The following is a 72,089-nucleotide window of genomic DNA, read 5'->3' on the forward strand; positions in this document are numbered from 1 at the left end:
TAATCTGACTCACACTTAATACTCTAACTTAAAATCTGTAAAGAAATAATAAATAAATAAACTATTTTATAATCATTATCTCACCCCTAAGTAACTTCCGTAAAACAGAAAAAAGGAGAGAGCATAATGCCTAGGTTTTTTTTTTTATTCAGTGTTGCTAAAAAATAAGCAATTACATTTTATATTTAAACAAACAAACAGATATTAGATGAAAATGAGAAATTCTACGTTGGCAACTAACTGAAAATTACTAAAATGACCCATTGAAATAAAACTAAAACCTTTGTTAGCGCTTGTTTATTTATTTAGTAATTTCACTCAAAGAGTAAATCAAAATTGGGTTAAAAAATTACTAAAAATATTTAACAAAAATGTAAATGCATTTAAAATATTAAAAAGGTAATTCAACATTAATAAATATTATTAAAAATAATAGAAATATTATTATTTCGTGTATTGTGATAATTTAGTAAAGTAATTTTAAGCAATCCAAAATAATTAATAATAATGAATAATTAATATGTAATTAAATAACAACAGAAAAAAGCACTTTATGGAGTATTACATGCCAACTAGCAGTCATTAGAGTATTAGACTGTTTGCTTTATATCTTCTAATACTGTTTTTTGATGGGTCCACAACATAAAACATACTCAGAAACTTTGTATATGTCAATTAATTCTACTAACCCTATCCTAGCAGTCTACTTCTGAGAGTTCATGGACATGTAGTTACTAATAATGAGAATTAGTTGACATGTAGTTACAAAATGACTTTTAGTTCGTAGAATGTCAAAAGTGGACTATTAAAATAAAGTGTAACCGAAAACAGTTAATAATACCTTAAATATGGGACTTCAAAGCTATGACCCAGAACGTTTGTTAAAGCGTGATTCAGTAGTTTTCTTACAGGCTCATTTTGAAGTTTGACAGCCGTCGTCACCTTCAGATTTCAGTATTTGTAAAAGAGCAGCACGAACATCCCGCTAACTGCTTCCTTTCGCGTCACGCGTAAAAATAACTTCTCTTCTCACTCGCATGTGCTATTAATCCACTTGTTTTCTTTCTGGGTGAACTATCCCTTTGAAAGAGGTTCAGCTGGACTTCACTGCACTTGTTTGTATTTGCAACTGAATCTGAGCACCTGGTACAGCCAAACCACATTCGCCCTCCTTCTGTATTCGGAAGATCAGAGACGTCTGCAGGTGAGATGGACAGATCGGTCGCGAAAAACAGCTGCAGACAGGAACACCTGTCACCATGACACACACACCAGAGAAACGAGGGAATTAGAAGGGGAAAAAATGCGCGTCTATGTGTGCGTTGGTTTTGCTCCACTCCTAAGCAGCCTAATAGCTTCAATAAGACTGTGGTTTACACACACACACACACACACTTCTCACTGTTTTGCTTCTCAAGGAAAAAGAACACCAAAAACAGCCATTTATTTACTTTCAGCTGCATGTCTGTGGTATCAACCGTGCCAGAGAGAGAGAGAGAAAGAGAGAGAGAGAGGTACAGAGGAGCAGACAGGTTTGCCTAATTCGTTTTAAAATGATTTATGTTGTTGTTGATCTTTCATCATCGTTTTGGAGACTTGATTGTCATACGATGAGAAATTTTCCTTTATTGGCAGATGCTTTTATCTAAAGTGACTGAAGGTAAACTTTCTAAATGAAATCGTTGGAGGTCACGGAGTGGCCGTGCTGTAGCTCACCAACAAACGCTCAAATCCTGTTGCAATATCCAAATGTATCATCGCCAGCTCTGGCTGAAAATGAATTATACGCGGTCGCGGGGTATCGGTTCTTAAAGGTGCAGCTGCACAAAACAGACATACGTTTTAATTTAAATTGTAGTTAAGGATTCAGTCATTTTTTGATTGTTTTTTTTTTTGTCTGTGTTTTTTAATTATTTTAGTTTTTATTATATTTGAATTAAAAATGACTATTTCAATTTTGTTGTTTTTTTTTACTCTAATGGTCAGATTGAGGAGACTTTTTTTTTTGCACAAAACATCTTAGTGAAAAAATTCTAATAATATGACATGAACCGTTTAAGCTTTATCAAGCTGGTTCTGTCTTATTTTGTCTTATGTATATGCAATTGTAGTAGTTATTAATTACTTTTATTTTTTATATTATTAATTGTTATTTTAGTTCATTTGAATTAAAACTAATTTTTATGCACACATTATTTACACATTTATATATACCTGCTATATAAAACAATATATTTGATTTTATAAAATATATGAAAATTAAATTAATTTATATACTTGTAATTAATAAATTAATTAAAATGAAAATTTACTCAAATAAAGCTACACACACATATTTTTATAGCTTTATTTAATTTTTTTATTTTAATTAATTTTATTATTAGCAATTTAAGCCGACATTAATTGTTTTCATGAAAGTCTTCATAAAGTCATTTTACATTTCTCATCCAAAATGTATAGTTTATTTGATTTTAGCTTGATTTCTCTTGATGACCAAAAAAGTTTTAGCTGAGCTTAACACCCAGCGGGTTATGAATCTGCACCAATGCTTACATATAGTTTATGTTTGTTTGAATGCATAACTCCGCCTCCTACATCACCTGATCCCCCGGAGACGGACGTTACCTCGGTTACCTGCTCCCTCATTACCGTCTCCCTCACATTTCTCCTCTCGCTCCCTCCCTTCTTCTTCTCCGCTAATCTATTCCAGAGCATTCTGTGATCACATGGAAAAAACATAGCAAGTGCACATATTTCTTCTGAAGCCAAGAGAGAAAGAAAAAAAAAAAAAAAAAACTAGGGGAGGAGAGAGAAAAAAAGGGGGAGAAAAAATAGAGAAAGAGAAGGAGGGGTAAATAGTTTATTCAGTCTGGGCACAGAGCCCTTTGTTGTGGTGGAGACCTGTCTTTTATTAGCAGCCTGTGCTGTCTTCAAAGACTGGAAAGACAAATGACAAGCCAAGAGTGAAGGAATACACAAGCCCTACGAAAGAGAAGGGTTATGGAAGGGAGTACTAGTCATATGTGCTGGCGTTTAACTAGGGAACACGCTTCAAACCGGTCAGCAGAGAGAGAACAAGCTGCAGGTGGTTTTTGGACTGAAGAAACAGAAAAAAGAAAAGAGAAAGAAAGAAAGAAACCAACCTTAACTGGTCAAATCATAACATGCAATATATGCAAATCAAAGCACGCTGCTTCCAAAAAAGATGACCAATCAGCAAAGGGTAAGGAGTGACATCACCATCACAGCTGCACCCCAAAAACTTAGTGTGTGTGTGTGTGTGTGTGTGTGTGTGTGTCTACATGTAATTGGGGCTCTAAGTCAACATAAAACTCACAATCCATTTCTGTAACGTAGCTTACGTCTGAGGTAAACAGGATTTTCAATCAGACAGAATTGAGGACTATTGAATAATGTGCACTATTGTTTACGCACCGGTGGATTCTCTGGAGTGAATGGGAATCAGGTGATAAAACATCTACAAGTAATCCACAAGGCTCCAGTCCATTAACGCTGTGAAGTGAAAAGTTTGTAAGAAACAAATCCTTCCAGAGATTCCTACAATTCTTCCAGAGAATCCATAATCCGTAATATTGCTTCATTCAGTAAAAAAGTCCTCCTGTCGGAATTAAAAAAAAAGAGAACTATGCACAGATCAAATACTGTTTACAAGCCAAAACCCTTCTACATAAATATGTGGTTGGATTTTGCTGTGACAAGACAACCAGGGATGGACTTTTTCACGAGAGGAACCATTATTTTGGATATTTTTTAAGTTAAAAACTCCTTGGATGGATTTGTTCAGCTTTTCGCTTCACAAGACATTCATTGATGGACCGGAGTCATGTGGATTACTTGTGGATAATTGGGTTGTTTTTATCAGCTGCTTGGACTGCCATTCTGGACTAGCTGCAGTGAATGGGTGCCGTCAGAACGAGGGTTAAAAAAGCAGATTAAAACATGTTCATTGATGGACTACAGTCGTGTGGATTATTTATTTATTTTTTTTATCAGCCGTGTGAGCTCTCATTCTGACGGCACCTATTCACTGCAGAGGATCTCTTGGTGAGCAAGTGATGTAATGCTACATTTCTCCAAATCTTTTCCCGTGAAGAAACAAACTCATCTACATCTTGGATTGCCTGAGAGTGAGCGATTTTTTTTTATTATTGGGTGAACTGCTCCTTTAAGAAAGCAAACAGAGTTGATTTGGGTGTCGTGTTGACTTTAGGAACATTTATATGCAGCAAAACATCAGCGCAGTGACAAAAATCTGCATTTTCTCCAATGTGCCGCTAAACTTACAGTGACTGTACTGGCACTGACACACAGAAAAACGGCACAGTTTTCATCAGACATCAGTTATTCTAATAAACAGTATCATCTGCTCTCGCAGCACAGAACAGCCAAACCAGCAGCATGGAGTCCTCTCAAAACCAACTCTGTGTGCGTGCGTATGTGTGTGTTGGGTGTGAAAAGATTTTCCCACTTTTTTGGTCATCCAAGCAGGAAAATTTTGGTCATAAACAACATGCAGCTTTGAAAAACTGACATGTGTAGAGTCGAAGACTGTTAAAGAGCTAAACCAACTGACAACACACACACATCTGCAGCACGCATTTGATCACGAATGAGTTCTCTTTAATACCTCGATACTTGCCCCTAAACAGCACTGAGTTCAAATGCAGATCAAATGAAGAAAGTCCTGCTTCTCAGCTGTTTCTTCTCAGGAATAAAAAAAACTCCTGATAACTGACTTTGACTTTGCATCTGTTTAGATGATCTTAAAGTTGATCTATGGAAGTCCAGCATCCGAGCAGAAAGCGTTCTTCTGGACAGGGTTTTTCTGCTCAGAATGAGCCACCGACTCATTAGATCAGATGATGGCAAACTACTTCACCGAAAGAGATAAAGCACACACACTTTTGCCTCTAAAAACCACATCATAGATCAAACCCTGATCACAAACAGACCCTCAGATAGAGATGCAGCCATTCTCACACATGCAACTATGACGCAACTGTGATCTACTACTCAAATAAAACCGCAGCACACACCAAACATACAGCAGGTCTGAAGCCAGCACACGCCGGCCCTGAGGCCAAGAACCACGGCATGTGTACGTTTGTGTGTGTACACTTTAACAAAACGATGCTGCAACATATCTGACTCGCTTCACTCTCAGAAATAAAGGTACAAAAGCTGTCACTGGGGCAGCACCTTTTCAAAAGGCACATTTTGTTTATTTTCAAGGTACGTATTAGTATTTAAGGTGTGCATATTTAAACCTAATAGGTACAAAAGTGTAACTTTTGAAAAGTTACCACCCCAGTGCAACATACTTCCATTTAACACTACAAACTACAAATCCAACCTTACTTAAACATTAATAATCGCACTCTATATCAAAACCGTCTATGCTTACTTTATTACTTCATCTGTTACTTTTGATGTGAATCCAATATGTAGATGAGTTTGTTTCTTCGTGGGAAAGGATTTGGAGAAATGTACAATTACATCACACGCTCACCAATGGGTCCTCTGAAGTGAATGGGTGCCGTCAGAGTCCAATCTCTCCAACCCAACCCACCAAATATCTCGTGAAGTAAAAAGCGACATGTCTGTGAGAAACAGATCTATCATTAAGCTGTTTCTAAGACATGTGTGTTCAATGTTACTAATAGATTTTAACTTTAAATCGTTTCTTCCAGTGAAAAAAATCCATTTCCTTTTGTCCTCTCAGCCATTCAGAATTCAAATATCCAGTTAGTAAGGCTAAAGCTCTATCATATTGGAGATATGCCCTACACCAACTATGTTGAAAAAGTTTTCAAATGGTGTATGACGTTTAAATCGCTTTGAAGTCATACCATAACATTCTGCAAGTAACTGTGTGAAAATGAGCGTTTATTAATCAAAAATGTACCTGTAAATCATACTTTTTGTGTAAAAAGGAATAAAAGTTGTGAGTTTTCCTGCCTCTAGTGTTCATTTCAACTGGAAACGGCAGCATTCGTATACGTAGAGTTGTTTTTTTCAGTTTTGCCGAAATGGGGCATGCTTAGGTTGCATCGAGTCCAATCGAGCTCACCCGTCAAATCTCCATTAACCATCAACAGTTTTTAAATCTCAGTGGGAAGAGGAGCATTTGAGCGTTTGCAGCACAGCAGCTGCCATGCAAACATGGCCAAGGATTTATTTACTGCAAACACAAAGATTCACGTGGTAATATTTCAGCAAATTTTCTTTTTTGGGTGAACTATACGCCAGTTGTAATTTTATGTTATTATAGCATTTAACATTATTGTTAAGTTTATGGCAATAACGAAAACAGATTTGAAAGAAAAGCCATTACAATTGGGGCATGCGCTGCGAAGCGAACTCTACGTCAGGCTAACGTTAATTTTAAAATGCAAAACAGCTGTTTTAACTTCAGCATAGAAGCGCATCTTCTGATCTGACATTCGACAGGATCCTCATGCAACCAGAAAACTGCTCGCATACTTTGTCAAGCCGCTCCAGAAATATTGGTTCAGAATTTGTGCTGGTTGGCTTTAAGGCTAGACCTGGCAAACAATTATTCTGTATTCGTGTGAAGCTTCTGGGCTGAATTATCCTTGTTATTACAGTAAAGAAGAACAATGATGTTTGACCTATGACCTCAGCAGTGACTCACTCCCGTGCATCAGCTGACAGACTGAAGGAAAAAACGTTTTAGCCCTTCGAAACGCTTCAATTGTTTCTTAACATACAAAAATAAAACTGAACCAAAACCTTAAAATTTTTCTAAATCTGATCAGCATATACATACATATCCCCCGCAAACCCCCCATCCAGCCCCTTCCGCTCATAATAAGTTTTCAACACCTCATTTCTCAACACTCAGATTATTCCCCAACGTGTTTAAAAAAAGCTCTCTGTCTGCGTTTCATTTTCTATTTCTCTTTCTGTGTCTCGTTCCCGCTTATTGTTCCAGAATCCTGTCATATTCCTTACGTCCGTATAGTTCCATAGGGTTCTGATGGTATTCCAGAACTCTCTCACCGTTCCTTTTCTGTCACTTTCTAAAATTCTGCCACATTCCAGACGACTGTCGGCTTCCATATCGCTGTCACATCTTATATTCCCAACTCACTCTAAACACGATCTGACAAACTTTGCGGGAAAGTGTGTGTATGTGGAAAAACCCATCAGTGACACTAAAGAGGAGAGAGTGATGGAGGAGGTGTCATCGGATTCGCACTTGTTTTTTCTCACCATTTCTTTTTACTTTCTGAGGGAGAGGGAGTGGGGAGAGAGAGAAACAGATGGATAAATGTGTCAGAATCATTTTGTTGACTTTGATCTGAAACATCAATACTTTTGATACTGAAATTGTATCAAGAGGGATCAATCTTCACGTAATAATATCAGTAAGTCTTTTTACAACACGATAGTTCACCCAAAAGAGTGAAATAGTTAAAATAGTGTCTTACTTACTTTAATGCTGTTCCAAACTTGTATGACTTTCTGTTAAAAACAAAATAAGAGATTCAGAAAAATGTCCAAACAACACTGGACCACATTCATCTTTGCCGTAAAATAAAATAATGATATTTTGCATATATGGAAGAAAAATGATAATCACAATAATCGTAATTAAGCCTAATATTAAAATTTGCAATTATGAAAACAACATAAATACTGTACATTTTAAATATTTGCTGAACAATAAGTACTATGAATAAAAAACAGTATCGCGGATGCCAATACCGACACTGATGTCTTCATTTTATTTATTCTTATTTGTTTTATATATATTTTTAAATAAAATTTTGGGGTTAAAATGAGTAATACTGCCATGCAACATTACAGAAAGAAATGCGTATTATTTTGTAACATTTAATGGACCTAAACTGTTAAAGAAAATAAAAATGTAAATGTTCATTTTCTTACCAATCTGATTTCATAACAAAAACCAATTATAATAATAAGCGGTCAGACAAAGACAGACACAGGCAAACAAACTTTTTACCTATAGTGAATATTAATGCATTAAACTGCGATAAAGTTTCCATTTTAATTCTAGATTTTACAAAGGCATTTCAATCTGATCCAATTATATGTATTGGTATCAGAGATATTGGTTTTGGAGGTACTTGGTACTGAGTTCAGGTGAAATTGGAGTTGACAAAGGGCCGTGTGCTGCTGGGGGGTCTGGGGGCATCGCGATCCAGGCCGGGCCACACCGCACGGGGCAAGAGGGAGCTTGCGGCAGCCCCTCCAGATGGAACACGTTATAGAGCCGCTCTAATGAAATGCAGACGGACATCAGGCTTCACGCCCGGCTATTCTAATGCTGCTTAATTTGTTGTAGTATTTGTTGGACAAACGAGAGCTCTCGGATCTTTGGGGGCAGGGATAAAGATTCAAAGGTCACAGGGTGGAGCGTGGAGACACGTCTAAAGCTCCAGGTTACGACTGGGATCAGGAACATGTTTAAAACAACACCCTGAGAGTTCTGCTTGATCCAATTTTAGAGCCTCGGCAAGCATCGTACGATACTTTAGATCCCAGCTGTGTTGACGGTAGAGAATTGCGTCCGGCCGTCAGCAAGCAGAAAGACAGACTGAAAGAGATCCACGGTAAAGCCCCCATAATCTGAAGAGTGGTAAGTGATTGTGGAAGAGCCAGTGAAAGGCACACGTGTCGTGCAAATTCAGAAACGTTTACTTAGTCTAAATGGGGACATTTATCTCACTCCCAAATGCTCACATATTGACACTCGAGGTGCCCCTTTAGCGTCTCTCTTTGACGTACAGGGGTATGCTTTTAGTGTCACCTTTTAACGTGCAGCATCCATTACTTTAATGGTTTGCAATTGTAAAAATAGAAATTATTTTATGTAAGTTTATACTTTCATTGGAGCACCTAACCCCAACTGTACCCTAAACCTAACGTACTCACTTTATGAACAATATAAAACACGTAACAAACAAATATAAGTGCAGTAAGTGCAGTCATGGGTATTTACTGATCATAGAGGTTTTTAAATTGCTGAAAATGAACCCGCTCAGCACAAACTATGACTGTATATCTATATATTATTCTTATATATTATTGACAGCTTATGTGTTCATAAATGTATAAATAGTGCAAATGTTGAGACTGTTTACACCAATAATGGCAATATTATTATTATAGAATTTAATAATGATGATAAAATTCCCAGTACATTTTGCTTCGGCAAAGGTTTTTCATTTAAAGCAATGGAGCACCCTGCATCTATTTAATAATTACGATTGATGTGATAAATATATGCTCATTCAGTTGATCAAAAGTGATCATATAGTTATATATTGTTACAAAATGTATATTTTTTTTACATTTAAATGTTTCCTGAGCAGCAAATCAACACATTATAATGATTTCTGAAGGATAATGTGATCAGAGTAATGATACAGAAAATTCTGCTTTGATTGTAGTAATAAATTACATTTTGAAATATATTTAAATAGGAAACAGTAATACTAATTAAATTGTAAGTTTTATTTCGAAATAATTCAATATTAATAATTCAAAATTAGTGTTTTTAATGTATTTTTCATCAAATACATAAAGCAAGGGTAAGCATAAGAGACCTCTCACAAACATAAAAAACATCACTTACATAAATACCCAGTTATATGCAGTAGTTAACATTTAAAGTGGATCAGCAAAGTTAATCAACGTTGTCCTATAAGACAAGAAAGCATTTTGGTTTTATGACAACCTTGTTAAAAGGTTTTGATCCACTTCAAATATATAAATGCATACTAAGTCGCAGAGGGGGTTGTTAATCAATATCAGCTGCTTTGTGTGCTAAATTAACAACAGGTGCCCGAGATAGGCAATAATGAGACAACCTCATAATGGGAATGGTATTTCAGGTGGAGGCCACTGACTTGTCTTTACTACTCATTTTTTCTGACTGTTTTTCACTGTTTTTGCATTAGGCTAGGGCCAGCGACACTACTGGTAGCATAAGGCAATGCCTGGACTCTACAGAGGTTGCACAGGCAGTCCAAATCCTCACATTGCCAGAAGGTTTGCTGTAAATGGAGGAAAATACCCAGAGAGAGACAGTTACTCTGGAGAGCTGGACAGGTGCCGTAGAAAGTCCATAACCCATCAGCAGGACCAGTATCTGCTCCTTTGTGCGAGGAAGAACAGGGTGAGCAATGCCAGAGCCCTACAAAATGACTTCCAGCAGGTCACTGGTGTGAATGTCTCTGACCAAACATGTGACAAGAGTATGCAGGCAGTTCCTGGAGGATGAAGGAATTGATACCACTGAATGGCCCCTACGTTCTCCTGATCTAAATCCAATAGAACACCTCTGGGACATTATTTTTCGGTCCATCCAATGCCTCCAGGCTGCATCTCCAGGATCTCATTAGAAGCACGCTCCAACATTGTCAGGCATGCATACAAGCACATGGCGTCCATGCAAACCATTTTGAATGGACTAACCCTACTGCATCTTTTTTTCATTTGGATTTTTAGGGTGTCTATACTAAAAGGTTAATAATATTCACTTCCATCAAACTATGTGGCATCCCTTCATTCCTAATACATTATCCAGTCCATATCAGTATAGATATCTAGCACAATATTTTTCCCCACAGAGATCTGAGATTCTTTAGACTGAAGAATAATCAGAACTAACATTTGTATGATTTTGAGAACGAAATGTACCAACACTTTAGCCAAAGTTAGTTAGTGTGTTGCATAAGAACCCTTGAGTAACAAGTAGAGGTAATAAAAAACTAAATTTGTCTTGCAAAAGTGCAGCGGGGGGCGGATAGTGATGTAATGAATAATGTCATCTTTGTTAGTTAGTAGAAAACTAAAGATTTTAGCCCCAAGTAGTAGTGTTCAAAAGGGGTGAGACGTCGTCGAACTCAACATGGTGTTGCTAAAGAGTTAGTTCCACTGTTGACTTGTTGGCTACCTGCAGTGACCACACATCTGGTTTAATTGAAGACATCTAATAGAAACTCTATCAGGCCCTTGAGTACTGAGGTTTGTAACATGCTAAGCACCTCACGACTGCAATGCATTGGTCAAGCGTCATGTCTGTGAGTTTGTTTCTGGCCTCATTCTCCCTGGTGATTATAAGGTGCTTTATTGACGTGACTAATGAAGGAAGCCATAGCCAAGAGTAATTACACAGCACATTAAAGGCTTTTATAAACAGTACAGTTCCTCCTCTGCAAAGCAGCAAAATGATGGAGAGGAGAGGTGAAAAAAGAGGAATAAGGTTATAACCTGACAGACGACGAGAGAGGCAAAAAAGGTGAGGAAGAGAAAAAAAAAAAAAAAAAAAAACGACATCCAGAAAATTCAGAATCCAACAAAAACCACATCTGCTCTCGCCATCAGCTAGGTCTGAAAACCTGACCTCATATTCCAAATATACACAATCATACCATACACCTTACACACACACACACACCTGCAACACATGCCATCACAATCCACACACACATGCATCCGTCTCATAATAAACACACAGAGCATATGTCAGGACAATCTGGAACACGTTGACAATACACACACACACAAACACACACACACACTCGGGGTCATGCAGAGGAGACGGCATCCGCTCCTGGTCCACTGGCATTGGAACGATGTGAAAAGTGGGAGAGAACATGTTGTAAATCTTTTTAGCCTGGCTCTTAATTAGGTGACGTAATTGATTTGCTGACAGGCAGGTAAGTGGCTGCTCATTACGGTAGGATTACCGCTTGCTCATTTGTTCAGTTCATTACCGATGCATTCGGTATTCTTGCACTGAAAGGTGCTGTCAGCTGTTTTGGAAACTTCTGATAGATTTAGCACGGAAGACAAGTCTGAGAGGCACAAAGCACCTTCACACATGAAAATAACATGCATTTTGCATTAGGATAGTATCTACAGTAGATATTTTTAGCTTTTAAAAAAAATGTAAATACGTGTTCAGAATGATCTAATAGGGATACGATATCAGTTATCATGCAAAATCCAAAACTTACAGAGACCACCAAATCTGTTTCATTGATTATATGCCTGCTACACCAGTTGTGTACAAATTACAGCTTATATTTTTTAACATAAAGGAGCACTAAGTTACATCTTACGCACAGCTACATAATTTGCATTGCACTTGAAAAGTATGTATAAACTAAATATGGAAGCCCCAACCAGGAGTTGAACTATATAAATAAGCTTTTGGTTTTCCTGTCATACTTTAATGATGATGTTGATATTTACACTTTTTTTATACAACAGTGATCATAATGAATAAATGTAATTTCCTATGTTTTCGTATGAGTTTTTATCTATCGTTCCTTATTGATTTCACATAGTGTACAACTTTTATTTAAATATAGAAACACAGATTATGTTATTCATGATTATTATTTTTTTTTTACTGTTAATTACGTGAGACAAAGGAATTTAGAATCAGGAATAAACTAAGATTCAACTGCTCCCATATGGATTGCTATTGGATAATTGAGAATAAACATGTGACTACACATTACTTGAATTATAGCTAATGACCTACAGCACTAGTTTCAAACAATGCTAAGAACAATTGATGCATCTGAATAGAGTGCATAGTTAGCTATATGCTACTTAGCACTTTCTTAAGCTCTGGTGTCGACTTACATTCCAAACAACTTTTGAACTTTAACATACTAAAGTGCAATCGAGTCGTGACTTAATAATTTAAAAAAAGCATGTTAATGCCAGATGTAAATAGTATATCTGCCATGTAATATAGGGATATTTTATGCACGCTATTGTAAAACACCATCTGTATGTCTTTGGACTACAGTTAAGAAAATCAAAACCTTTGAAATATAATGATTAGTTCCCAAAACATTATGGGTGAACATAAAAACTTATAAAAGTATTACAATGGATGCTATGGCCTGCTTGTGTCATTTGTTAACCCCACCCCAGACATTACCGATGAAATGGCAGAGAGCTTAAAAATTCAATAAAATATTTGAGTACTCATATGGTATGTATGATTTCCAGGATATGATCCCCTTCCCCAAATGCATCGGCGGGAAAGAAGCAATTGCACGAAACATGAGTTTCTCCGTTCCAGCAGAGGACAAATGCTTCCATTTCAGCTGTGGCAGGGCAAGACGATGATGTAAGTTTGCTGTTTCTGTCGGCGGACACATGTCAGAGTCAGTCAGCCATTCAAAAACAATACCTGCTGCTAATTATACAATTACCTGTTAACCATCTCCGCCTGTGCTTTTCCTACGAGTCGAGGAGAACGAGTTCCAGGATCTGGGCCCTGCAGCCCCCTGCGTACTGACCCCAAAATCCCTCCAACAAACACCAACAACCGCCGCGCTCCTGGGCCGCAGTGCCATACCTGTTAGTAATTGTTGGCAGCGTTCACTGTGTTCTCCTCCATTTAGACAAGTTCATTTGGCTTGTCACTCCGTTTTCTAAAGCCAACGGCAAACATTAGAACTCTTGTGTTTGCTGGGGAATGTTGGCTCCCCACGCCAGGAACTTCAGGAATAAATTTACTCCAGTTGCTGGTATTTGCGGCGAAAAGACGTTTGCACTTGCTAACGGAGCTTTGTGAATTAAACTCATAGCTGACATTCATTGGGCCTGGCAGCACAAGTAAGCCACTACCTGCAAGGACACACAGCTCCTGTCAGATTCGCACCAACGTCCAAAGGCTTTGCCGATTGGGTCGTTGGTCGCATTGAACCAGTTGATCTGCATTTGCATCCTTCGACACAAACACACACTGTACTGTATACACATATATACAAAGAAAGGTCCTACTGCTCAGACGTTGCTCTTACTCGGGAGAGTCAAAGCATCAACGACATACATGTCAGATGTCATAAAATTTCTTGGGAGAAACAAAAACAGACACAAATGGATCACTAGTTGTCTTCCAGTAAGATTCTAGAGCTGGAGAATGAATTTGGAGGAGCATGGATAATTTAATGAGAAATGTAGGAGTTCAGATTGAGATCTCTGACCTCTGATATCAGAGTATCTCTGGCAAATCTTTTCAACCCATTTGTCTTTCATAAAGTGACATATTTCCAAGTGATAATAGATAATCTTCAATACATTTTTAGGTCATGGCTTCACTTTATAGAAAGTGTCTCTATATGACAGATGACTTGCAATTTTTATTGAGATTTCCTCTCTTTTTTCACAGTGGATTGAATCTCATTTAAAAGTCTTAATTTTATTCACAAACGATATTTAAGTAGGTACTTGACTTGTTAAAAAAGTGTCTGTATATCACAGGTGGTTGAAAGCTAAGAGTGACTGAAATGCCAACTGAAAAAAGGAATTTGGTAAAAGATAAACTCTTAAACGAATTTCAATTATTTTCACAAGACCAGAAACGTGTCAGTTCATAGCTTATGCTTGCGATTTCTGATTTCAGTTCCAACCCCAAACACACCTGAAGTAGCTAATCAAGGTGTTGATGGTGACTTGAAAAAGACAGGCAGGTGTGTTTGATTAGGGTAAGAAGTGAAGTCTGAAGAACTCTGTTCTCCAAGAGCTGGAAACCCATGACTTTCAATCCTGGTCCTGGTCCACTGTTCACATTTTGTGTGCCTCCCTTATTTAACACACCTGATTTGGATCATAAGCTTATGAGCAGGGAGTTTCATGAACTGAACTTAATGTGTCAGATGAGAGAGACATACAAACTGTGCAGAGCGGTGGGTCACCAGGACCAGGATTGAAAACCACCAGCTTAGCGTAACCAACAAAGAATTGCATTGAGGGTTTTCAAACAGGTTTCCCAAATTTCCATCTGCTGGCAAATAGATAGTCCCGTCCCAAACTAACGCCTTTGGTTTGAGTCAGTGTTTCTGCATCAGGCTCCTCGAACAAACAAAAAGAGGTTGTGAAATCTGTGATATTCTTCTGTGAAATCAACCGCCAAATGCCTTACAGCTGTTTCTGCAAATTAAGTTGAGGACAATTACAAAAGTAAGCTTTATGAGATCTTTTGGAACATTATCAAAGACCTATCCTTATCTATAAATGCAGCATTGACTATAACAGTCAATGAAAGAGCACTGGTGAGTGTCGCTCTCGAACGCTTTCGCAGCACTTGAGAGAAGCGTATGCTCCATGTCACCGGTGTCATGTTGAAGTGATCACATTCAACATTTCACACTCTTTTTACAAGAACTGCACCGCGGCGAGAAAAGTAAAGTTATCCCTCATCACCAAGACAGCTGTGATGGATTCCAAACACAAAGCAAAGCGCGGATTGATCTCCGAGCACAAGAGTCGGCATCCCGCCACCTACATCGTCGCTAATAAAAACAATATTTCATCTCTTATTCTTGCTCGCTCGCCCCACTCTCCATCTCCTCGTGGTGATATCACACACACACACACATACACACATGCTTGCTGTAATTAATTCCTGACCCGTTCCCCTCGCAGCTGTCCTCGCTTGCGGTACAAGTGGCTAACAGGTTCTCATTTCAAAGCGCCGAGAAAATTCCGCAGCGCTGCGGCACTTGACGGTTTCGCCAGGGCCCGTCATCAAAGACACTCAATAATGTGTCTCATACATTTACACATTGGGGAACGGTTTAGATTTAGTGAGTCACTGATAAAAGGGGTTTCATTGCAGATAACGACTTTATGATGATATGTGACGCGCTAGTTCAACAGCCTTTCTATCAAGTGCGCCCCTAATGAGAAACATGAGACCGCGGACTACAATCACCGCGCAGCGCTGGAGCGGTGCAATACTACAACCCCCAAAAACCACAACTTTGTTGCCACAGATCTTAATCCAGTTTAGCTCAGGTCAGATAGGTTAACCAAGAGACCAGAAGGTTTGTAACCACTTTGTATCAATGGAAGCCCAGATTCGTCCAATCTGGTTTTATATCTATCAACCACAAATCTTTAAAGACACTTGTGGTTTCCTTGTGCAGTTTAAAAAGCTCTTTCTGGTAACCTGTGGACTAACTTCACCTCATAGGGACTGATTTCCAGGCCAGACCCACGATGTTCATCCTCCCAGCCATAAAGGTTTGATCAAACTGAGATGTTTCTCCTGTTTGAAAACACAAGAGAGGACATAGGGATGTTTTTAATCAGTCATACAAGAACATGTATATAACATATATTTCATGTGAGGAAATCAGGGTCATGTAATTGTAACATATATAACTGTGACGAAACAAAACAAAAACAAAAATCAAAATTAAGAAATATTTGCACTTTGTAAATCTTTAAATTATGTACCAATTAATTTCACTAACCAAAAGATGGTCTACCAGTCCTCCTTCTACTCCTAATTCAAAACATAATTGCTTACGCATTATGTATAAAATTGACTAAAGTCACACAATACACTATAAATATTCTAAATATACACAAATTAAGGGGGACTTACTATGCCCCATTTTACAAGATGTGATAGAAGTATCAGGTGTCCCCAAAATGTATCAATGAAGTTTCAGATCAAAATACTCCACAGATCATTTATCATATCGTTTTCAAAATGGCTATTTTAAGCGGAAACAGAAACACAATGTTTTTTTGTGCGTCTCTTTAAATGCAAATGAGCTGCTGCTCCCCGCGCCCTTCTCAAGAACAGGGCTCTGCCTTTACAGCTCATTCTTCAGTTACATCTGTTTGGTTTCGATTATCATGTGATTATCATATTCAGATGACAGTATACGGTAAAAATTCTTATATAGGTCTTATATTCCAAGATGCAGGTACAGGAAGTACAAGATTCACTCTGGTGCAGTGATTGACTGCTTCACAGTCAAATTCACTTCGAAGCATTCGTTTTGCACTGGAGGATATTTTCATTTTGGGGTAAACTTACTCTTTAAAAACACACATGTTACAAAAACACAGTGAGTTATGTCTGTGAAGGTAAAATCCTGGGGGAAAAAAAAAATCACATTTATATAAATCGGTGTATTAAGTGACAGCAGCATATGTAGCTGCCTATACCTGACCCGACCCATAAAATAGAAACAGAAAATCCTCACTGCTCTAGAGTGTAGCTCTAATAAGAAGATGAATGCTGCTTTCAAATAAGTAAACATGGTGGATTGTGTGCGGATCACTCAGGGCAGGGACTCTGCTAACTGCTGTCTGTCAACGGTTGTGGGCGGGGCCTGTAAAATGTGATTTATGGGGATTAAAAAAAGGAGTAGGTGAAATTTTAGCATTATAGGGTGGTGGTGTATATGCACTGCCAACACATTTACGCCAAAAAATATTAGGTGCCATTTATTATACAAAAATTGCACTTAATATCCAGAAAAATGTTATTTATGGCTCTAACAGTAAAAATAGACTAAATGTCTAAATAAGCAATTCTCGTTGGAAAGCAAAATGCAGTAATTTCCTATCAGTAAAAACACTCATAGGCCACATAACGCTATGAGACCTCATATTAAAAACGCGGTTTTATATCTGCTGACATGTTAGATTGATTCGATATTGCATTCACTTAGACTGACCAATGGTGGGTGTTTCGAGGTGAGACTATTATTTTGCTGACTAATGGAAGAAGGGAAATTGAAAACAGTCAATATTTTTGCAATTCTGTTCGGTGACATTAGTCCTTGCCTAAATTTGCAATATAAATCTACAGTGTGCTTGACATGTTAATATCAATGTGTATTTTGTGTTGCAGTGAGCAGGTTGAGAAGCCAAGTGGCCACATGTGCACACACACGCACACACACACACACAGCTGGTTTCGAGTCTTTGTCTGACTCAGACTGTATTGAGCTGCAGTGATTGATGTTAATTGTAGAACAGAATGGAGGTATTAAACACAGAGAAACTCACAGCCAAACACATTGCCAAGACAGACTCATTAACCCACAGCTCTTCCTCTCGTACCATCTCAGAGCAAGCCATCTCAAACAGAGACAATAAGAGTGTGTGTGTGTGTGTGTGTGTGTGTGTGCAGAGCCTCAGCCAAAGATCAATAGCCCAAAGCTGCAAAAGCAAAGACATGGGCAATCAATACTGCCGCTACAAGCAGCGAGCAGGGACTGAAAGAAAGAGAGGGGGAAAGATGAGAAAATGAATTAAAGGGACAGGACAAAAAGAAAAACAGTCTTCACAAATCAGCCTTAAAATTCAAAGCAACAAAGCCAAAAACCCAAGAGTTATACACCCAGTAAAGGGTTCTCATACTTTTTGACCAATGAATTTCAGTGACTCTTCCATGACCTTTCCAGTCGTTTGTGATTACTGGATGAGGATTCACTAATTAATCATTCAGAGCAATCTGTGAATCAGTGTGACTAATTCATTGAAAAGAAGCAACTCGAAAAGAACAATTCACACACAAATCAGACATCACCAGGGCTCATAGCAAGATTCACTTGATACAAGAACAACATCTACCCGGTGAAATATTTTTAAGCGTAATTAGCGCACAGTGTGCATTTACTATAGAAATTTCCATGACGTTCAAGATTAATTCCACGGTCTGGAAAGCTTGATTTTTACATTCCTCGATATTTTCGAATCTTCCATGATAATGGGAGCGCTGCTAGAAAATAAAACAAATCCTATTAATTGTACAGTGTCTCACCTGGGTCTGAGCGCACACGCATACATATCTAAAACATATTTAATAAATTATGATATTTTGATACACGGTTATATTTGAATGTAATACTAATAAATATTTGATTGTATAACTGAATCAGTTTTAATCTAAATCTGTGTAAAAGTGCTACTTTGCATACTGCACATTACGTCACATTTACATAGTATCCGTAGTATGCATATCGTGCATGCTAATTTTATTTAATGCAGAAATAAGTATGGTATGCTACTGAGAAAGCCACTTAGGTGTTGCACTTGATGGGTGAATGAGTGCAGAGATCCTACAAACACCCTCTAGTGGAAGCACGGTACAAAACACCAGAGGAAACTGGATGTTGGAGGTGACGGACGTTGGGAAGACCGGAGGGAAACGGTCTCTAAATGTCAGGTGGATTAATAATGGTTCTTATCTGCCTCTTCTTTCCTCCTCTCTGTCCCTCCTTTCCTCTCTCTTCCTCTGAAAAACAACTTTCTTTCCAATGGCACATACTTCACGAGGTGGGAGAGGTTGAACAAGAAGCAAACATGAATGCATTTAGAGGAGAGAGTGGATGAGTGTGTGTGTTACAATGGGTGGAGGGGACCAAAGGGATGACCTGCAAGTCCAAATCACTGACTAAATGCTGACCCTCGTGTCCCACTATTAATAACTGTCTCCCAGCTCGCACACACACACACACGACTGTTTTGTGTTCGAGTGTATGCTTGGGTTATACTTAGTTATACTTTGAGCTCAAAAAATGTTAATCGGACAGAAGACATCCTGAATTAGACAAACGAGTCCTAAATATGGTTTTAATTGGGTACCTGCTTGCAAAAACAGTCTAAGCATGATGGTTGCTGGATTTGAATGGGTTTCCAGACAGTCAGGTTGGGAGACCAGCAAACCCTCTTATGCTGGTTTACGTATTTCAAGGGTAGGGTTTGGTTAGTTGATTTAGGTCTATATAAAAACAACAGATGGCTATGGTATGTCCTCATTTAGATAGCTAAGTAAAAGTGTGTGTGTGTGTGTGTGTGTGTGTGTGTGTGTGTGTGAGAGAGAGAGAGAGAGAGAGAGAGAGAGAGAGAGAGAGAGAGAGAGAGAGAGAGAGAGAGAGAGAGAGAGAGAGAGAGAGGAGTGGAGGGGGTTCGGAGAGGGTGGGTGAGTGTTGGCTTGGCTGACCGTCTGCGGTTCTGTCGCGGTGCTGAGAAATGTTCCTTTTGGATCGGACCGTGAGCTTTCATACCTCCCTCTCGCTTTCAAGCGAACCGTCTCTCTTCACTCTGCCCTCTTGAGTTTTACAGTCATGAAACGAAGACTCAAAATGCATCAAAAGCACTAAACTTCTGGAAGCACCGTAAAGCGCTCTGGCTGATGTTGTGCTGGTCCCGGTTTACGCGAGGTGGGGGGATTTGGGTTTGAACCATTGGCAGTTTTTACACTCTTAAAAGCGTCGGACCCGGCTTGGACTTGAGTCAGGAGTGCGATGCGTCCCGGTGGGACTGCTGGCGCGTGCGCGCGCGCTCCTTTGTTGCGCACGGTGACATTGGCGAGTGTTTTCGCTGTATTCGGGCGGCATCACACAGAGGCTGAGTAATCTCGTTTGGATCCAATAAGTGTGTGTGTGTGTGTGTGTGTGAGGGGGGAAAGCAAAAGGAGAGGGAGCGAAGGAAAGAGAAGGGGGGCTGGGGGAGGGAGGGTGGATTGATCTGAAATCTTGTTCTGTTTTTTTTTTTTTTTTTTTTCTTGGAGTGATTTCTGCGCTCTGCCGTGGAGCTTCAGAAGACAAACGAGCGGAGAGGAAACAAGCCGCGCAAACGCTTTCCAGCTTTGTTAGTTTTCTATCCAACGTTTTACGTGAATTTGTGAATGAAAGCGGTTGAGGAAGAGGAGGAGGCGCAGGTTAAGTGGACGCTGCTTCCAGTGCACGGATCGCCTGCTTTAATGCGCAAAAAGAAGACGCGTTTTCACTTACTGATCGAAGCGCTTTCGTCGGGCAGACTTTTGCGCTGTACTGGGGGGAGCTGCAAACTTTCTTCATTTTAAAAAATAAATAAAAAGCTCAGATTGCATTCTTTCCCCCTTCAAACATTTTGGAGGTGATGTCATCGGCCCGTGTTTTGGCTGCTGTTGCGCTGGAGCTCCAGAATTGAGTCCGGGAAATCAGGTGCAGGGAGCTGCGAGCGTGTGCCGCTTTCCTTCTGCTTTCACTTTCCCCCCTTCATCTGACCTGGACCGCGCCGCCGTCTCTCCGGCGCAGCAGCCATGACCGAGCACGCTCCGCGGTACCCGGAGTCCAGCTCGCCGCCGCCGCGTCTTCGTCGCTCCATCCCCGTCCAGGTGCTCTGCCTCCCGCGGCGCGTCATTTCGCCTGTAGCGGACCAGCAGTGACACGAACTCTCATGCGTGCGCATGCACTCCACGGAGTTTTAATCCTAATCTGTGCAAAGACATTCTCAGCAGGAAAAGTTACGCTCGGACTGCTTGAAAAACACTGGGCGCGAACCTTTCGCTGGCTGTCGAAAAGTTTTTACGAGCGGAAACGGCGCATAGGTGTGGGTCGCGTTTGAACTTCGCTTCACCTGTTCCTCGGACTCCGGAGGATTCAGCTCCGCCCCGCCTCCCGCCCGTTACCGACCGCGCACCGCAACCATCCGTGTCGGCGGCGGCGGCGCGCTCACACCCCGCTGACCCCTTGCCGCCCGTTGACGGTGAAAAGATGCAGTCCACCGGCGCCAGCGGGAACATCCGCGGACCCCGCATTCAAACGGATTAAACAAACCGGAAAGACGTGAAGCTGTGACCCGGAGAGCCGTTTCGCAAGCGCGCACGGAGCCACACGGACGCGGAGGAAGCGATGTGGGCCTTTCTCTCCACGGTGGCTGTCTTGTAAGTCATTTGTGAATGAGCTCATGCAGAATGACTCTTAATGAATCGTTGCCTAAGTTGTAATACTTAAATTCTTAATCAAAAGCAGTCTGTGTGCCACACGCTTCACTTGACGTGACAAACTCCAAGTCTTGCATACATAATGATCTCATGACATCACCCCTCTGGGTTGCCATGGACACAGATGTCAATCACACCCAGCTCAGGTAAGGCCCCGTCCAATGAAAACAGGTCACTCCAAAGGTGTGTCTGACACTCTCCGTGTTTTTCATTCTTTTTGGTTGTGCACACATGGCAGTCATCTTGAGATGGTTATCATTCCTTTCCCAACCTGCGGATGGGACCAAAGGGCCTCTGATAATCCACTCTGCCCAGAATCCCGACGCTCCCCCGGGCAGAGCGACTGTCTGGTCCTGTCCCGCCAAATTACTAATAATAACGCCCAAGGATGGTTGTTCTAGAAGGCATGGAGCTGGCACCTTATCTGCTGTCTGGATAGAGCGGAGCGCCTGTGACCTTCTCCGACAGGAAACTGCAGTTTAGAGACAGAAAAACATCAAACGGAGCTTTAACATTCTCAGACGGTTGTGCAGAATTAGCCAGGAATTGTGCAAGTGAGACTAGATCGTGTTTGCCGTCTTGTTCTCAAGGCTGGCGTCATTACAGGCCGATTCGCTTTATCTAATAATACTTCAAAATAGTGGTTTCGGTGGTTCAGGGTCTGGTTCTGAGACGAGACGAAAGCAGACGCAGATGTGCCGAAGCCTGTCAGGTGCGCTAGAGGGTGTTTGTTTGCGATGAGGTGAAGATACATTAGCTGATGTTTATCAGATACATTTCATTCAAAGCTCTTCTCAGCGGTGCACCTGCGCTTCAGCCGCTAGCTCAAGGCCATGGCGATAAGCAGCAGACAACTGAAAATGATTTGATTTAGCGCTCATGCAGTCAGAACAGAAATTTACAAAGCACATGTTCGAAAAGATAGACGAAATGTACGGAAGCCAATCAATCAACTCAACTGAACCATTTCTGTTTGGAATGTAAATACTAAACCCCAGCATTATTATCATTATTTATTAATTTTTCGCTGCCTCATCCATTTCTGAGTCAATTCTGAGTTTATATCTCACAATTAAGACTTCTCAGAATTGCGAGTTTCTCTTGCAGGCGTTGAGTTTGAGTCTCTCAATTCTGAGAAAGTAGCTGTGAGATGTGAAATCTCAGTCCCGAGTAGAGTTTTATAGCTCACAGTTCTGACATTTCTTCTCAGAATTCCAAGTTCGTATCTCTATAACGTTGACCTTATCTTGCAGAGCTGGCAGCTTTTTCAGACAAACCTGCGAGGTGAAACGTTGCAATAACCTTTATGTTTTGTGGTGAAAATAAGCTTCCTTAGGTTTAGCTGCCACCCAAAGCGGTCATTTTTCTGATGCACCTGGTGACCGAGAAACTCTCACTGTCTGAGAAGAACGTCAGCGAGCGTAGATGCGAAACAGGTTTGAAATTCTTCGCGTGAAGTGGAAACCCAGGGAAAGAAATTCCCATATCAGGACAGAAACGCTGACCTTGAGCGAGCAAGGCTTTTACCGTGACATATGTAACATGCAGCAGCCCACAGACGGGACTTTCTGTTCCTGTAGATCTTTCAGAGAACATTAATCTTGAGCGTCGACCCGACTCGCGGCACCTACAGCCCTGACTGCGTTTCCCTTCCCTTCCCTGTGCTGCTATATTGTTTAAAGTTGGCCGGCGGTGTAAATTGTGCTTGAAGGGTGTGCGGGGTGATTTGGGATACGACTCCACCTCGCTGCGCTCAACTCTACACACGAACGCCTTTAGGAATCGTTCTGTCTCAGGTTTGATGATGTCATCACCCTGCTTGTTTTGGCCGCCGACAATAGCGCTCAGTAGAGTAAAGCTCGCAGCTACTTTCTTTCTTTCTTTCTTTCTCCCTCTCTTCCCCCCCTCCCACCTTTCTCTCTCTCTCTCTCTCTCTCTCTCTGGCAGGCCGCAGGCTCGTTGCGGTTTGGGAGGGATATGGAGAATCCGAGGTTGCAGCTGAAGTAGTTTTTTTTTTTCGCATTTTCTTTCCCTCTTTCCCCCCTCACTCTCTCTCTCTCTCTCTCAGTGAAGCACTACTGTTTTAACAGCTGAGAGTTCTTACGGGACCCAGAGCCAGTCTCACCTGCGCAGCCAGGGTTTGGCAGCTACACCGACCGTACGTGCACAGATCCGCAGCCAACGTGTGCTGATCCGCGGCCAGCTCGCACAGATCCGCAGTTAGCATGTGCCTGCAGTGTGTGCGGAGCCACCGCGCACGCATGAGCTCAGAGAAACGCTAATGCACATCGGTCACATTTACGACGTTTGTAAACACACAGACGCCATCAAAGCTCACTAAAGCGCTAAATACACTCAATAAGACCTTATTCGCGATCACTTTTTTATGTCTAATATTGGGTAGATGTTTGGTTACAATATCATTCAAAAGTTTGGGATCGGTATGGTTTGTTATTAGATGAAATTCAGAGAGGATGCATCGATGGCAGAAAAAGTTTGATTTGTATTCTTTTGAACTTCCTAGTTACCAAACAATCCTGAAATCACGGTTTCCATAAAAATTTAAAGCAGCACAAGCGTTTTTGACATTGATATTAATAAGAAATGTTCTTGAGCAGCAAATCTGCATATTAGAGTGATCTCTGAATCATGTGACACTGAAGACTAAAGATGCTGAAAATTCAGATGACAGGAACTAAATGCATTTTATAATATATTTGCATAGATAATAGTTCTTTCAAACCGTATCGCTCATTTGTTTAAGAGGGCTTCGTACATGTTCACATCAGAAATGCAGACGAGCGTAGATCAATGCGCAACGGGTATGCACGGAATAAAAAAAAGCGCGCACAGGTGTTTATGTGAGCAGGTGCACACACATAAACACACATGAGAACCTGGTCAGCACATGCACATCTGCTCAGTTATGGTGCGAAGTGTGTGGCCATTTGGGGACTCGGTTACAAAGGGTCAAAGCGCAGGTGCGCTTCGGCCAGACGGGTGAAGTCTGTGCCATTTAGCAACAGGATATACAGAGCGTCTCTGTTCCGTTTACATTGTTAACGTGTTACGGCGAACACGGACAAACACACATGCTTGTGAACGCATTGGGCCAGAGTGAGTCAAGAAAAGGGCTTCGCATCTGTTATGGAGAAAGATGCTCATTTTACATTTTCCTACATCTTGTTTCTCTCGATGTGGAGGAGTTTGGTAATGGAGGAAAATGTTTTGAGAGCGTGGTGACACCTGCGTTTCACGACTTGTTTAATGGGCTGCATGAACGCCAGGAAATGATAGAACAGAACGGCGGATCATCTCCAAGAATCCGATTGGTTGGAATTGCTCACAGATAATTCGGCATCAAGGGGTTCTGCTAGTTAGTATGACCCTGTAACTATACCATCTGGTTGTAAAAACCATCCAAAGTAGTAAACGTTTTTCCCCTGACCACTCTGGACCTGCAGGAAAATGATATAAAAACCTTTTATAGCAATAAATCCCGTATACACCGTAAGGTCATATCATATAAATTGAATGAAATAAACTATTAATCACAGCTCAGGGTTTGAGACTTTCCAAAATCGCACACATCCTCACTATATAGTGATCTCTTGGAGACTTTGCTATCCCATAAGGCCATGGGACAGGATTTGTCAGATGATGTAACATTACTACTACTACACATATTCATGTTATACAGAGCATGCTTTTTTTAACAGCTGCAAAGTAATTGCTTAATCAAAAGATGTACCTGCTCAGACAGTACGTGATGTCAGACGTATCAACCAATCAGAGTTGTTATTTCCCTGCAGCTCCAGTCTCAGTCACACGGCGCGTACAGCTCCGACGATTGGCTTGCAAAACCTGTATGCACAATGGAAACTGCAACAACGACGTGTTCAGAAATCATCACGGTTATGACAGTTATGACATTTACATATCAAAGCCTATTTTCTAAGAAACCCGCCAACCATTCAGCGCCGTTCAGCAACTGAGCCCGCCATAGAGAATGACAGCATGAACCAGGATAACGGAGAACGTTCTCAGAACGTTGTTCTCAAAGTTATGAGCAAACGTGCCTCCAGTAAGGTTAACAGAACATTTGCTCATGCTCTCAAAATGATAGCAAGGAAAACATTCATGCAACTTTTTTTTCCGCCAGAAACGCTATTTTAATGCTTTTCACTTGTTTGAGTACATTCATGTACAAGAACATTTACTTATAATATTCACTTATCGAAAGGTCCTTTAACATTTGCATAAAAAACGGATGTTAATGGGAAGAATAGCAAAACGTTCTTCTTACTGGAAGAGCACTAGAGCAGTATTCAAAGGTTAGTCAATCATAACAGATGTCATTAACGCATGGAAATCTCTAAAGATTGGTGAGTTTATCTTACAATCTTCCTCCAAGGGACTTGCTCTTTTGTGGCAGTTTATCAAAATGCAGACAAGTGTACAATCATCAGACAGACTATTACTATAAATCACGTGTGTGGTGAACATGGGAAGTGTGGTTTTTGTACATTGTGCAGCTATTACAGGGCGTGTGTTCCTGCGGTTTGTTGTTTAATGTCGGGAGTTTATTTATCCAGGTTACATTTATACTAGTTGTACAATTTGTTAGTAAGTATTCATTTAATTAATTAATTTGGGTTAGTAATGCAGCCACAGAAGAGCATCAGCTAAAAATGAACATTCGGCTATTTAATTACCCTTAAATGAGGTAAAATTAGGTAAGAAAAATGAGAAAACAATTCATTAAATTGTTAAATTACCATAACAGTGGTCCATGTGCACTTTATTCTGAAACCGTATGTTTAAATGAAAAACAAATTAATAAATACATTTTTAAAATAAATTTTATTTATATTATTTTACAAAATAAATCTTATTAAATAAATATTTTACTTTATGGTGAATTAAAACGTTTTGGTTAGACAGACTTGTTATTTTATATATAAAATAAAAAAATAGTTTTTTAAAATAGTTTTAATAGTTTTTATATATAGTATATATATATATATATATATATATATATATATATATATAGTTTTTATTTGGATTCATTTTTCATTATTGTTAATGCATTTACATTAGTGTATCCAATTAACCTTTGATTTATTTCGAATAACTAAAATTAATGTGTAACTATAATAATGCTGTCCAGTATTGAACCCGGAGCATTCTTTTAATTGTGTGGTTTTGTGATGCAGTATGATTGAACATGAAGCATTATGAGTGCATGTGTATGTTAAGTGTGTGTTGACAGGCATGATGAAGAGAGTGTGTGTGTGTTTGGTTGCAGCTGTCAGCTGGTTAGATGCTTCCTCCCTCTCTCTCTCTCTCTCTCTATCTCTTCATAGCTAAGGCAGTGTGGGGGAGTCGTTCATTCTCTACTTCCAGACAGGGAAACAAGAGAGAGGAAGGGAGAGAAAGAGCGAGGGATTAAAAACGACAAGATGAGAAACACTCTCTCAATTCCTTTCATATCTCCTCCATTCCTGTCTTTTTTTTCCCTCCTCTGGCGTGTTTTCCTCTGTTTGCGGCGCCTCCATTGACCCCGCCGGTGATTTCATTTGCGAGGTGAATTTTTGGGATGTAAACAAGCGATGGGCCGCAGCTGAATCATCCGGAATAAATCAAAAACTACCGTCTTATCGCGATCGGCGGAATATTAATGTCGAAAAGAGCCACAACCCCGCCGCAATTCTCACCGATCATAACGTCAGCCGGAGGAAACCTCATTGACTGGGAATCTCGCAGAATGAGCTCAGCGATTCGCTGTTACATCAGGGGTCAAAGGGCATTTCTGCAATCGATTCGCTGGAACCGCCTTGCTTCTGAAATCATAAGACTTTCTTTGAGGGTGTCTCCAAATAAGCGCATATACCACACTGGCATGTCAAAAGATGAATTGTCATTTGTGTATCGGCAACCTGAATCGCAAACGCTTTCAAGAAAACTAAACGTTTTCGAAAGCCACTCCATTGGCTTTCCATTGGGTGGACAAACAGAGAGCTTGTGCTAGACACACGCCATTGGTGATTGGTTACTTGTGATTTAATTCATTAAAAAGGTTCCGTATTGGCACTGATGGTAACATAAAGAACCTTTAACATGCACACAAATGTCCATTGCAGACTCTTCAGATTTCACATTATTAAAAGTTCTTCACAGTAAGAAACAAATGTTTCTTTTAAGAAGCGATCGCTGAAATGTACCCAAAGTAGCTCTTCTGTTGACTTGGAAAACCCATTAGGAGATCTTTATTTTTGAGACTGTATATGTCATGCATACTAATTATTAAAACTAAGTTTACTAGTTTAAAAAAAAAACAAAAGTTTGATAACTAAAACACTTTTGCTTAATTGTAATAAATTGTATCAATTAAAATATGAATATTCAATAAACTAACCAAAAATTTGAAATAGTGCCTTGTCAACTACCTGAAATAAGTTGAATCACTGAAATTATTAACTGGGAAGAGGATTAAAAAAAAGGAAAAATTACAAACTAAAAATTAAAGTAAATGAAAATGATAAAAATAAACTAAAAATATAAATAATAATAATAATACTGTATAAATAATAGTATTTTAAAAAGAATATTTAAAATTAACAAATAAAATAATTAAAATACTAACTGGAAATAAAATACTGAAAGAATAAATAAATAAAACAAATTAATTACAAAGTAATTAAACCTAAATATTTATCTAAAAAAATAGACAATTTAGCATTTTAGCCATGTAAAAAAAAATATGTTCCAGATGAAAATATATGAATTCAGATAACATATGCATATGCTTTCAGGGATTGTCATACACTAAACAAACCCTTATATGAACCTGTTGACTTTTACATGTGCAGCCCATTTACATAACATAGTTAAAAACTCAACTTTTAGCAAGAACATTTCTGACTAGCATTTTGGCCTCACAAGTATGGCAAAAGTTGTCCACACACCCACATGCTCATGATCTCAGACATTTGGTCATGAGGAGGTCGTGGGGTCACTGTCGAGACGATAAGGAGGAAGTGATGTGTTCCGCTCAGTTTACACCCACTCTTGCCTTCTCAATGAGTGACATCACACTGACCACACCCACACCACCCAGATAGAGAGAGAGAGAGAGAGAGAGAGAGAGAGATCCGATTCAATGCTTTCATCAAACACTAGCCAAGAGTGCAGAAAACAGAGGGAGGGAAAGATGTGCATTAGCCTCAAGAGAGTGAGAAAATATGTGACCATGGTCCACAAAACCAGCCATAAAGAAGCATTTGTAGCAATAATCAACAATACATTGTGCGGGTCAAAATTATCCATATTTCTGTTATGCCAAAATTCCATAGGGTATTAAATAAAGATCAATGGAGACAATAGCAATTTACAATTCCATGCACGAAATGAGCTCATTTCAAATTTGATGTTTGCTACAGGTCTCAAAATAGTTGGGACGGGGAGCATCTCCTCTTATTTTCGAAACAGTTTGAAGACATCTGGGCATTGAAGTTATGAGTTTCTGGAGTTTTGATGTTGAAATTTGGTTCTATTCTTGCCTAATATAGGTTTCCAGCAGCTGAAGAGTTTTGGAGTTCGTCTGACATATTTTTAGATTAATGACGCACCAAATGTTTTCTATAGGTTCTATAGCTTTTGTAATAGCTGCAGCATGTGGTTTTGCATTGTCCTGCTGAAATACACAAGGGCTTCCCTGAATCAGACGTCCTCTGGAGGGGATCACATGTTGCTCTGAAACCTACACCATACCCATACCGTGTGCACTTATGCCCCTCCATACCATCAGAGATGCTGGAGTTTGAACTGAAAGCTGATAACACGCTGGAAGGTCTCCCTCCTCTTTAGCTCGCAGCACACAGTGTCTGTGATTTCCAACAAGAATGTCAAATTTGGACTCATCTGACCACAGTACAGTCCATTTTAAATGAGCCTTGTCCCACAGGACACAACCCTACTTCTAGACCATCTTCACATATGGCTTTCTTTTTGCATGATAGAGCTTTAGTTGGCATCTGCAGACGGCACGGTGGACTGTGTTTACCGTTAGTGGTTTCTGGAAGTATTCCTGGGCCCATTTAGTAACATCAATGACAGAATCATGTGATGAGTGAAGCAGTGTCGTGGATTAAAACAAAGGTCCTCAGCCTTGTGCCTTATACACCTGTTTCTCTGAATCTTTTGATGATGTTATGCACTGTAGATGATGAGATCTGCAAAGCCTTTCCAAGTTGACGTTGAGGAACATATTCCAGATTTAAGAGCATCTGCCCATCTTTACTTCTGAGAGACTCTCCAAGACATCCCTTTTATAGCTAATCATGTTACAGGCCTGATGTTAACTCAATTAGTTGCTAGATCCTCTCCCAGATTAATATTTTCAAAATTGTTACTTTTTCCGAAACCTGTAGCAGGCGTCAAATATGAAATGAGCTCATTTAGTGGATAAAAGTGTACCGTTTCTGTTTAAACATTTATGTTCTGTGCGAATAAAATGTGTTTTGAAAGTCTTTTAGAGTTTACAGTTATATTTTGTACATTTGCTACCTTAAATATACCAAAACTTATTATTTCTAAAAAACAATTACCAAAAATTATTATTATGTATTAAATATTATACAAATACTATCCTAAAAACATTAATGAAAGCTAAATTATTCATTTCAATAATAATAATATTATAATAATATTTATGATTGGTTTTGTGGTCCAGGGCTCACATATGAAGGTAAAAAAATTTTTTTTTTTTTAGATATCTAGTACTTTAAAATAAATTTGGATGGTGAAAATTAAACTTTTGTTCAATGCTTATTCCTTTACATTCAACAAACTCAAGGTTTCGGATAGTGGATGATAATCCCACAGACTTCATTTAAGCCATAGTTGGAGACTCAAAGTTCACAAAGAAAACTTAAACCACATAAATTTAAAAACCATTCCAAACGCATTAGCAACACCCTGACCACAGCCCACAAAACCATCTTTCTATCTATCTTGCGTTGATGTATAAATGCTTAGTTTGATGATCAAAACAAATGCAATGCAAAACAATGATTATCGATAGAGTAAAATTTCTTCAAATGCCTGATGATCATGCACTTTGATTTTTCTAAAAAAATGGATCTACAAGCCAGTAAGCATTCATCTTTAATATTACTAACAATATCAAAGTTATGTTTACTTCAAAAGCAAAAAAGGGACATGAAGCACTAGCTGGTGGTGGACATTTATTTAATGAAAAGAATCAACTATGAATTGGAAGACAAAGTATGTAGTAGATTGTGTCCAACAGGAAGGTTTTGATCATGTCGGTCATTTATAGCCATTACATTTTTTTAAATAAAAATATGACATAGTAGCTTCTTAAGGTTAATAACTTCATGGGAAATCCTTAGTGGAGATGTTTCTTTGACGTCCCAACTCTGAAGCTAAAAACTCAGTAGAAACTCAATATGAACCAAGTTCATCCAAGATAATCTCAGCTATAGCTCCACACTCTTAGTAGTGTGAACATTGAATCATTTCTGTCTAGTTCTGTTTCTCATAGGAATGAACTGCACTGCGAGACAATAGTGTGATTATTCAGCTCAATTTAGTTCAATGCTGTTCCAATTTAGTTTAAATAATGCTCCGACGATGCCGTGTCGGGAAGCTCAAACTAGTCCGTCTCACGGTGTCGAATCAGCCGACAAATGGTTTACTTTTAGTTGTCTCCGCATATTAAGCTGGGACATGAGAAAGTGTTTTTACATCAGAGAAACTGCACACGTCATCGTCAAGCGTCCCCGAGCAGAAGTGAAATCTGTTCCTCCGCTGGTTTCTGACGTTGAGTCCGCAGCAGGCGTTAGTCCCGTAGGGGCCTGTGGTCTCCTCGCTGGCTGTCATAACATCGGACTTTTCACACTGACTTATGTTGAGCAGACGCACTGATCCGTCCTGCGGGCCTGTTCGATTTCAAAGTGGCGGTCCCCTGCCAGAACGGGGCCTGTGGTGATGGAGAAGTTTAGCGTGGGCCCTTCAGCTGCAGAGCTGCCCTCATCCACTCGCTCTTATACGCTTAAAATCTTACTCACACCCACGGCCTTCCAAGTTTCCATGAAAATGTGAATTATGCTTCAAATGTCAGGTTTTTCCCTTTTCCAACAACATGTGGCGATTAAACCAAGGAGGGAAAGTAGTTTAGAATTATCATTAAAATTAAAATTCACTTCATCTACTTTCTAAATAGACGTGAGATTGTGATCTGTATCATTTATCAAAGTATCATTTTTTGAATATTGTTTTAACCTTGTTTAATCAAAACCCAGTTGACTATATATATATATATATATATATATATATATATATATATATATATATATATATATATATATATATATATATATATATACTAAGAATATTTTGTTAACGTTGTGAAAACGTTTTTCTAAATGTTAAGAAAACATTAAAGGGATAGTTAAAAAAATGTATTAGTCATGCTCATGTCGTTCCAAACCTATGTCTTCAGAGCACAAAATAAGGTATTTTTGATGAAATTTGAGAGCTTTTGGACCATAAACAGTAACAAAACTGACATATTTAAGACATTGTAAAAATGTGACATCAGTGGCTTAGAACATGGTAGTTGCGTTGCTGTTTATACAGAAAGGTTTTGAATTTCATCAAAAATATCTTAATTGGTGTTCTGCCGAAACCTTACAGGTCTAAATGATGGTGAGTAATTAATGCCAGGGTTTTTATTTTTGAGTGAACTATCCCTTTAAGGGAATGTGCTATTTTCATTTCGCGAATAATATGGAGGCATTACTTTTAAACGTTCTCTGAACATTCAGAAAAAAGTACTAAGTAGCACCAATTGTACACATAGCTTCTTTGTGCTACTGTTGATAATGTTATTAATGACCAGAAAACCTGAAAGACGGAACGAACATTTTATTAACACTACTGTTTGTTCATAACTGGATATTCTGGTGAAAATGGTGACACATGCAGGACTTCTCCAATCCTTTACTCCATCTAAACCCCAGCGTCACGCGCACTTCTTAACAGCCAATCGACAAACGATGCACAGCTCAAGTCCCGCCCTACAGCTGTCCTTTTTTTAATAATAGATTGTTTTGTATGCGCTTGATCCTTTTACATAATCTATGCTACTCAGACTGGACGATGAGTCAAGCTCTTAAGATGCACATTTTAACCCATCAGTCAGCAGAGCTTTGGGATGCTGGGTGGATCTGTTTACGTTACCATGGTAACACTCACCTGACCTTGACTGCTCTCTCTGTCTCTGGCTCCTCAGGTATATCCAGATGATGCTGGTTATGTGCAATCCTCTACAGGTGAGTTAACCTGGAAAAATGGTCAATTTGTGCATGATTCAATCAGAGCACGTTATTTCAAACACGTTTGTCTTTGTCTTTATAAACAGTCTGACTCAATGAATGCGGAAAGATTACAAGTTTGTAGTTCGTAACTCATAAGCATTAGTTCATGTTATTGGTTCAAATATTTAAAGCAGGATCTAATTACATTCAAATGACATTAAACCATCTTAAAAAAAAATCATGCGAAACGTCATATTAACATAAACTCGAAAAGCCTAGGCTCATACCGTAGTGCTTTTTTTGGTAGTGATGAGTTCAGTATTGTTTTCACAATGAGTTCACTTGAGAAAAATGTCAGAATATAAAGGGAAATAAAGAGTGGATGTGTGTGGTCTGTTGCCTGCAGGTGTTTGGAGTGGACGGGGTGAATTTCAGCGTGCACGTGGAGAACCAGACTCGTGCACGAGACGCCATGAGCCGGCGACATCATCGCGTGTACCAGCTTTACAGCCGCACCAGCGGGAAACACGTCCAGGTGCTCGGACGCAAAATCAGCGCCCGCGGAGAGGACGGAGACAAATATGGTAACAACATACACACACACACACGAGAAAGACCACCCACAAACACACACACACAGGAAACAGGAAAAGACTCAGCTACTGCTGATGCAGTGATTCACAGACAGAGAGAAAAAGAAGCCAATAAATTCAGCTTCCTTTTAGGTTTTTGTTGACAGTCATTACAGTAATATAAACCTATGAACTCAGATTGTACCCATTACACCGATTCCCACTGGTGTCAGTTCCAGTATCTACCAAACAATCACACATTGCACAATCTAGAAATCAGTGCTGGTGACAGGAAAACCTCTGTTAGTCAGTCGGTATCTTCATTTACTTCTGTCTACTCCCCCTTCATTCATCCATCCATCCCCCTCTCCTCCTTGGATGGCTTTCAGAAGAACACAATCAATGGACGTGAAAGTTGAAAGAGGATCTCTGCACTCAGATCTAACAATGGCCCTGTTTTATTCATGGGTGGATGTCACGAAAGCATCCGAAATGCACAGAATGAATGTAATTATCATTTATTATGCATTACATTAAAATGATGCATGTTTTTCCTCCTAAATCCTTATTCTTGTAGCAGGTTGTTATAGTTAATGAAAACTAAAAGGAAAACAATACAATATTCAATAACTGAAGTAAAATAAATAAACCTATTTAGATCATTTCCAAAGCAACATTCATTATTTGACTTCACTAAAATAGCCAAGATATGAATTAAAATACACAAATAACTAAAAGTTGACGTAAAAATATAATAAATGTCAGCTAAATGAGAACGTCTTGAAAATATAATGAGTTATCGCGCGAATAATGTTAGAATTCAGAAAATCTTAATGCTTTTAAAATGGGATTTGTTTTAATTACGTAAAACATAATTTCTTACTCCTTTCCTGTAAGAATATATGACCTGGACAGGATCTTGACGTTTTTTTGTGAGATTCGCCCTTATAATTCTTTCATTCCTTTTTGTGAAAATATTATTCCGAATGCTCCCAGAGAGCTTGAGGTTTTGTGATCGACTCTCCTCATCAGGAAATAAAGGGAAGAGAAAGACGGGGAGATGGGAAGGGGGTGAGGATGAATGTATTTACACAGCGAGAGAGGGATGTCTGGATGAGCAGAGATTGGAGGAAGACAAAGAGGTTATTGATCTCTGGTGACCCCTGCGCTCATAAAGGTCACGCAGGAGCCATTTCAGAGCTTCAACTGCCATATCCTGAAACACACACACACACACACACACACACACACACACACACACACACACGGGCTGAATGACCTCACTGGAAGCTGACAGTGAACTGTAGCTGGAGGCTTTTATAATGCAGTGACAGAGAAGCTGATCAGAATAGCATACTGCTATGCTTCTCATATTATTTCTACATATGCATTTCTATGCGTATTGATCCACCATTGCCAAAATGCACGATTATTTCAAAATTAAGCCACGCCCATAATGCCAGGCCCTGATTAAGAATCCATTTGCATGTCATTTATATTAAGCTCGACTTGGTTTGAAATCTTCAGGCCTGTTTTTTTCGGAACGGTTATTAACCGCTCATACGGATCTTTTGCATCAAATTATAATTTTTTTTTTGTTTTGCGTCATTGCTTGCGGTGATATTTTAGTAACGTCTGTCTGTCTCTCTGCCTGTCTCTTTACAAGCCCAGCTCGTAGTGGAGGCAGACACCTTCGGCAGCCAGGTGCGAATCCGAGGGAAGGAAACCAATTATTACCTGTGTATGAACCGCAGAGGGAAGCTCGTAGGCAAGGTGAACATCACCGCCGATTTCTTTCACTTTCTTTCTCTCCTGTTGAAACAAATTTGAGGCAGGGTATGAATTCAGAACTTGTTACGTTTTAGAAATAGCGCTCGTCTTTCTTCTGTGGAGCACAAAAGATATTTCGAAGAATGTTGGTAAACTAATGCTTTCGTGTTTCAGTGAGTTCCACATGGACAAAAATACTATAGAAGATATTTGATCACGTTTTTCAGAATATCATCTCTGTTCTACAGAATAATAACATGAGGGTAAACAATGCAGATTTTTTTATTTTGAAGTGGACTATTAAAAAAAATAGAATACATCTGCTAAAATCGTCTGCTAGAATACGTCTGCAAAATTTTATTAAAACATGACTTAAAATAGCTCAGTCATTTTTTTTTCCATTTAAAAATCAATATATATTTTTTTAGTTATGTATCTAGTAATATTTAATGAGGTAGAAATAGCAGAGTAATTGCTTTTTTTTAGTTACAAAAGGAATTATTATTTTACATTTAGGAATTAAATTAAATTAATTTTACATAAATAGATAAATTATAAATATATATTATATTATATTATAATATATTATAAATAAAAACAAACAAACAACAACAATTTGTGGAATTAAATAAAATTACAGTTATTTTAATATGTTAGTGCTCAGATGTTTCAAAATGAGAAAATTTGTCAATACAGAAGAAGCAAAAAAGATACTAGTATGTCGCTGCTTCTAAAATATGCTTTCAAATGGAATAACGCAGCTTGTTTTTAATTATTGTGTTACCTTACCAAGTGTAAGTTTTATTTAATAACCAAAATATATTTTCTAGCCATGGCAAGAACTAAAATATTTTATCAGGTAAAAAAACAAAAACAAAAAAAAAAACAAACAAACAGTGAAATTAAATTTAATCATGTAGAAAAACTTTACGAGAAAAACCTGTGAAAAATCAATTTCCTACGTATTAACTCAATACAATAAGTCCTGTTTTACATACGTTGCGTTCCGTAAGTAATGGTCTGTTCCTCGCTGGTGGAACGATCTGCACGTTGCCACTAGGGCAGCAGAGTCACTAGCAATCTTCAAAAACAAACTCAAAACTCATCTTTTTCGTCTACACTTGACCCAACATCGATAGCACCTTCTTCTTCTCCTGCTCTTTCCTATCCTTTTCTTGTCATAAAAAAAAAGCCTCGTGTCTGCGTTAGGTAAGACAAGACCCCACTCAGAGCACTTATGCACTACTGCCCTTTTGTTGACATTAATTGCTTCTATTGCCTACCTCATTTGTACGTCGCTTTGGATAAAGGCGTCTGCTAAATGACTAAATCTAAATGTAATGTTAGCCTACGAATTAAAACGGTTGAGCAAAGACGATCACAAATCTATCTTTGACTTTTAATCCGCAACGTTTATGGTCAAGCTAACACGTTTGTCTCAATTTTTGTATATGGACTTTTTTGTCTCCCCAGAAGGCCAGCAATCGTAGCGCAGACTGCGTCTTCATCGAGAAAGTCCTGGAAAACAACTACACAGCGCTAATGTCGGCGCGCTACTCTGGGTGGTACGTGGGCTTCACCAAAAGAGGGCGCCCTCGCCGTGGTCCGCACACGCTTCCCAACCAGCAGGACGTCCACTTCATGAAGCGTTTCCCACCCGGAGAGCAACCGGATTTAACGCCGTTCCGCTTCACCACCGTCAGCAAGAGGAGCAAGAGAGTCCGAGCGGCGCGACCGCGCTCATGCTAATGTCCCACTGCTAACGTTTACATGAGGTCGAGGAACAAACCAAAAGACAGTCCAAGTGAAAATGACACTGCTAACGCGAAGCAGGACCGTCTTGTCTTATTTGAACAGACGATGCGATAGCATCACTTTATATTCCACTGGGTTGGACCTCTGCAACCCTAATAATAAATACTAGCTAATTTACACCAGAGCTGTGGTTCAGACAGCTTTCTTCAGACACGGAGATGACTAACCAAAGCAAACACAGGCAAGCGTCTGGCCCGGAGGACGGGCGGAGGAAGTGTCGGCCTGCGCATCCAGCGAGCGGCCCAACAGTGAAGACACGAAACAAAACACAAGCACATTGGCCTATAGACGCCGATCGTGTGGCAATTTTCCTAAGACAAGACTTGGACGTGATCCCGCCTAAGGGAGAGGAGCAGAAATCCCTGAACCTGCGGAACGAAGAAAGAAATGGACACTGATTGGAAACTAAGACAGAAGGGCTACTGTTATATGGGAGCTCCTGGGATAAGACCTGCCTTAAAGGACAACCTCAGACAATAAAAAAAGAACATTCGGCCATCATTTGCTCACCTCAAGTCACTCCAAATGCATATGGTTTTTTTTCTCTCGTTGCAATAGAGTTGCATGCTTGGCTATAGATTTCGGACTATGGTTCATAGTTAATATGTCTGTCAAGCTCTTGAAAGAAAAAACAAAAACGGAAAAAAACCCACTATACACATGCATTATATTCCAGGTCATATAAAAAACTCAAACCATTACACTATTATTATTTATTGTAGCTTAATAAAATGCAATAAAAATTCAGCGTTTTATTATAATCTAGAATATATATATATATATATATATATATATATATATATATATATATATATATATATATATATATATATATATATATTATATTTTTGTGCATCAGTAAAGTCAAAGTATTGGAATGATACTAAAAATCTATGTAAACACAAATTCCTGTCCATACTGTCTAATGAACTGTTGTAATAACTTTCGTTGCAAAGAAACGGTATGAGCGTTATTAAATTATTAAACATTACTAGATACAAACATGAATGGATCAATCATTCATCGTAAAACCAATGCATGAATCAAACAATGACTTTAAAGACTAGTCATGTGGACTATAGTTTTAGTGTTTAATTTATTTTTTTGAACTTGACAGACTCACTATGAACTGTAATTGAGAGGTGAGCAAATGATGACGGAATATTAATTTTTGGCTGAATTATGCCTTTGAAGCTAATGAATAAATGAATGTAATACTGTATAAGTGTGTGTGCATGTGTGTGCAATGGCGTATTTCAGGTTGCATTAAAGACCGTGAGGGATATAATCATATGACTTATTGCTGGATGGACAGGATTTACCAGAACTGGAATGTAAAGGATAATAACGAGGAAACTCTCTTAAAGCTGCACCAAATACAAACCAAATGACCAAAGACAAGTGGTGACCATGACGGTGACAACCTGAACAGCTCCGATCCCACGAGAGCACAAGACCGGTCGCCACGAAATGACACGAGGAGCAACGTTCCTGTTTGGATTTTAATGTGGAATGCTGCTACTGGGAAATATAACGAAGAACCAAAGTCTTATACCAGCTTATTAAAGGAAAAACATTACAAAACTTTTTCTAAATATAAATATATAAATATATATAAAGATTAATGCTGACTAAGTGATATTACTTTGACTGCTACTATCATTGTTGTTACTATAAAAGAATTCCACTTATTTATTTTATCTCTGTGTACGGCAAAAACCTTTCCAAAGCCAGTAAACTCTACAGAAACGTGTCTGTGTTTCAAAACGTACATGTTGTGCGAGTCGTCATTACCTTCAAACTGCTAACAAACCTACGGTCAGGAATTCATGTTTTATGTAACCCAGGCCATATCTACAGAACAACATTACAGTGCGCATTACAGTGCGCTAGATGCAACGCCCAAAACGTTCCAGGAATCGCATAGCAACTCCCTGGCAACATTATAGCAACCGCATAGCAACACCCTGGCAACCACCCAGAACATTCCAGTAACCTTACAGCAGCTCCCTCTCAGGGCTGTCGCAATAAACGCAATCTCGTAAAACCTCACTATTTCGTACCATGTCGAAAAAAAAGTGTACCATGTTGATTTAAAAAGGTTCGGTAGATTTCCATACAGACAGTGAACGAGAGAGAGAGACTGACGGATTGTGTGAGATTACCCTTCTACGTCAAAAAGTTGTTCAGTGAGGAATTATGTATATATTATATAAACCAGGGTGTGATTTGTGGAAAAAGCAGATTGACATAGCAAGAACATAGCAATGCCTCGTTAAGCTTATCATTTAATCGGCTAATCTTCAACATATTTTACACTAAAGAATGCTTATGGATTTAACAAGTTTACATTAAAAAAATCTTTTAAAAGAGAATTACTTCACATTCCTAAACTGCAAACATAAAATCACAAGAGGTAAAATATTAGAAAAAAAAGGTTAAGTATATTTCAGTATAATCACACATTGCCTTACACACTTAATGGACGCATCTACTTAACATTTATAATTAATATTCTACTGGACCGTTGTAAAAGCATGTAATTTTTTTTAATTTATAAATTCCAGAGGTTATGTTCTACAGTGACATTATACATATTCATGTCACTGTACCATTTTATAATAATTACTGTTTTAATTTCACTTTAAAGTACTTTTTTAAAAATAAATATATGAAAAAAAAATTTATCTAACCTTTGAAAGTGTGGGAAACTTCAGCAAAACATAGTAACACCCTGGCAACCAATTAGAACATTTTAGGAACCTCAAAGTGATGTGGATAACTTTCAGTCACATAGCAACACCCTAGCAACCACTCAGAGCATTCTACGATCCTCAAAGTGGTGTGGAAAACTTTAGGAATCACATAGCAACGCCCTGGCAACCACTCAGAACACTCAATGTAACAGTGAGTTTTTACAGTTTTACAAAGTTATCAAAAGCATACCCGGTTTTTTAAACAAATCACACCCTGATTATACCATATTACAGTAATTTTTTTTTTGAAAAAGAAAATAATAGTCAAATAAATATATGAAATAAAATAAAATCTAACCTTTAAAGGAATGCATTTAAAATTTCTAGATGTGGACCTGTTGCTTATAATGCTTGTGCATAGACACAGACACACTCACACACACACACACACACATTACTGTCACCAACAACCTGTAATCCCGGCAGTCTCTGCCCAGCTGAGTCAGCGGGAAAAGCGAAGGATTCCGAGAGAGAAACAGACTGTTCTGGAGGCGAAGTGGTGGAAAGATTTGTCGGCCAAACCCAGAGGAAGGTGTATGGTAATGCTGGAGAAGGAAAGAATGCAAAATATGTGCGTGAGAACACAGGGGTGACCTGAGACCTGCTGGAATTATGGGAAAAAAATATATCCCACCGACCCACAGGAAACACTCACACCCTCCGTCTCACTCACACACACACACAAGCGGTCCGTTACAGCTAGACACGCAGAGGTCACACTCACACATATTCTCACACACCCTCAGTATGACACACACCGAACGCGTCTGACACACAACACACCCTCAACCAGATGGACGCGCAGACCCGCTCAAGTAACGTGGCAGCTTCACACACGGATACAATATTCAGTTATATGCAGTAAATTACTGGCACAAAGCAGACAAACGCGTGAATCACACAAACACTGGCAAAAACCTGTCCAAGGTCATATTTCACCTAAAAACCAGACGCTTTTCTGCATAAAACAAAAATCCCATTTTTAAGATTACTTATTATGAATTTTTTGCATTGTGACATAATGTTTAAACATCTCAAAATTCGAATGGCTAATTGTTTTAATTAGTGCTAGAAATCACTTATTACCATAACACAAAAATATAATAAATAAAATATTCCCACATCATCAGTGAAATATGTTGTGCTATTTTTTTAAAATAATTATAACAACAATACTGATACTACACAAAAAAATCTAATATTAGGTTAACAGATTATTTTTATTTACTAATATAATTTTTTGAAAATATATAAACAAATGACAGAAACAAGTAAATATTATTACTACTACTAGTAGTAGCAGTAAAATATTTAGACAGCACATATTGCAATTTTTTTACATTAAATGTCCTATTTTTTAAAATATAAAGATTGTAAAATAAAGAAAACATGTCAAAAATATTAATAATTATTATTAATATGATACATATAAATAATTGTTATAAATATAAATAATTATAATTATATAAAAACTATGTATTCATTTATGTGTTCATATTAATGACAATTATGTTTTTCACTTTATGGTTCTAAAATATATATGTGTGTGCGAGTTTGTGAGAAAGTAAATCAAATGAAGTAATAAGTATTATTTAGATTCGATTTTTTTTTATTATTGACATAATCGGACATTAATGTGTTTTTATTTTCACAGTATGGTCCTATTTTAAAAAAATAAATGAGAAAATGTCAAAATATATTTAGAAACTATGTATTTAAGCATTCATTGTATTATTGTTACTATTATTATGCAAAATGCATTATATGCAAAAACACTAAATATAACGCATTATATTGTCAGAAGTAAAATATGACCTGGACATTTGCTCGTGACATTCAAACCCACACACACACACCTAACTTCTGTAACATGGGTAACATCCAGCCCCAAATATTCACTATAAGGCCACTAAAACCGCAGCACAGAGACTGAATCCAGGTCATATTGCTGCGCAGCGAATAACCACAGCTCCATCACACACACACTTTTCAGCGCAGCAAACCACAACGACAGTGACGCGCCGCAGCCAGACCCACAATGTAAAACAACGAGCATTAAGTGCTCCTTCTCTTCTGCCGACACCACAAACAAATTACTTCTGACACACATTCCCCCTTTCCAATCCGTGAAGACGCACAGGCCCGCGGCGATAAAACTCTCCAAAGACAAATGCCCTTTCTGAAGATGTATTTGGCTGAAATGGGCTGAATCGCCTCAACATTCCCAGACAAACATTCTCATGTCGGCCGCTGGCTGTAAAGCCGGAGGAATTGTTTGAAATGTGGGAGAGTCTCGAGGAGCGCCAGGAACCGCTAACAGGTGCAGCGTTTGGGATTGTTTGTGTTTGTTTGGGAATGTCGGGGGAAAAAGACGGCTTGTGGCCTCTTCTGAACCCGCCTGTGCTCAACTGCGCGCTCTTCTCGTTGGTTTGTTGTGAGCTTTTCCAATCTATTCTGGACGAGTGACATTTATGCATTTAAATGCTTCGGTTTGCCAAGGAAAACCCATTGAGGACATATTAACGTTTCCAAGCATAAGTCCACCCAGGGGTGAAGGTGTTTGGCAGGGGTCGAGCGTAACATGCTTTATCCAACTGGAACAACACTTCTATCGGCCAATCGTATTTCAGGGACCTGTGCAGAGGTTGCCAGCCAATCGGATCGCTGTTCGGGTCAAGGAGGTTATTTCTAGTTACGTTTATCAGAAAAGAGCTAATACGTTTAATGATTTACTTTTTAGCGGAGAGAAGATGCTTACACTGCGTAAGGAAAAAAAAAAGGAAATATAACAAAGATTACTGAAGTAGCTTTTACTGGATAATCCAATGTTAGTTGTCCTACTTCAACATTTCAGCTCTGCAAATGTTTTTAATGAATCTTTAAAGTAAAATGGTTTGTACATTTTTGTACCAAATGTAGATCACTTCAGCATCATAACCCACTTTATTTACAATCTTAATAAATCTGCCTGGATTCGTATGGACTAATCTGTACATGTTTTTATTATTATTGATAATAAATTACGCTTTTATCAAAAAACACTGTTAAATGCCTGAGGTTAAGAAACATACTCTAAGCCAGCGGTTTTCAAACTGGAATCCAGTTTAGAGAAAAATTATAATTATTATATTAAATAATTAAAAATGGATTCATAATAGAAAAAAAAATTAATATTGATGAAAATGAATAAATCAAAACACAACAAAATAAAAAAATTAAAAAAAAATTAAAAAATTAAAAGTTAATGTTAATTTAGAACGGTCTCCCATAAAACTGACCCTGCTGATTAAGTTCAAACCTACAAGTAACCAACAAGTCTTATAATAATCTGCTAAAAGAAAATGTGACTACTGGCTCCACTCTAATGGACTGCCTCTGTCAGAGTGTTTATTACACAAACCAAGACAAGACAGGATTTCTGGAAGAGTTCTCTTTCTTGGCACGAGTCTGGAATAATCCCCAGCCCACGGCGCTCTGTCATCCGCTTATTATTGAATCAATCAAAGACTTTAACCAGCAGCTCATCAGGAACGTTCAGGCTTGTTCAGTCTGGATGAACTCGGGTCAGTCTAGAGGAGAGAGTGTAGAAGCTCAGTGACACCTAGTGGCCGCTCTGACAACGGCAAGACCTGCTGCCTTACATGGTTACCGCTCAGGTCAAAGGTCATAATGCCCATTACTGTTAATCGATCAGGATTTTCTGAAGCTTAACTCGGTTTGAAAGGCCTGAGGTCAGCGACATACAGTGGTTTTCCAAAAATAAAATGTAAAAAAAATTAATTAAAATAAAAAAATAAGTTAAATAAAAATCAATAAATAAGAGACATATTTATAATATTAATTTAGTAAAACATTTTATGAGATGTGTGTGTGTGTGTATATATATATATATATATATATATATATATATATATATATATATATATATATATGATGCCTTGTGAGATACACACACACATAAAAAAATAAATATGATAAAATAGATGTGACAGAATATGAGGACACAAATTAGTTTGATGACATGGGACAGAGGTATTTATATATATATATATATATATTTATATATATATATATATATATATATATATATATATATATATAGTGTTCAGATGCAAAAGTCTCTAAGTGCCGTCTGAAATTTTTTTTGAAAATTAGCATTTTTATCAGGCTTCTATATTGATAAGTTCACTTTAATAGCATAGAAAAGTACCTATTCATCGCCATTAGGTTACAATTACTGAGCTTAAACAGCAGCCTGATAAAAACGCTAATTTTTAGATGGCACTTAGAGGCGCAATAATAGTATATGAAACTATCACTGCTTTGTATATTTTGCGGAAAAGCTCAGCCAACCTATTAAAACAAATAAACAAGGAGCAGAAAGTCTCCTTCACACATCAGTGACTTTAAAACATGTTATCATTTAGCTGCTATAAACATGTCAAAAGCTTAATAAGCTTAAACTAACCTGCTTAGGAAGATTCTCTTCTAACCCTCTCTCCGCTAAAACAGCAGCTGATCTGAAAGAGAACAAACTGAGCGAAGAGGAAAGGGCGACCGCATTTGAATCACAAGAAATCTGCGTAGAGTACGCTTCGGGCCTCAGACTGATAAATCGACCATGGTCAAGTACTTTATTCACAATATTTTTTTCTTAAAAAACTCTTTTTAATATACAACACAATCTGACAAGACAATTTTGTTTACAGCTAGATTCAGCCCTCGATGAGCAAGCAGGCAGAGAGAAATCAAACCAGACACTGAGTGACGAAGACGTACAATGCCTAGCCGAACCATACGGGACGGATGAATAGGCCAATTAAATAGAAAAACTAAATCATAAAAACTAAAAGACGAAAAGGGAAAGAGGCATCAGAGCAGACGGTCACCTAGCTGATCCTCGCATGCATGCCGACGGACCATCCTGAAAAACACGTGTGTCTCTGGTCCTGAAGAGAGATGTGGCGTGAAAGCCAAAGGCGGCCGAACTTTTTCTTTCATTTCCGCGAGAGTTTGCTGTTGTCTGAGTCCATTTCTCTCGCACAGCAGTTCGCAAAGTCTCGTTTACCTGTCCTCCGTCCGTACGTCACTCCCAGAATCCAAGGCCTCAGTGATCCCCGTGTGGATATGAGCTATTAGTAGTGCAGATTTTCAGGTTATTTGAGCAGCAGTGATAGTATAGATACCGTTTGAAGCCGTCGAACTGTGTGTGTGTGTGTGTGTGTGTGTGTGTGATTGTGCTTGTTTCTCCCCACTAGATAAAGCAGAACAGTGCTGAAACCCAATGGTGTGAGTGTTTGAATCGTTTGTGTGTGTGTGTGTGTGTGTGTGTTTGGCAAAGCATGAATCTGTGTATGTTTTTTGTGTAAGTTTATAGTCAGACAGACAAGAGGAGGTGGATCCTCAGGGACCACTCTGTGACGGACACGGCCAACAGCCAATCAGCTCTCAGCTCTCCCAGGACACACTGGCACAGAGAAGAGGCACCTGAGCGGACGAGAGGGACAAACAATCAATATTCAAAATAATTGAAAAATAAATTGCAGTAATAATACAGACTACAACATGAACCAGTAAAAAAAAAAAAACACTTCAGTTTTCATATTTAATATTTTTTATTTAAATAAGAATATAATGATTATAATTTAAAAAGTAAACAAAACAGAATTAGAGATAAAAACCCCATCAAACAAATACATTTTCTAAACAACTAAAATTGCTCCACATAGCAACAATATAAACAATTTAATGAACAAGTAAATTAAAAGGATGAATACTGAAAAAATATAATTAATTTTCTTATTTAATAGATATAAGTTTTCAAAATAAATAATACAAAGTAACATAAAATTAAAGTATACAAAAAAACAAATAAACTACCAACAGAAATTGACTAAATTAGTGCTGGGCAATGATAAATTTATGTAATATATCTGCGTGTACTGTGTACTTGTCTATATAAAAACACAGTACATATTTAGAAAACATTTACATTAATATATTTAAATAGATATAATTATATTAATATATTTGTTAACAAAATAGATAGGATGTGTGTGTGTGCGTGTATTTATACATAATAAATATACACAGTACACACGCATATTATGTACACAAAAAAAATTATTTTGGATATTAATCATTATTAATCATTGCCCAGTCCTACAATAACTACTACCAATGACAAATATTTTATAATTTAATATGTTATGTTTTAACAGATAATACAAATATAAAATAATACAAATATAAAATAAAAAAGATAACTATAATGAACACTAGATAGCACTAAATAGAATTTTAGGCACAAAATTATTAAATATTTCAATAAATTAATTTTCAAAACTATGAAACTATGAAAAATATACTTTACATACAAAAACCATTACAAAAGAAACAGCTAAAACATTATTTAATTAACAAATTTAAACATAAATAGACAGTTAAATAAAACTACCAATGAAAAAATATTTAATACTTTTAAAACATGTTTTAACATTAATATTCGTAATATACTATAATATATTTAAAAACTACAATAAACACTACTGTATTAATGGAAACTAAACCGAATGAAAGACATGCTTGGTGGTCACTATGAGTGCATTTTTTAACTCAGGGGTGCTTTCTAAACACCACCAAACATAATTAACCCTAAACTAAACCCAAAACTATGATGCATAATGAACTCTGTAAACTCAATGAGCGTACCTGCTATCTGGAGACGTATGTATATGTCCGTGAGGGCGATCGCCTCTCCGGCTGGCCGTTGGCTGAGACATTCAGGAAGTCCCATATAAGGATTGTGTCGTCATGGGAACTGCTAATAATCTGGAACTCATCAAACTGCAGTCGGAACACACGCCCAGAATGCTCCTGCGAGGGGTTACCACGACAACACACACTTAAAGGAACATGAAAACATACAGTAACGCACATACAAACCCTGCAGAGGTCTGTCAGAAACAGGGAGCATGGTGTTATGGAGTAAACGCAGGCGTATCTACACGTTTCAGCAGCGTATACGCTCGGGCTAATGAAATAATGATTCAAGTAACGTATGTATTCAAACCAAAATTCACTATTCCCATATCAGTAGTCACCTAGCGCTGGGGAAACCACTTTGAAGCTAGTTCGTCAAACTGCAGGATACTAGAAATACTAGTATTAAAACCAAAAAGAGTACAGTGGTGACCCAACCGAAGTTTTGGTATTTAATTCTTTTAGTAAACATATTTGTTTCAAAGTTTGTTTCACGGTTTAGATAAGAACCTAATTCTTTCAATAAACGGTTTAGGTATTTAATTCTTTTAAATGAATCATTCTGTTCTGTATTTTAGGCAATTCTGTTTCTTTTAGGTAATCAATTCGATTCAAAATTTGTTTAATAGTACAGCTGGGAATCACATTTCTTTAGGGAATCCGAATCTTTTAGTTTAATGGTACAGCTAGGAGTCAGATTGTTTTAGTGAATTATTTTGAAAAATCCTTTTGTTTAAGTGAATCAATTTGTTTCTAAGTTAGTTTAATAGCATAGCCGGCGAATGCATTCTTTCAATAAATCACTTTTGGAAAGAATCACTTGATGACTGCTTATCTGAGAAGTATATATTATGTTTAAGATAACCTATTTGGGAACATCTAAAATGATTATTTAAACTTTTTGAGGTAACTATCAGAATAAACACACTTGCGGTGACTTGTGGTGGTTCAGTTTTATCATATGTGAATGCAACAACAAAAAAAAAGTTATTAATAGCAATGTAAAAAAAGTATTAAAGAACATAAATGTGAAGACACACCACGAGTGTACGCAGACATAAAGTGCTGGCAGGGGCCCGAGGATCCAGAGCTGCCTGTAAATCCCAAACTTTAATTTTCCTGCAGAAAAAGAGAGAATGTGATGCTGAGTTATGGCTGTTCCATATTAACCAGTTTGACAGATGAACGGCCTGTCCGTAACAGATGGTGCTGTGAGTGTGTGAGTGTGTGTGTTTATTCACCCATCGTATGCTCCGCTCACGATCCTTTTGTTGTCGAATCTGATGCAGCGCACAAGCTCCTCGTGACCCTCTAACACACGCAGACAAGCCCCGCACTCGATGTCCCACAGCCTGAACACACACGTTAAATATTTCAAAGATTTTATAAAGCATTCAGGTGTCATCTGTCATCATTTACTCGTACCAACCAGCATGAATCTCCATATTCGTCAGAAAACTAAAAAATGTTTTTATGGAGCATTTAAAGGGCTAATCTGCCTAAATATTTTAATTCCGTCATCATTTACTTATTCCAAACCAGCATGACATTTTTATTCAGTGGAAAACACAAAACAAAGACTGCAGAATGAAAAGTCAAGGGAAAAAAAAAAATCATAATGGAAGTCCAAAGCATTTTGAAAGCTTTGTGTGAGGAAAACATTATAATTTAAGCAATATTTACTGAAAAACACGGGAATTAAAGATTCCAGTCAGAAATGACTTCTCACGCTAAGATTTTGCATGAGTTCAAAAACTTGTTTTACAAAGCCAGTAATATTATCAAAAACTTTTATGATGTTTTATTGTCATTTTTGGAGCATAAAACTCTTCAACTCTTTTACTTGTTATGTAGCATAAATTCTTATAAATACAGTACTACTCAATAGTTTTGGGTCACCACAAAGTTTTAATTAATTAAGATATTATTCCGGGAAGATGCATTAAATTGATTAAATTGACTAAACACAATGTTTCAAAATATCTATTTTGAAGAAAGGCTGTTCTTTTTAAACTTTTTTTATGCTTCAAATAATCCTGAAAAAAAGCTGTAACAATAAGAAATGTTTATTGAGCAGCAAATAAGCATATTAGAATGATTTCTGAAAAACACTGAACAGCTGTAGTACGACGCTGAAAATTTTGAAGATTTTAAAGATTAAAAAAATATATATATATATATATATATATATATATATATATATATATATATATATATATATATATATATATATATATATACTATAATATATTTTTCATCAAATAATTGCAGTCTTGATAAGCAGAAGAAATCTCCTTAAGTGTTTTTTTTCCCCACAAAACATCTGAATGGAATGTATCAAATAAAATGTAAATAAATAATTAACACTAAAATAAGGTAAAATAATTACATTTCTTAAATTAAAACATTGTTCTTACGTCACATTTATTTATTTATATTAATGTGTAATGATAAAGAAATTATTGTTGATTTACTGTATTTATCTACAACTAAATAAATGTAAAAAAATAACTAAACAAATAAACTAAATATAATAATTAAACAAATACAAAACAAATAATTAAATGTAAAAAACCTGATGGTGTTGTCCGAGGACCCGCTGACCACGAGTCTGTCTCTGTACTGAAGGCAGGCGATGCCGCGCTTGTGACCGTTAAGTGTCCGTACAAACTCACACGTGCTCGTGCTCCACACCTGCAAACATTGGAAATGTTTTTCATCATCATCATCATCCTCATCATCCTGCTAGAGCTGTCAATCCCCCATCACTAGCCCCGCCCACGCACTGACCACTCCCACCCACTCACTTTTATGGTTCTGTCTCCAGACGCAGACACAATGTATTTGTCGTCAAAGTCCACCACGTTGACGGCGGCGCGGTGACCCACGAGCACGCGCCGCAGGCTGATGTCGGTCGCAGACGCCATGTCCCACACCGCGATGGAGCGATCCTTCGAACACGTCACCATGAGACCATTACAGAAGCGCAGGTGCAGGACCGCCTCGTTGTGATGGATCAGAGTGTTGAGAACCTCACCAGAAACAACATCCCATACCCTGAGAGAGACACAGAACACACTTGGTGTATCTATCTATATATATATATATCTATATCTATCTATATATATATACATAGAGATATATCTATATCTATATCTATATATCTATATCTATAAAAATATATAAAAATGTTAAAGTTATATTAAATATATAAGTATTAAATATATTTAATATATCCACATGAGATATAATTTATATGAATAAAAATATATACGCAAATACAATTTCTCAATATATGGTGCACGTGTGTCTTTATAATTATTATACACAGTTCAAACACACACACACTATGTAAACAAATACTTATATCGGAATGCGATTAATTAAAATTAATCATTTGACAGCACTACATATTTTTTGGTAACATTGTTACAGTTTTTTTGTTTTTGAAGGCACACAATATACTTAAAACTAAATGGGGAGATATAATAGATTCCTACGCTATTTTTTCAACACTTCAACTACTGAATATTTCCTGTAATAGCTGCTGTGCTCTTTTGGCATAGCTGTTGTTAAAACAAACGAAGTTGGAGGCAAAGCTCTAGCGGCATAAATTAACAAGCACAGCAGGTGCAAAACACGGATGGATTGTAAATTACATGTGAACGACCTCACCAGCAGCTGAAACATCCTGCTCCAGCTGAACTCGGCCAACTGATGTGTTAATGCTCTGTAAACACCATCACGTTACAAAGCCGCTTCCCTCTCCAGGTGTTAAACGTCCGGCCGTTTGCGCTTCCACTCGGAGTGACGCAAACTCTGATTTATGCAGCTGTACAGCTCGCTCCCTTAAACTCTCACAGGTGAGAGAAGCACACATATACTCGCACTGGAAAAGGTGACAGAGCTCCGGCCGGAGCTTTAAATGATTCTGGGGAAGTGAGCTCATCGTTTCCATGGAGATTCTTCAGCTGGAGGCAGTATGTATGCGAAACATTTAAAACTAATTATCTACTATAGATTTGCAGGACATCATATTTTTATTTTATGGCTTAAGGACTTCCATACCTTTGCAGTTTTATAGCGGTTCAGGACTACTGGGTAAAGATTTTGAAAATGATTTGAAATCATTTTAACGAGAAAAATGTGTACTGATTAAAAAGAATGATCTAATGCTAACATAAAAAATGTTTTAACTTGATTTCAGTGTTTAGTGTTTAGTTAATAAAATATCAATCATTATATTTCTTAGTCTCTATTTTAGCCCAAGATTTAATAGAAAAAAAAAAATGAATAAATAAAAATTATATATATATATATAACATTAAAAATAATAAATGATGCACTTATATCCTATTACCGTTTTGTTTTAGTCATTTCAGTACATAAAGGCAACAAGTTAAAATAAATTATATATATATATATATATATATATATATATATATATATATATATATATATATATATTTTTTTATATTTTTATTTATATATTTATTTATATTTTTATATTTTTATTTATATATTTATTTATTTATTTTTTATAGATTATTTCAGATTTCAGTTAAGTTCATTTCACAAAAAAAATCTAAATGACCAAAAACTTTCAAACAGTAGTGTAAAATCTGTTAGCAATGTCAATACTAGGGTGCAAGTACCTGACAGTGGAATCAGAAGAGCCAGTAACTATGACTCTCTCATCATACTGTAGACACAGAACCGAACCAGTGTGACCCGTCAGGACCTTCAGACACTCCAGAGACTGTTTGTCCCAGATCTGACAGAAACAGAGAGAATGTGATGATCACCATAACAGGCAGATCACCAGACAGAGAGAGAGAGAGAGAGACAAGTCTGTACTTTGATGGAGTTGTCTCGCAGGCCGCTGATGATCTTGTCGTCGTCGTACTGAAGGCAGTAAACACCTTTACTGTTCTCTGACCGGCACTGAATCCGCTGAAGATTGTGACGTCCACAACGCCAGTTCGCTTCAATAGTCTAATCAAACAAAACAAGCAAACAGGAGCCTGAATGAATGAATTAATGACTGGATGAGTTGGATGGATGAAGGGATGAAGAGGCAATAGAATGGATAAAGTTGTAACCGGATGGATTCATTAACAGATTGGTGAATGGATGGACACTCACCTCAATGTCCTGTATAATTTTGGGATAGAGTGAATGATAGTATGAATTCGGCGGAACCTCGTTTGTTCGGTTCTTAAATAAATATTTCTCCCTGGGGATAAAAACACGAAAACCACCAATCAGATACAAGTAATGGATAAACAACCCGAATGTTTCTGAACTGTTACTGATCAAGAGCATTTGCACGGCATGACGTATTTCAGTTTATAAGGTTTTAGTATGTTAAATATAATATATATATATTTGTAAATACATCTACATAGTTTTTATTAAGTTTTAATTTGAGTTATTTCAGTACTTCAACCTTCATTCAGTTAGCCGAATTAAAAAAAGCTGAAATAATTAGTGCATTTTAGTTTATTTCATTAAGTAAGGGAAAAAATATTTAATGGTTTTCATTAATGATAATGTTACTGTGTGGTAAACATTGTGTAAATAGATTTTAAAAAAATTAAATAAAAAAGTGACCGAGGAGTATTGTGAAAGGACGCACACCCACCACTTCATTACGCAATTCATTAATATTCTAACAAATATTTTATATACACTGCTGTCAGTAAACACTGTTGGTTTGATGATGATCTCACAGGACTGATGGGCCTTGTGACTCATCACACGCATATCTGAGTTTGTCAGCACTAATTATGATTCACACCAAAGCACATGGTCCTATTAATTTCAGGCATGTGTTCAAATTTGCAGTCGACAAAAATTAATTTTTAAAGGCAAAATAAGAAACACTGTTCTGACGGAGAGATGACAGATTACATGGAATTCATAAGGAATAAATGACAACAAACTCTTGAATTATTAATGCACACCTGGAGCACATTTATTTTTAATAACCCATTATTATTATTATTATTACTCTGTCTATTATTATCACTAAATTAAATGAAATAATTACTTTAAAAACGCAATTATAAAAAAATGTATGTATATATATCTATATATATATATATATATATATATATATATATATATATATATATAATTTTTTTCTTTTATATATATATATATATATATATATATATAATAACCGTTTACAAGTTAATATTATTTACTCACTGATTTACGTTTATATATACTAAATATAGATTATTTTAATATAACATTCTTGTGGACAACTTATTTTATATTGTTTTTTACAACAACAATCAAGAGTTTAAAAGGAGACTTTGTTTCTGCGTGTGTGTTTTTACCACTGGTGCCGCTCTGACAGGCCTTTCCACAGCGGGTCTGTGCGCACCATCCTCTCGATGAGCTTCTTCCAGAGCATCCCGTCTGAAATAACCCGCTGCCATTCTCGACAGACCAGCTCAGCAGAGCACAGAGAACGAGCGTCGAGAAACGAGAGGATGTTTTCTGCTATGTGATCCAGACCCTGAGCTACAAACAGAGAGATTCAGCGAGATCTAGTGCAATCAAGGACAATCACAGAATGCATAGCAAGAGCTTAATTGTAAAATACATATACACCTAAGAAATAAAAAATTAAAAATGGAAAAAAAAAAAAAACACACACACACATACAGAGTGTGTATGTATGTATGTATGTATGTATGTATGTATATATATATATATATATATATATATATATATATATATATATATATATATATATATATATATATATATATATATATATACACACACACACACAGACACACATTATTAATAATATAAACCATTTTTATAAATGTATAACAAATTAATATTTTTTATATTTATAATGTCAAAAAAATATTCATAGAAAAAAAACCTAGCATACAAACAAACTGTGGTACATGTTGTCAGATGTGTGTAAGTGATGTAAGTGGGCGGCTCTGGCCGGGTGCCTGACTCTGCTAAAGCATGTGTTGGAGTAGGAGGATTTGTTATAGCTAAAGCTTGAGGTACGTGTGCTCACATGTGAGTTAGTTACCTGGCAACGCGGTGATGAAGTCCCTCTGTAACATGGGTTTAAGGTATGAGTTTATATGGCCGTGCTGGTAGTGACACATGCGTGAGATCAGATGCTCCACAAACTCCACCTGATCCGATTCGGACCACTGATCGAACAGCTGAATGCACAGATCTTTCTCCTTCTCGAAGTTCCCCTGTGACATCCTCTTCCTCGAACCCGCTACTGAACCATTCCCGAACTGAAAACACAGATAAGAAGAGATAAAAAAAAAAAAAAAAAAAAAAAAAAAAAGTTATTACAGCTAGTTGCCAAGGCAACTTCTCATTTTAATTTAATTTAACTGCTTACTAAAATGTACTAAAATAAACCAAAACAAACTGAAAAAAAAAAAAAAACTAATGAATTATAAATTAATAAAAAATAATATAAACTATAGCTATATTAAAAATGTATGAAATTAACAAAAAGTTGTTATAAAATGTTTAACTAAATGAAAAATATAAGCATAAAATATATCATAAAAAACGATAACGGTATCTTAATGATAATGAATTTTGTATTTGAGGAAATGTATGTCTTCAGGTGATCAGAAATGTTCTTTTAGTCAGTGGTCAGTCACACAGTCATCAAATATATAATATCAGGAATTAATAACAGAAAATGCATATGATCTGACATTCATGTCATTTTAAAAATAAATACATAACACAACAAAACATTATGCAAGTTAAAACCCAACATGTAAGGGTCAAAGTCAACAACTCCACTGAGCTGGGCCTTAGATAGATTTCTTAAACATACTACAGTGGCACGCAGACAAGATTGCAATACAGAGTAACTTCTGCTTAAAAGATACAACCAAGAATCTCCTGGCCTCTTCATTAACAGTTTGGTGCCGTGGCCCGGATAGAGCTTCACACCTGAGATGACACACAGACTGAACTCAAGACCCTCGTTTTCAGCTAAATAGCAATTTGGTGAGTATAACTTTTCGAAAGAACCACTACAAAGCAGTACATGTTATCCTCTGTGCCATCAGAGAAGAGCTAAGAGACAGCAGTAGGGTTTGATTAACCAAGTTATCCTCTCATTTTTTTTGTTTGTTTAGAAATTAAGGTTATCCTCTGTTACGCAGGTTACACAGGGAAGATTAGCATTATTTTCAGTATTATTAGCAGTATTTTCCTCTGCTTTGCCAGGGAAGGTTAACAATAGTTGTTCTGTGTTAACATGCTGATCAGAGCAGTTTTAGGGTTTTGTTGTGTCAAAAAGACTTTAGAAAATGTTGAGAAGGAACGCTAAGATGATTCCCACAACTAAGACTAAGACTATCTACCCCTTCACGGACAAACAGTCAATTCAAATCACTGGTAGAAGACCACACAGACTCAATAGTGACAGAGTCAGTCAAATTGGATTTGAGAAAGAAATTTGGTATTGATCCAGAAATGTATGGTCAATTGAACATTGCAAAAAAGCACTTAGAGCATGCATCAGGAAGAAACACATAAAAAAGGCATTATCTGCTCCCACAGAGAGATTAGTTTAGCGATAGCACATGAACAAGGTCAGTGTATTGCCAAGTTAAAAGAACAAAATAAACAGCTGCACGCTCGAATGTCCCGTCTCACTAATAAGATGGGCCTCAACCAAAAGTGAGTCAACATAGAACGCCTTGCGAATCAGTGCATGGAGAACTTGCCATCAGTGCATGGAAATTTTTCTCAATTCAGGAGAGAGTTGTCAAGAAAAACGCGACTCTAGGTGAAGTCACCCAGATAATGTCACAGATCCTAACGGAGTCCGAATTCAATGGTTCTGAAAGTGCTGTAAATAATTCTGTGTTTCGACAAGCTGGTAAAGGTGAACCGAGAGAGCGAGTTCTGAGAGAGTTAAGAAACATTGTTGGACCAAAAGTGGATTGGTCAAAAGTCACTAGTTGTATGCAGAAGAAGGATGAAACTGCAAGCGGGTACACTAAAAGGTTTTGTAAGTCAGCTGCAGCATACAGTGGAATAGCTGACACATAAAGGACCACTCGTTCAAACATGGTATGATGGCCTTGCCTTTCCAAGATCTAACTTGGTCTAACACAACTCTCAGAGGTAACCTCGACACACTAGCTACTTGGGAAAGAGAGGTGTTAACTATTAGAGCTGCTTAGAGTGCTTAACTTACCCAGCAATGTACAACAATGATGAAAGGTTCTTTGTAAATAAAATAACACTCACAGCCTTAAAAGTTATGCTACAGCACACTCCAAACTCACCCATCCTCTATGAGTTACGATGTTTGATATGAATGAGGTTTCATTGGAGGAGGAAGGTGTTGCACAATAAAGTTTGCAAATCACCTGTACAGGGATAGGATAGGACACACTGACCAGTGAGGAGCCCAGGGAAGAACCGAATGCAACAGTCCTCGGGGGCCAACCCTGCGGTGAAAACTCTCATCCGCTAGTTCATCCTTTCCTCACTGGTCCATAGGCGTCAAAACCAGACTTAAAACCACTATACGATCCACAGAAGTCTAAAAATGTCAATGCCTTAATACTGCTGGTCTGCTGCTTCTTTGTTTTCTTGTGTTTCAGGTATGTGTATATGCCATGTCGTCACATATGCATCACCTTGATGTAAAGCTTCACCCCAGACACCAATGAAGAAGCTTCAGGAGGACAAAGAGTCATCCGAGTGAATCTAGATTGGAAATGACCTACCGAAAACAGACTTCACAGCTATTCAGACGCCCTGGACTTTAAGATTTGCACTCTTATGTTACACGACTTTCCATGTCATCATGCAGTTTTGTATGACATGTTACCATTCGTGTCAAGAGTTATGGTTCTGAAAAGAACTACACCCAAGTAAATCTAGGCAAAGACGCAGAAGAAGTTATATGTGCATGTAGCATTTTTAAGCTGCATGACTGCAAGGTGGAGCTCATGTTATTAAACACAGGCTACAGAATGGATTTATGGAGGTTTAGATTTGTGTCATGAGAGTTATTAAACTCTCCAATTAGGGATTCTTGAAGATTTCTTGATGACTACAGCGGCACACAGAGAAGACTGCAATAAAGAGTAACTTATGCTTAAAAGATAGGAAACGATTCACGAAGGAAAAAATTCACGACAACTGCTGCTTGGTTAAATAGTAAGACAAGTCATGTAAGGAATAATTTATCTAAAAGCATGTAGCATGTTTAAGCATGTTTACAAATGTATTGCATACCTGTTGGTGCCACATCATCATAATTTTGCTCGCTGTGGTGGATTGGTGATGTAACATTATACTTGTAAACAGATTCAGCATTTTAGAAATAAGTCTATTTTGTTGATAATGGACAATATAATGAAGCATAAGAGTTACCATAATTTGCTTCGAAACTGATCTCTTAAAAACTCATTTGAGTGTTCAAAAAATAAATCGGCAAGGATTTTTTTTATGTTGTTACAGTGGCTTGTCTGTGGGCAATAAATCTACATAGCTCTCTTTTTCACACACACACACACACACACACACACACACACACACACACACACACACACACACACACACACACACACACACCTTGAATACTGTTGTCTTCTTTGGCGAGACGTCACCCGTGTTATTCTGTGGCTCCACCCCCGTCATGCCCTACAGAGACACACAAGAGAGCGTGACAGGTGTGAAACATGTGTCTGACTGAAAGAAAGAACGGTGCATTCTGGGTAAAACATTCTAAACACGACCGGTTTACAGAGACAACAGATTGAGCTCTCAAAAAACCTCTGATGGGATGTCTGTGAAAACAAACTTTCACTGCAGGTCTCACAACAATAACACATGCGGGGTGGGAGGGGCTTACGTGCCTGCGGGAGGGGTTTCATTTACAGCTGAACTGTTGCTTTAATTGGATTGGTTAGTCTTAAAAAGGGTTAGAAACACACAAGTGCATCTTTGACAAGCAAATAGTGAAACACAAAGATGCAGACAGACGGGTGAACCCTGATGTAAATACACACCGCCCACTAATTTCCCTCCTTAAACACATGCACTTTGCCTTGTGTGAACTGTTCAAAGTGAGTATGTATTTCGTCACAAAGTTAATTTTAACTTCAATTAAAAATTGTGTTATAATTAGTACTTCTCTTCATCTTGTTTTTTTTTTATTTTTGAAATGCATTTTTTGTAATATAAATATATATTTAATGCATCCTCAGTCTTTTTAAAATGGACTGACCCAAATTTCTACCTAAACACTTAAGGACTGATTAAAAGTATTATTAAACAGTTCTGTATAGTAAACTTTTACCCCAAGTTTCACAGAAAAGGCTTAAGCTAGTCCCAGACTAAAATGCATGTTTGAGCAACAGAAACAGAAAACATAAACGTTGCGTAAATATCCTAATTTATCTTAATCTTTTCCTACCTCAGGCTAAGCCCCGTTTGTAAGCCCTTGATGTATGCGTGTTCTCTCAACGGAAAAAGTTAAAATATGAGATGCTGAGACTAAAGCAGATACAGACTGTCAAGCAGAAAGACACAAACAGAGACAGAGACAGACAGAGAGAGACAGAGAGAGAGAGAGGTTCTGCTCTTCAGCAGTTTCACTTCTGTTTTCCGACAACAGGCCGAATTATAGAGACTGAATTACAGCTCAGTAAACGCAGACATCTACGCATTTAATTCACATGTAGCCAAACACACAGACACACAACCAGTGCGTGAGACGGATAGACAGACAGGAGGAGCGGAGAGGAGAGAAGAGGAGAGCAGAACCTGGTTGTGGGCCCGGGAAGACGGGAGGCTCTGCAGGCATCTAAGAGCACACAGACTCTCTGCCACCGACGAACAACCCAGCCAGACAGAACGAGGCAAAGAACACTGTGTGAGAGAGAGAGAGAGAGAGAGAGAGAGAGAGAGAGAGAGAGAGAGAAACACAATGGGAATAGGCCATACGAGAAAGAGCGGTAGGCAAAACAGAGAGAGAGAAAGTTGGATAGAGCAAACCAAGACCCACAAAAGAAAGTCAGAATGAAAGTAAACAGTAAACCAAGGAGGAAAACAATGAAAAACAGAAAGAAAAGAATATGCAATAGGAACAGATAGAAAAAAAATATATATATTGACGAACAAAGAAATAAGGAAACAAGAAATAAGCAATAAGCAAAGAATAAACAAAAAGGAAAAGAAAAAGAAAGAAAGCAGCATGCAAATAATGGAAGTGACGTGAGGGTCGAACAAGTGGAACAGTGTGAAAAAGAGAAAAGAGAGTCAGTGAGGAAAGTGAGGGGAAAAAACAGTATTAGAGCAACAGTGAGCAACACACACACACACACACACACACTCTCCTGCAGACAGCGTTTTACACAGACCAAAAACACAATAAAAACACATATTAAAATATGAGCTAAGCGTATGGACATGTGAACACACAACTTGACACACTCAAGACATTTATGCTAGCACTGAGATGTGTGTTTGTGCGTGACACCCAAAGTCCTATTTAAATATACATTATTAAAAGGTATATATAATATAATATAATATAATATAAATATGTATATTAATATTACTTTTTATATTTACTAAAAACACCATGTCAACAAAATTCGTTATTTAAACTCTTTTTTTTGGTTATTTCTTAAATAACTATAATAGTTTTAAAATTAGTTACATTATGACTCATTTTAATTAATTATACATTAAATATTAATATCTTATATGTGACTGGTCCATTTATCAGCGTACATGTATAAACTATATAACTATATATCTATATCTCTATATAAAAAATAACATTTATGGTTACTTAAACTGTAATGTGATTATTTTCCTCACCTTCAAGTTGTTTCAAACGTGTACGACTTTCTTTTTTTTTTTTTAACATAACAGAAGATATTTTGAAGAATGTTGGTGACCAAACGGTTCCCGGTCCTTACTTCTGAAGCAGGAAAAAAAAGCGGGCCAAATCTCTTCAAAATATCTCCTTTTGCGTCCAGCGGAAGAAAGAAATACATACAGGTTAGAACGACTTGAAGCCGAGTAAATTATGACAGAATTTCATCTCGTGCAAACTACGCTTTGTTATAATGTTTCGCTTGTTCTCACACACAACTATGAACCGTTCATGAATCTGTACCCAAAATGAGAAATAAAAGGAATAAACTCAGCATCCCAAAACAAACCAGGCGCTGTGTCTCCAGGCAGCTGGCCCTTAACAGAGAGGCTGTTGTTAAACTCAACCTAACGTGACCCCAGATGAACACCGGCATAATCGTGACGGATCTAGAGAGACTCGGCCACCTCTTGTGCATCATTTAGGTTCACGCTCAATGATGCGTGACTTATTTGGGCACAGATGTTTAAAAAATAGTAGTGCGTGTGGCACACGTGAATGACACAAACATTGCTAATCACTCATTTAATAGTTGTTTGATGCTAAATGGTCGACGTCACGAGACAATAATAATATAATAAACACGAAGACCGTGATAAATGAAGCACATAAGCTGATAATCTCCAGTGGAATTAAATACATATGAGACTGTCTACATTATGAATTAAAAGCATGCAGGCTGTTTAAGGTAAAGGAAGCGGATACAGATTTCCTATATTCAGATTTAACATTTAGATTCTTTACGTGATATATGAAACCCATACATTAAGCAAAGTTCATGCACCATTAAGCTATTAAGTACATTTCTTACTGTAAATACACCAATACTTCATTTTCGATTAGCGATATGCATTGCTAAATAAACTGGACAACTTCAAAAGACGATTTTCTCAATATTTAGCTTTTCTGCATATTTCATATAGCGTATCTCGGTCAAATATTGTCCCATCCTAGCAAACCGCACATCAGCGTAAAGCGTATTTGTTTAGCTTTCAGTTGATGTTTACGTTTCCATTTTAAATATCTGAGCCTCATGATTGGTTTTGTGGCCCCCGGGTCACATACGTGGAGCATATCGATGAAGTGAATGAAAAGTAAATATATTTAGAATTTGCACTAGACTCACACAAAGTCTATATTTTGTATTTGACCGTATAGGACGCCTGTATACACATTAATAAATGAAGCTCAGGCACTACACGCAAAAAGAAAAAAAAAAAAAAATCATACAGACAATGCGATGCATAAATCATTCAGTGTTCTATATACTGCATAAACAGTTTAATATATAAAGCTCATGTAAACTATATACGAATAAAATATAGATTGCACGTGATTTGTGAAGCACTTACATATTGATTAATAATTAAAACGAAGCCCCTAAAGGATTATGTGATTTATGAAGCGCATAGACTGCTTAATATACACATCGCACGTATGCATTAATATGTAAATCACACGTATATCCATACGAAGCAAACATGAAATTATATTTGAAACGTATAGATATGAATCAAGTATTGTTTACTATATGAAGAGATCGCAAAGTGGACGTGATACATGACGCGCCTACACGTTGTTTAATGATATATACACACATATGTTTGAATCCCGTATAGACTGTGCGCGACAGATCAAGTCCATATGAATAAAGCGCGTAACGACTGTGATATACGACGCGCGCGCAGTGGCGCAGCGGTGCCGCAATGACCGCTCCGGTCCTCCGGCGAACACAAACCATTCCTCGGCACTTTAACGCGATAAACTCGTCAAATCACGAGCGAGAAGCCGGCTTAAAGACGACCCTGAAACCAATCGTTACAGCGCAACGCGATAACAGGCGAGCGTCTCATATCGATTCGGGCCGCGGCTGTGTTTTTGTCCTCCTCTTCCTCCTCAATCCCGCGTTACTACAAATATAAACATCCACAGCAGCGCGAGCGTCGCGTATTCAGGCCGCGTCGAGTGTGAGGCCCCGCACGTACCATCAGCTCCACGGTTTTGTCGTCCATGTCCGGATCCATATTATTGTTGTTCTGGTTGAATCCAACCGTGAAAATGGAAACCCGTCGGTGAACCCGAGCGAAGAGAGAAACAACGTACGCCTACAAAACATGGAGTCGCGCGACATTAGAGCAGAATAAGAGTCCCGATCCTCAGCGACGCTCGCGCTGAAAACAAGTGCAGTTGTTGTTTGGATGATACTTTTACTTCATTTTACTTTACTTTCCCATTAAAACGCGAAAAAGAAATGCAAACACTGGGAAGTAAGAATAGACACGGTTAAATGTTCAGCAAAAAATAGTATACAATCAGAAATATAACATGAGCAAAATATAGACAGAAAAGATAATAATAACACTAATAGGAAAACAATTAACTGATTAAAATTTCACAATTTCGTTTTTGATAGCGTACTTCAACATCTTTTTTTTACATTATTGTTCTTATTTAATTTCCCCTAAGAGAAATCAAATTAAATAATAAACATGAACAAGTTTTCTTTTTGATCTGAATCTTTTATTTTGCAAAAGCAGCAACGCTGATTTCCGGTGAAGTGTTAATCGTTGTATCTGGTGTTCAGATCTGCGCTGCCCAGTTGTCACGTGGCTCTGCAAGGAGTGTTTATTGTGTGCGTCTGCGAGGGGGCGGCGCCACCTGCAGCTACTTTAAAATTCAGACACCCTGATTGGTCAAACTAAGATAAGGGGCGGTTGAAGTGAAGCATGCTTTCAGTTGATTGGGTGCTTCTGTTGTTGGGTCTTTCCCCATCAATAGAGAGAGAAAAAAAACCAAATGAACCCACGGACCTCTTTAGGTCTAGCTTTGCAAAGCTAATTCATAATTGTAATATTAATATTAATAGTTAAAGATAAATATTAATAAACCTGCATACATCAAGTCTTTATTTCTTTTTAAATAAATCTTTACTAAAGTGTGCTTGAGATCAGGTTTTCAACCTTTCACCTGCAATGAATCGTCATATGGGATTATCAGGGACCCTAAACCTCTTCTATATATTATCATATATTATTTATATATAATCATGTGAAGGGGAAATACATTTGTTTTTATCACTATAGTAATGTTAAATATATTAGTCAAATTTAAATAAGTAAAATTAATGAATCAAATTTATTTTACTGTTCATCTATCTATCTACTATCCATATACATCTATATCTCTATCTATATTTTTTTATTATTCATATACAGTATGTAAAACGTAAATTGTTTATAAATAGTAAAATGTAATAATCTACAAGCACAAAATAAGATTTAAAGAAACACATTTTTGGGGATTATACAGAGCACAAAACAATAAAACACCAAGAGAAGGTACATTACTTTAGAATCTTCAAATTTATTTTGTTTTCCCCCTATTCATTACAGAAACCCATGTAAAAAATACCACACTGTCATAAAATACAGCAGCAGCAATTGCCAATAATAAAAAAAAAAACACTAAAGGAAGAAAAGTAGTTGTGGATTTATGGTAGAAAAAGTAGGGAGGAAAAGAACGGAGAACGGAGGATAAAAAGAAAAATAAACTTATTTCAAATCGAGTCCAGTCTGAATATAGACGGTCTGAACAGTCTGAAGGGTCCTGCGACTTTATTTCAAAACGAGGAAGAGGATAAACAAATGAGTCTTGTCCAATCAGAACACTCTAGAGGCCAGGGTGTTTAATTATTCATGATCGGCCCTGTCTTTCATTTGACTGACGACACACTTCTTAAACTGTATTTGAGTATTTGGTAAGAAAGATCTACCCCCCCGTGATTCCTCAAATCGTCGTTGATTTCTCTCTAGCTCAGACTCGACTACCTAGTAGTCATCCAAATCAAAAAACTCCTCATCTTCTTCCTGGTATTCCAACCCCTGGAAATCCACTCGGTACCGCAAAATACCTAACAGAGAGATGCATTTTAGTGAGAAATAAACGTTAATGCAACTTTTCACTGACGGACAAATCCAGATTCAGCGTCCGCTCACCTCCGATTCCTCCGAAACCCTTGACGAACTGGGACCCCTCCTGACTTTTATCCGTCACGATCTCCAGAGCCGCTCCGAACTTCTTATAGCTGTTGGCGAACCACTCCAGCAGCGGCATGCACTCGATGAGCTCGTGTTCGTGACCCGTCTGAGCCGCACAACGACATAAACACACGATCAAACATTACACCCGTCACGGCTGTCAAATGTGTAAAAGTGTTATGATAATGCACTGCAAATTACTGCATATCTTCATTTGTTGGCTCTTCTTTACACATGTAAAAAGAAAGGGGGGAAAAAAAAAATAAAAATCATCAAGCAACCAGTGCATTGCCTGACACTCACTGAAGTCATTAAGTCAGAAAAATGTAAAATAAAAAAAATATATAAATAGATTAATAAAAGCAATATAAATGAAATATTAAATAATAAATTATTGAAATGCTAACTTTTGATCTCAAGGGGACTTATAAAAATATTTTATATAAAAGTGGTGCTGACAAAAAAAAAAGAAGTTTGGTAATATCTGAAACAGCACGTTCCATTCACATAAAGAATAGATATTCATTAGCAATTACTCAATTCAGCTTAGTTTTTTTATATAGCACAAATGTAAAAAAAGGAACGAAATTCAGCTATTCTAATCAAATCTGTATATGCAGAAGAAGAGCTGAATTTGCTTTCACAAAATAAAAAATAATGACCACATGAAATAAAACAAACAATTTAGATGAAGACAAACTAAAAAAAAAGAAAAAAAGAAAAAGAAATGTCTTGGGAACCACATGAAATAAACTGGGAAAAAAAGTTGAAATAAAAAGGAAAAAATAGTTACTACATAGAAAATAAATGTGAACTTGTAAAATGGAAATATATAAAATAAATCAAATCTAAATGGTAATAAACAGAGGCCAAAAACAACAAAATTACTTAAAATGCCAATTTTTCTTAAAAAAGAAAATCTAACAATAAAATTTTAAATATGAATAAAAACTACAAAAGCTAAAATAACTGTTTGCTTTCACAGCACAGACACACACACACACACACACCTCTTTGTCTATGAAGTGTGATTTGTCCTTCTCTTGTTCTGTGGTCAGATAAATGACTTTCTCATCTGAAACACACAGCAGTGAGGAGACTTTACAGAAGCACTTCCGCTCGATACAGTCTAATCTCTAACTATCTGTTGAAGCAACAACCCGCAGTAAAAACAAACACTGTCAATGTTAAGAAGTCCTTCAACACAGAAAGCAAAAAAATCTGCCGGGAATAGAGAATATCATCACAAGTATACAACATCTACTATATTGTCACTGGACCGACCAATCAGAAGACACGGACAGTCTACATATATGAACATGTCTCATGCTGAATCAAAATTATTTTAAAAAAGGAACAGTATTTTCTGGTAACACTTTACAACAAGGGTGCGTGAATAATGATGCTTAAATTAATACTTAATTCATCTCATACTAATGATTATTAAACGCGTTAGCTAATTATGAACCAATGAAGGGCTATCTTTAACTATGAATGGATTCATACGGATTCATGGAGGAATGACTACATGTTAGTACATGTTTAATAGTTAATGCATTCATTGATTTCTGTAGAGCAGCCAACTTTGAAATAAATCTAAAGATTTGAATAATAATTTAATAATTAATAAAGTAATCATGATTTGAGCTTTTGACATCTTCAGCTTCGTCATAAACATTATCGCGTGCCCAAGATTAGTTGATCCTCCTCATCAAGTATAGAAAATGACTGATCTTCTCGTTCCCTTTAAACTCACCCTATTGTGACTTATACACAGATAAATAAAAAAAATGGATTAAAATGTCCGTATTACTGTAACAACAAACCAGAGTGCTTTGAGTGTCCCATCAGATGTAAACCCTACACAATGAAGACCAGTTTAAAACTATTACGTTATTGTTTGTTGACAAATCTGTTGGTGGAAACGTCCAATAACTAATTCCAACGAACAATTATTTAATATTTTAGCGTGTAGGGTTTGTTTCTGACGGGGGAAGACTTTCTTAAACCGTATGTGCTCCCTCTGCACGTATAGTCTGTTGTTGCAGGTAACGTTAAGTCCATATGAAATGATGTAAAGAAATAGAAGTACTAACCTTTGCTGTTTGTTGTTGAGAGGACACTTTAGAGCATGCTTAATGGTATTTAATTTGATGATTTTTTTTTTAATGCGTCGTTATTAAACTCATGAACTTATCCACAAGCAAACATCAACTCACGGTGTGTTAAATATGATTTTGGCATGACTTTACTTGAGCGGGCCCAACCACAATGATTTCACTGTTAACTTAGCTTACGGTTCATCTCTCAAACACACGCGGGTACAGGATCATCACGTCTGCATCTGACCGGAGAGTGAACTCTTTCCAGTTTCAGCACTTCTTTAGGAATTGTTCTACAAAGGTTCTTTGTGGGTTTGTTTTTATTTATTTATCCGTGTATAAAACCCAATGATGTTTATGACAAAGCTGAACATGTAATCATAATTTGAGCATCTGACATTATTGATTAAAATTATTATTAAAATCATCGTTCAATTTATTTCAAAGTTAGCATTTCCTATTCCTCAAGGAGGCGGTTTAATTTAGTTTATATACATATATAATCAAACATGTAGTTAAGACTGTCGTTATTCGTCCATAAATCCGTATGACTCCATTCATAGTTAAAGATAGCTCTTCATTAGTTCATAATTAGAGATTTAGTACATCATTATTCATATATACCCTTACAGTTAAGTGTTTCTGATGCATTTAAAATTTAATTATTTTAATCTAAAATTTAAAATTAAAAAAAGTGCCCATTTTAGAATTTCTGATATGATTTAACTTTTGGATTTATAGATTATTTGTGTACCGTTCTCGGAGCCGTTGACCTCCGCGCCGTGCAATTTCAGGACATATCTCATCGTCTCCAAGTTTTCGTAGACGATGAGAATTTCAACGGCTCCCATTTCCAGCGCCTTCAGCGTGTCGTCCACACCGAAACAGTACTTCCCCGTGTCCTGACTGATCTCATCGAAGTACCGCCCTGACACACAGAGAACCGTTATCAATGCATTTACATTTAGTTTACGAAATATTGATTTCTGTGCAAATATATAACTCTTACGATGTCAAGCTTTTCACTTATTTTTGAACAAATAAAATGCACACTATAAATTGAAATGAACTGATCTTGTTTTGTTAATGCAAAAATGTGTTTAAAATAGGCAATAAAAAAAGATCGTTTTGCGGTTATTAAAAATAATAACCTTTAAAAAAGGACCAAATGCATAATGCCAGACAAGTGACAAGTCCAAAATGTACTGGAACGCTCAATTCTATTTTAACTGCTATAATATGATAAAATATGGGCTCTTGCCACCATCAACAACATACTACGATATAAACACATAATATAATTCATTAACAGTGACTCAGAGTTCTGACTCTGAACATTACCATCAACATTTTTTATATGGGTCTTAAAAGTGATAAGGCTTTATTAACAGTATTTAAAAGGCATAGATCACCCAAAACAAATGTTGGTAACCAAACAACTCACTTCCATATATGGAGAAAAAAAAAATACTCTGGAATCAGTGGGGACCATAAAAAGGTTTGGTTAGTGTTCAACAGTAGAAAGAAACTTCGCTTGAGGGCGCTTCTTGTGAACTCTCTCTTTAAGATGCTACATTTGATGAAACTGAATTTAAGGGTTAAGGACTTTCGGGGTTTGCAAGTGCAAAACTTTGTTTGTGTTACTTAATAGCTGTTGGTTATAGAATGATTTCTGAACACAGTTAGGGACCACAGAATTGCATCTTTGTGAGAATCAATATTTACCTATTAATTTTTTCTCCTGAATGAATTTGACATTGGACAGGACCTCAGCGGACAGTTCGATGGCCTGATTGAAGCCGTTTTCTCCTCCGTAAGAGATGTCGACCAGCTTTAACACTTTGGCCTGTAACCTCTGCAACCAATCAGAGACAACAAATGTTAGAAGGACCGACTTCAGCCAATCGCAAACTAACTGGGTGACATCGAATGATAAACTGAGTACAGAACAGCATACTTCTCTTAATATTTTTACATATTGCTCTTAATATTAACATCCATCACATTAACAACCACCATTCGACCCGCTTGCTTTCTTACCGGGTCGAACATGTCTGATTGGCTGAGCTCCGTTTTGAAATCTGCGGATCCGGCCAGCACCAGCCCGGCCACGTTGACTTTATCGTTGGACACGAAGAGCTGCACGGCCGTCTCTGCCACCTTCCTCACATAATTATGTCTCTTTTCCATCCTTAACCGAGCGAAACGCAGCGCAGACTGACCTCCTCTCCCTGAGAGAGAAGATCAGCATCTGTTTATACACTTTTAAATGAATTTTAAATGGGGGGAAATATTATGAAATAAATGTTTTTTCTCAAATACACATTGGGCAGTTACTGATATATTGTCCAGATACACAGTGAGGAGGAGAGTTTGAGTGGCCAAAGATCACATTTTACCAACTCTAACACCGATTCGATGTTTGAACGGCGTAGTCAAGTCACTGTTCAATTACGAAACTGGTTTAAATTTAGCAAAATAAATGGCTACATGCTAAGTGCACTGCAAGCATGTGGGTTTTCTATGAGCCTCAACACAGCGGTTAGATCGAAGTGACGTGTTCTGCTGTGATTACCGTGTTTTTTGGGCAGGTCCACGGTGAATTTGTGCATCACTTCTCTGGTGTTTCCCTGCAGAGTCCCGAACAGAGCTCCGCTACCATCAATGACTATGAATCCAAACTTGCTGTCGTCTGACAATAAGGCCGTCAGAGCCTAGAGAAAGACCCACGATTACACAGCATCAAGTATAATGAGCTTTATGAAACGGACTCGGTTTGGACAGCGATCGTACCTCGGTGTGGAACTTGTTGTCACAGAGATACAGAGAGGTGTTTATAGGTTTGAACGGCTCAAAGTCAATGTTGACTTTCTTCTCCTTGCCTTCTTCTGTCACTATGGTGCCGCAGTAAACCACCAGGCCGTTGTGGGGCACTGCAAACAAAGACCAAAACAGGACGAAACTCCAGATGTATATTTGCTAATGTCTGACGTTCAGCTATAAAAAAAAAAAGTGTGGACTCTGAGATGAACAAACGAGAAATACCGGAGTAGAAACAATACGTCAACATGCAACACTGTGGGAAGCCCATTTCACTTCTGTACACCATTCTGTACTAACTGAGTGACGGTTAGAATAGGATCAGAAAGTACATTTAGAAAGTCAAAATTGAGGGTCATAATGACTTAAAACTGCACCTATGATTATTATGTTAAGGATATATTTAGCCCCTATTGATTTGTCCTTAGAAAGCACACTGTTAGGGCCCTTTCATAAATCTGTTGGCGTAAGAAATAAATTGACAGGCTTTGATCTCAAATCCTTCTTAACGCAGGTGGGTTTGGTCGTGGAGCACAAAACACACACGCACCTTTGTTGTAGAGTTTGAGTCTCTGCTGGACCGAAGTGATGGCTCCCAGCACTGACAGCCGGTTCACTCGACTCTTGATGTTGGACGCCGTACCGAACTCGTCCGCTAACATCTTGGATACTCTGGAGATCTGATCTTTAGGAGGAATGATGAGCGAGATCATGCTGGTCCCGTTACTGCCAGAGAGAGAAGCAAACAACACCGTTATTCATTTACATGAACGAATTTGGCTTTTATCCGGCTACTCGCACTGCAGTGAAGATCTACACTCGATCACTTCATGCATTCCCTGGGACTCAAATATGAATACTCGAATATGACTGTTCTGAACTGGTGGAGACACAGGAATTGATATTCAGCCTAATAAAACCAAACTGACAAATTACTGTCAATCAACCAGATTATAGAAAGAAAAACGCTACCTACTAAGTAGCCTTTTAAGGCAGGATCCTAACTCAAAAGGTGGCAGATTTGGATCACTACATAGTCATCAATACTTAATTTGAATAACAACAGAAACCTTGTTATGTTCAACACACAGAAATATTAAGTACTTTATAACTGCAAAAAAAAAAAAAAGTGCACAAATTATTTTCACTGCTAGTCAATAGGTCAAACAACTAAGAACTGACAAGTATCATAAACATAAAATATTTAAGTAAAAAAGAAATTCAACACAACATTGGCATTTGTACACAATTCTTCTGTAATGCAACATTTCCAGATTAAACATTTTTAACGAGGTAAAAGGACACGAACAGACCACATCTCTCTCAAATCTTTCATTATTTGCCAGCACTTGAAAGTCTTGATTTTTTCAATTGTGTTTTGTACGCATTAAGTGCATTAACAAACTGGAGAAAGATGCGATATAGAAACAGACTTCATTTTGAAATTTATAGTCAATTTTACAAAAAAAAAAAGGGTCACGGATGACACGACAACATTTTGGTGTCCGCATTAAATTCAAATCACAGAAGTGATTATATATACACAAGGAAAGCATATCAAATGCAAGCAGAGTGTCTACTTCAATGGCATTGAATGATTTTAGATCTAAATATGACTAATACTTTTGTTATATGATCTATTGTTACACTGAATGAAATTTTAGTGGGTAGCTTCTGTAAATGTCATTATTTTTTGCTCAGAAAAAAATTAAAAAAAAAATCTAAAACAGGACGCATTAAAATGTCCAAAAATATTAAAACTTGCCCTTGACCCAACTACAAAGAATCAGCAAGTAACCGTTCAGTAGAAAGACTGAAATGCCATTTTCTGGTAAAACATTCTCTAATAATCTGTTTTACTTACAAAAAAAATTGTATTATTTGACTTTCGGTGCATTCTGGGATCGCCTTCTCGGTATGTTACGGATCAACTATCGCAGAGAGTCACAAAGAGGTCAAACGACTCAGTATTATCAGCTGGCAAAAGTGGCATTTCTAGAGTAACTCGCACACAAACCGACTTCAGTCGCTGGGTTTACACCAACCACACCGAGTTATCAGGGTCACACTGGTGACAAAACACAGGCCAACCAGCACGCTCCGCTTTATTTACACACACACACACACACACGTGGCATGAAGGTCAGCGGCACGCAAGCATGAAAACAAAGAGTTTCAGTTTCTGATGTGGGATTCTGATTTCGTGCCTGTGAGCATTAATTTCTCTTATCTCATGCGCACATACACACACAAGTTACCCTCGAGTGCAGGTCTGTATTGTTGTGACGCTCAACATAACAGAATAACGGAATGAAATATCACGCCGGGGACGCATTCGCAGGCTCTCTCGGCGGTTCCTCCTCGGACGTACCTGCTGTGCCCTCACGGACCCGCATTCGTCATCCGGGAAAAGCTATCTCTGTTTCAAAACTCACAGCGAAACGCCTGCCAAGAAGTAGGCTGCAAGATCAAATCCAGCAAAAGCTGACCATGAACGATCGCAACCGCGTCCTTGAGCTAGACTCTTATCCGAACCTATAATAAATGCGCCGCGTGATTAATGTGCGATTATAGTCATTATGAGGCACAAAACGTACCTGTTTGAAACTCGCTGCGATTCAAAACTCAAACACACACACACACACAGGTTGAAGTGAAGTATCTGACACCATCATGAGAGCTTGCCCGGCCCTGTGGCTGGACTAACCTGTCATTACAGCCGTTTACCTCATACTTCAGCATTTAGGATAAGGAAAATAAAAACACATTAAGTTGAACTGTGTGTGTTTGTGTGTGTATCCTTCATCCCTTCTGCTCCAGATATGAATTACATAATATATATGTGACACTCGACCATTGTTATGCCACATGGATACATTTGTAGTAATATCCAACAAATACATTTGTAGTAATATCCAACATATATATATATATATATATATATATATATATATATATATATATATATAGGTCAAAATGATCTATTTCTCTCTGATCGAAGTAAAGATCATGTTCTATGAAGATATTACATAAACACATCAAAAAGTCATTTTTGATTGCTGAGGACTTCATTCGGACAACTTTAGAAGAGATTTTCTCAAATATCTCTGTCAAATACCGTCCTGTCCTCACAAACCGCGTATCAGTGGAAAGCTTATTTATTCAGCTTTTATATGAAGATTTCCTATCGAGTACAAAAAGGGCCCTCCTGGCTGGTTTCGTGATCTAGAGTCACATATTCGTCAGCCGTACCGGTCTCAGTTCTTATAAATACATGTGTTGACATGTAATAAATACGTCTTTGTGCGGCTCGTAACTCTAACCTTCCGGTTCACGGTCCACACGTCGAGCACTAAACGAACGCGACATCAAAACGCTTTCCTAACCCCGTTAAACGCTTCCAAACAGCGCGTCTCACCCTCTCGCCGCTTGCAGACTCTTGATGAGTTTCTTGATCTTCCAGATCTCCACATTTCTGTCCGACGCGCTCGGGTCATCAGCCATCTTCAGTCCTACAAGAGCAGAAAGAAAGTGCCGTTAAAACCGGTACCGACCTGACCTGAGCGCGCGTGCATGCGTGCTAGCGCCGGTGATCGGCGACTGGGCGT

General features: G+C 37.7%; 3 protein-coding genes across 8 annotated transcripts in view; 1 reads left to right on the plus strand and 2 right to left on the minus strand.

The window, feature by feature from the left end:
• The first annotated feature begins 20,364 nt into the window (after positions 1-20,364).
• fgf18a (fibroblast growth factor 18a) lies at positions 20,365-37,802 on the plus strand. 2 transcript variants are annotated; one of them, XM_043258099.1, is made up of 5 exons: positions 20,365-21,508; positions 32,889-32,928; positions 33,320-33,497; positions 35,152-35,258; positions 36,732-37,802. In XM_043258099.1, exons 1-5 carry the CDS (start codon positions 21,477-21,479, stop codon positions 37,002-37,004), a joined length of 630 nt encoding a protein of 209 aa, XP_043114034.1. In that variant the 5' UTR covers positions 20,365-21,476; the 3' UTR covers positions 37,005-37,802. The 2 variants fall into 2 exon arrangements, with proteins under 2 accessions (XP_043114034.1, XP_043114033.1); XM_043258098.1 differs by having other exon boundaries at positions 20,382-21,508; positions 36,729-37,802.
• Positions 37,803-44,446: 6,644 nt separating this feature from the next.
• On the minus strand, positions 44,447-61,636 carry fbxw11a (F-box and WD repeat domain containing 11a). 2 transcript variants are annotated; one of them, XM_043257792.1, is made up of 14 exons: positions 61,508-61,636; positions 58,403-58,507; positions 57,209-57,277; positions 53,658-53,877; positions 52,936-53,122; positions 51,734-51,824; positions 51,446-51,583; positions 51,244-51,362; positions 49,396-49,645; positions 49,164-49,282; positions 47,830-47,940; positions 47,629-47,707; positions 46,538-46,702; positions 44,447-45,313 (listed from the first exon to the last, which is right to left on the minus strand). In XM_043257792.1, exons 1-13 carry the CDS (start codon positions 61,544-61,546, stop codon positions 46,541-46,543), a joined length of 1,689 nt encoding a protein of 562 aa, XP_043113727.1. In that variant the 5' UTR covers positions 61,547-61,636; the 3' UTR covers positions 44,447-45,313; positions 46,538-46,540. The 2 variants fall into 2 exon arrangements, with proteins under 2 accessions (XP_043113727.1, XP_043113728.1); XM_043257793.1 differs by lacking the exon at positions 58,403-58,507 and having other exon boundaries at positions 61,508-61,626.
• Positions 61,637-62,865: 1,229 nt separating this feature from the next.
• The window catches only part of etf1a (eukaryotic translation termination factor 1a), a 9,686-nt gene continuing 462 nt past the window's right edge, over positions 62,866-72,089 (minus strand). For 2 of the 4 annotated variants that reach the window (XM_043257906.1, XM_043257907.1), the window contains 10 exons: positions 71,900-71,993; positions 69,032-69,207; positions 68,455-68,594; positions 68,237-68,375; positions 67,702-67,892; positions 67,387-67,516; positions 66,416-66,589; positions 64,570-64,634; positions 63,518-63,665; positions 62,866-63,432 (listed from right to left, as the gene is read on the minus strand). In XM_043257906.1, the coding sequence (XP_043113841.1) occupies positions 63,350-63,432; positions 63,518-63,665; positions 64,570-64,634; positions 66,416-66,589; positions 67,387-67,516; positions 67,702-67,892; positions 68,237-68,375; positions 68,455-68,594; positions 69,032-69,207; positions 71,900-71,985 (1,332 nt within the window). In that variant the 5' untranslated portion in view covers positions 71,986-71,993 and the 3' untranslated portion in view covers positions 62,866-63,349. Of the gene's footprint in view, positions 63,433-63,517; positions 63,666-63,760; positions 63,786-64,569; positions 64,635-66,415; positions 66,590-67,386; positions 67,517-67,701; positions 67,893-68,236; positions 68,376-68,454; positions 68,595-69,031; positions 69,208-71,899; positions 71,994-72,089 lie in introns of all 4 variants that reach the window. The other 2 variants (XR_006252579.1, XR_006252580.1) reach the window with 2 other exon arrangements.

Source organism: Puntigrus tetrazona, chromosome 14 (assembly GCF_018831695.1).
Source record: "Puntigrus tetrazona isolate hp1 chromosome 14, ASM1883169v1, whole genome shotgun sequence".
Taxonomy (NCBI): domain Eukaryota; kingdom Metazoa; phylum Chordata; class Actinopteri; order Cypriniformes; family Cyprinidae; genus Puntigrus; species Puntigrus tetrazona.

Coding starts and splice junctions, on each gene's coding strand:
- fbxw11a (XM_043257792.1), bottom strand. CDS start 61,546: ATGGATCCGGACATGGACGACAAAACCGTGGAGCTGATG. Junction 51,363..51,445: donor TGCGAGACAACTCCATCAAA/GTACAGACTTGT, acceptor TGTTTCTGTCAG/ATCTGGGACAAACAGTCTCT. Junction 49,646..51,243: donor TCTTCTGATTCCACTGTCAG/GTACTTGCACCC, acceptor TGTCTCTCTCAG/GGTATGGGATGTTGTTTCTG.
- fgf18a (XM_043258098.1), top strand. CDS start 21,477: ATGTGGGCCTTTCTCTCCACGGTGGCTGTCTT. Junction 21,509..32,888: donor CTCTCCACGGTGGCTGTCTT/GTAAGTCATTTG, acceptor CTGGCTCCTCAG/GTATATCCAGATGATGCTGG. Junction 33,498..35,151: donor AGAGGACGGAGACAAATATG/GTAACAACATAC, acceptor TCTCTTTACAAG/CCCAGCTCGTAGTGGAGGCA.